Source organism: Canis lupus, chromosome 22, assembly GCF_011100685.1.
Source record: "Canis lupus familiaris isolate Mischka breed German Shepherd chromosome 22, alternate assembly UU_Cfam_GSD_1.0, whole genome shotgun sequence".
NCBI lineage: Eukaryota > Metazoa > Chordata > Mammalia > Carnivora > Canidae > Canis > Canis lupus.
The window spans coordinates 61,011,511-61,066,417 of NC_049243.1; the positions used below are offsets into that span (position 1 = coordinate 61,011,511).

A 54,907-nucleotide genomic window follows, 5' to 3' on the forward strand; every position below is an offset into this window, starting at 1 on the left:
ACGGACACCCGGCCCCGCACCCCAGCTCTGCGCTCCTCCGGCCCTTCGGTGAGTGCGCGCGGCGGCCCGGGCACGCTCGCGGCTCCCTCCAGGTGTGCGCACACCTCGGGCCCCTCTCCGGGCGCGCGCACCAAGCCTCGCGGCGCCGGCCTTCGCGTCCCCGGCCCCGGCCCGGCCGCGCCCAGCGCGCACGCGCGCACGCACCCGCACCCGCGCCCGCGCCCGGCCCATCCCCCTCGGCGCGCGGGCCGGCGGCGGGAGGACCAGGAGGGCGGCGAAGGCGCGAAAAGGCGCGCAGGCGCGCTGCGGGAGCCGGCCCGCCGCACACGTCACGTCGCCGCGCCGCGCACGTCACGCCGCCCGACGCCCGCTCGCAGGGTGAGCCCCGCGCGCCGGCGCCTCGCAGGGCTGGGACCCCGGGGCCGAGCGCGCCGCCGGGACCCCCGAGTCTGCGCCGGAGCCTGCCAGGTGCGGCCGCCGGGGTCCCCGGGGGGCGCGGGCGCGCGGGGCTCGCCCCGGTGCCGCCGCCGTCCCGCCGCGTGTGCGCCCCGGGCCCCTGGTCCCCCGCGTCCGCGCAGCCCTGGGGGCTCACGGCCGGCCCGGCCCGGCGGGGCGGGGGCGGGGCGGGGGCCCGGCGGGGCGCGGGGCGGGGCGGGGGCCGGGGTCGGCCGGGCGCGGCGCGGGGTGGGGGCGGCGCTGGCCCGACTGCCGGTTCCGGCGCGGGAGGCGCGGGAGGCGCGGGAGGCGGCGGCGGCGGGTGACAGGCCCGCGGGCCGGAAGCCCACCTGTCACGGCGGGGCGCGGGCGGGGCGGGGCGGGGGCCGGGGCCGGGCCTTTGTGCGGACCGGGAGGCTGTACCTGCGGCCGGCGGCGGGGCGGCCCCTGCCCCTAGGGCGGGCCGCGGGGCAGCGGCGCTGGGGGCGTTGAGAGCTTCTTTGCCGGGTTTTCGTTCTTACTCATCCCTTCTCGTCTTTCCGTTTTTCTTACCAGAAAAATCAGTTTTCTTCTGTGGGGGGTGAACATCCATAGCATCGATCTCACGGATCTGGTAACATGGCCAAAGATGTAAGTACGCGCGCTGCGTGCGGCGGCCACGGCCCTTGCTTCCCGTGGCTGCTCGGTGCAGGCCCTGGAGCGCACGGAGGAGCCGGGGGTGCTGGGGGTGCCCGCGGTGCCTGGCGGGGCTGGGGGGCTCGGGGGTGCCCAGGGGGGCGGGGGGTGCCTCGGGGGTCCCCTGCAGCCCGCAGGCCCCTCAGCGACACCAGCGGCTCCTGGAGCCCTCGGGCCGTGCTAACCTCTGCCGCTGAATATTTGTGTGGGGCCGCGGCTGGTCACGCACGCGTGTTCCCTGAGCACCTGTCTGTGGGGAGTTTGGCCACGTTTCTTTTGCTTCAGAAAAGTGCCATTTGGTGACTATTGAAATGTGAAAAATTCTCCGTTAGCTTTTCCCGTAGTTGTCGTGAAACCGTGGAACGTGGAGTATATCGAATGACTTTTTGAAGCTCGTACCAAGAAACGGGCATCTAGGTCCCAAAACAGCCTGTTGGAGGGGTGGTGCGGTTCTTTGCCGCACTCTGTGATGTCGGCCGGCCTAGGGTGGTCCTGCCCCGTAGGGCTCCTCAGAAAGCCCTGTTGTCTGAGGACGCGGCTATTCAGTATTTGTTGCAGAGAGATGGAGACGAAGCCCAGAGGACCTGCATCTCCCTGAAACCCGAGATGCGCTACAAGTGTGTCTCCTCTCTGCGGAACCCAGCCATGTGTGTTAAGGCCATCATTTCCGACATTTTACCATTTTTCAAAAAGCTTCATTGAAGGCATGCCCCGTGCCCAGCCACTGTTGGGCATGCACTGCTGTTAGGCTCCTGCCCTCCAGCTCTGGGTTTCCTTGGCAGAGAGCATGTGAGTATGTACATGCACCCTGTGTGCTGTGGTTTGACTTAAAGTCATAATCTGTACACAAGGGGAGGTTGAGGTTATCACCTCTGGTCATGTTTGTTGATGACTGTGCCCTGGTCTCTGGTGTTCATTCCCCAAAGATGCCCGGCCGGCGGTGTATGCTCAGTAACATGAAGTAGGCGTCTCAGCGGGAGCCTCTGTTGGCCGGGTGCTCTGGGCTGTGCGCTCCGGGGAGGCCCATTTATTTTCTTCCTTAATGGACTATGGAGGCCTCTTGGAGCCTCTGGTGGTATCTGCTGTCTCCTCCAATGGTCACTTCTACAGAGGCCACCTCTGCAAAGTGCACAGTGTCCCTGCAGCTAGGTTGGGGCGTCTGTTGCAGTGTGGAAAGTGACACTCTGGAGGGTGGGGTAGCTCAGGCCGAGAAACGGTGTGAGAAGAAGCAGAGTGAAGTGCCTCCCTGTCCTGAGAGCTGTGGACGGCAGGTATGGCTGGAACCAGGGTTCACCAGGACTGGTGGGTTGGGTTGGAATGGGGAGTGTGGTCCACGGGAAGGCATTCGGCCTTGTCTCTGGCCGCCTTGTTTTTTTTAAGTAGGGGTATGATATGTGAGTTTGGAAAGAAGACTGGCAGCCAGTGTCAGGGGAAGCAGCAGTAGGTAATTTAGACAGTGGCTCTGCAGTTTGAGCTAAGTGGAAGGTCAAAGCCCATAAGCAGGGGTGGGAGGTGAGCCCTGTGAGCTGAGGGGGGTGGGCTGGAAGGCTGGAGGGGGCTGCAGTTAGGTTCTGGGGGGTGGGGTCACAGTGAAGGAAGACAAAAAGGGGTCAGCCAGGCAGATTTTGGTCAAGAGGATACGGGGAAAATGGTGTGGTAGCTTCCTACCTCCAGGGAGGTCCAGGGACACCACCCACCGGCTGGGGTCGCTAGATGGCTTGAGTGTGTCGACTGGGAGTGATGGGGTGGTGGGTGTGGGCAGGCCTTAAAGGGCAGGAGTCAGCCCTTGAGGGAGGGGGCTGCCAGCTAGAGAGGGCCTAGGGAGGGCAGCAGGCCTGGGGTGGCAATGGCCATGCTGACCTGTGAGCTGGGGGGCCACGCTGTGGCGCTGGGCAGGCATCTGGGCATGCAGACCACTGCTGCAGGCTGATCCCCTGAACTGTGCCCGGTGGAGGGGCCTGATGTCATTTTCTGGGAAGATCGGTATCTTTTTGCTCATCCTGTTGGAGGCATGTCTCAGTACGGAATTGACATGAGCAAGGCCCGCTGGTTTCTGTGTGTGGTGCATCTGCCTTAGTTCTCAGCACATGGGGACAAGGTGGAAATTCCTGCGTCGAAGCTGACCTGCTTGTTTTGTTCATACGTCCATCTTGTCCATCCTTTGCTATTTGCCAAGTGCCCAGGCCCGGCAGAGAGTGAGCCGTGCCATTCGGGTGCTCTCATAAAGCTTGCAGTGGCAGGAGATGGCAAATGAGTGGGGGTGCTGGGGCATGGGGGGACTGAGGGGTTGGGGGGTGCCGGGGGCAAGGAGGAAGGGGCAAGAGTGCTGGGGCAGGAGGGGAGTGAGGGGCAGAGGGGCTGACGGGGGCTGGGGGCTTGGGACGGCCAGGGGTCGAGGGGTAGAGGGTGGATGGAGGAATGGGTACACTGAGGGCAGGTGGGGTGGTGGGCTGGGGGTGGAGGCCCCTGGGGAAGCAATGCTGTTGTCACTGAAATGGGTGACGGGGAGAGCATGGATCTGGAGCCTAGCTGCTTTGGCACTGACTGTACCTTGTGTCTTCTGTTTCTAGAGAACAAATAAATATTTCTGTATGTTTTAAAAGGGTATCTAGACAAAACACTGTCATTTTTTTTGGCTAAAAAAACCCTTGCATCTTCTAACAACACGTAAAAATAAGCCCGATTCCTCGGTGATGAATCGCTAGTATTTCATTTTGCAAGTGCGTCTCCTCACCTGGAAGTGTGTGTGACTGGTGGGCAGGTCCCTGTGTGCCCTCCTGCTTCCCTGGCTTGACTCTGGCCCGACCAAGGGCTGTGTGGCCTGGGGCAGTGTGTCAGGATGGAGACCCCCTCTTGCCTGTGTCCTGGAAGCTGGCAGGGAGGCAAGGGCTGAGTGGGTCTTTGACGTTTATTTACTGGGATTATGTTGGTTGTATGCTGGCGATGAAAAATTCAAATGGTACAAATCCAAAGTCTAAGTATTCATACTTGGGTGGAGGAGAGAAAGCTCAGATGGTACAAAGCACAGTGTGGAAGTGACCAGGATCCTCCACTCTGTCACTCCCAGAAGTGACCATGAGTAATAGTTTTGGGGTTTACTTCCAGAATTTAATCTAAGAATATTGTAGGTACTGGGCTCTGGGACAGGAGTCCCCTGGCTGTGGAGACTGGCCGCCTCGTGAGAGTGGTCCTCCTGCAGTCCTGGACAGCCTTGGGGGCAACACCCAGGGGTCAGTGCAGCCAGCAGAGTACTGCCTTGGGGTCTCCCACCAGGGCTCCCATGGGACCCCCTGGTGGCACGTAGGCTGCCCCTCTGGGCTCAGCCCCGAAGCGTGGGGTCTTCCTTAGATGATCATTGTGGGCAGTGACGTGGCTTTCATGCAGAGTCTTGACTGGGTAAGGTACATGGGGACATTTCAGTTGCCACTCTGGGACACCGTGGGTCTTGGTTTCCACAGCCATGGACCTGTCCCTCCGTCCTGGGGTCTCATCACCCTGGGAAGTGAAAAATGTAGATTATGTACTGATCCATGAAGGTAGGTATCTGAATTTTGTTTTGTGCCAACCAAGGTTCCCGGGGCTATAGATCACAGTTGGGGAGGTTCAGCAGCCTGAGAAGACAGTTACATTTTCAGCCCTGAGAAAGGCTCTAGATGTAAATATCAACTTTAGGGAAGATAGAGAAATTGTTGTTTAAACATGCTCATTTGAGAAGTTGCCGTTGTGTGCAGTAGGAAGGGGAAAACATCTGATGTGATTGTGTGCCTGTGTGTGAGCCGTGTGCATTGCTGTGTGTGTACGTGTGGTGTGCACGTCTGTGTGTGAGCTGTGTGTGCACATGTAGCGTGCGTGCACATGTGTGTGCCCATGTGGTGTGTGTGTGTTGTGGTCCCACAGGGGTTTGTGTCCTTCCTCAAGGTCACAGGCGGAGCCCGAGTCCCTCGTGAGCACCAGAGGGGAGACTGTGTTCTTGTCTTTTTCCAGTGCTGTGAAGGTTTGTGAAGAACAGGGAGGTGCCCACTTGGTCTGTAAACTTACAGAGGTGCTTTTGAGGGGGATGCCGGTATGTGCAGTGGCCCTTCCAGCATGGCCCCACCCCTGCAACTTGCAGGGGTGGGAGCCCGAGCACTGAGGGCAGTGCAGTGGCAGCTCCTGGTGAAGGAGGTGGTGTGTAAGTCCCTCTGCAGTGTGTGGCCTCCATTTTGAAAGCTGGTCTGTGACTTCACTTGGTGTTCTGTGAGTTTATGGAAAATTCTCTTAACCAGTGTTATGTGAGAGCCGAAGACCAAGGAATAATGCGTTCCATGTAAGTTTTGGAGGGATGATATAATGAGGCCTGCTTTAATACTGCTAGGAGACTAATGAGCTTATCTAAAAATACACGTACTGAGTATGAGTTTTCAGACCCAGACCTCCATGGTGAAATGAGGGTGGGAGAAATAAACGTGGTAAAGTAGTAACGTGGTTTCCTTCAGTTTGGATGCAGTGAGTTGTGGGGTCCGGTGCTCCTTCATGAAGCAGTGACATCGTGTCGGACAGGAGAGGGGAGTGTGTGGGGTGCATGCAGGTTATGAAACGAGGAGGGCCACGGTGGCATGCTTGCTTTTACATAGGCTTCTCATGTTTCAGAATTCATGGCTTTCTGTGTGGAATGGCATTGGAAAAACTCTGGGATGGGATTATAAGCAGAAAGCTACAGCTCCATCAGAAGTGTTGCTGTGGAGCATCTTGCTGTAAAACAGGTGTTGTATGAATGAATACCTTGCACAAAACTCAAAAGATAAAATGGGGGGATCCCTGGGTGGCTCGGCGGTTTGGCGCCTGCCTTTGGCCCAGGGTGTGATCCTGGAGTCCTGGGATCGAGTCCCACGTCAGGCTCCCGGCATGGAGCCTGCTTCTCCCTCTGCCTGTGTCTCTGCCCCACCCCCCCCTCTCTATCATAAATAAATAAAATCTTTAAAAAAAAAAAAAAAAGGGATGTCTTTATCACATTATCAGTTCTGTGCTCTTGTTTTGTCTCACAGCCGTTTGGAAATGGGCCTGTGGTATTTGTGTGCGGCCTGGCTGGCAGTGGACTCCTTGATGCTTTCCACACAGAGCCTCCTTCCTTCCTCCCTCCCTTCCTCCCTTCCCTCCTTTCCTTCTTAAGATTTTTATTTATTTGACAGAGCAGGTATAAGCAGGGGGAGGGACAGGGAGAGAGGGAGAAGCAGTTGCTCCACTGAGCAGGGAGCCTGAAGCAGGACTCGATTCCAGGACCCTGAGATTATGACCTGAGCTGAAGGCAGATGCTCAATCGATGGAGCCCCCCAGGCACCCGGAGCCACCTTTCTGAAAACCTCTTCTCTTTACTGTTTGAAACCTAAATGTAGAGCAATAAGGAAATTCTCATTCAGAATCGATACCTGGCTTCTCCTGCGTTCAACTTTGTATTGTCTGTTGGAGGGACGGGGTTTGCAGGGAAGAGTGGGGGGGGGCGGTCTGAGATGGTGTAGGGCCACCCAGCAGGTGCTTGCCGAGCGGGCATCGTTTGGGCTATGGGGTGTCTGTGCTGGCCAAATTATAGGTGGGACCCCCTGGGCACCTGCTGACTCAGTGTCGTGTGGCAGGCCTGTCTTGTGGGGAGGTGTGTGCAGTCCTCAGGGCCATGCTGGGTTTAGTGCGTGTGCGTGGATACGGCATGTTGGGGAGTTGTAGACGGTCGGCTTTCATTGAAAACATGACGTAAAATGGGAAATGGGATGATGCAAACCTAAACACATCATTTTAAATCCAAGCCAGTATTTCTTCACTCCCCAGTCCTTTGCTTTGGAGAGAAAGCTTTCTCAGCCCACTTGAGTGTCTTCCCTCAGCTGAACGTGATAGCCAGTGTTGGTGTCTGTCCATCAGATACCACATCAGCCTTCTAGAGTATTTGTAGTATTCCCGGGTTTTAGTAATAAAGAGGTGTTTAGGAGTGCACACAGCCAAGCGTGAGCGTCCCACCTCACCCACTGAGCCGTCCATGTCCACTCGGAGAGGGTGGGATGCTCCTCCATCCCACTGTGTGGGCGCGCCCTAGGTCCCCAGCCTCCAGCTGTGGGGTTCCAGTGCTTTCTTCTCTCTGCTTGGTGCCAACCTGTGATGACTTCAGGGATAAGTTCTTGGACGTGCAACTGTGCGTGGCCACGGGCAGGCATGTGTGCACGTACCTGTGCTGTCTTTGAGACATTATAACTTTTCAAAATGATTGTGCCAGTTTTTTTTTTTTTTTTTTTTTTTTATTCATAGAGACAGAGAGAGAGAGAGAGGCAGAGACACAGGCAGAAGGAGAAGCAGGCTCCATGTAGGAAGCCCGATGTGGGACTCGATCCCAGGTCTCCAGGATCATGCCCCGGACTGAAGGCGGCGCTAAACCGCTGAGCCACCTGGGCTGCCCTGATTATGCCAGTTTGTACTGAGTTTCATCAGGTGGTAAAGGAGAGCTCATTGTCACGACATTCAATTTGGTGGTCACAGTTTAAAAGCCCAGAAAACTTGTACCATTTGGTAGGTAGAATTTTAAATTGTGTTTTGTTTTAATTTTTTATTTATTTATTTTTAAAGATTTATTTATTTATTTATGATAGACAGAGAGAGAGAGAGAGAGAGAGAGAGAGGCAGAGACACAGGAGGAGGGAGAAGCAGGATCCATGCTGGGAGCCCGACATGGGACTCCATCCTGGGACTCCAGGATCACACCCTGGGCCAAAGGCAGGCGCTAAACCGCTGAGCCACCCGGGGATCTGTGTTTTGTTTTAGTTTGCATTTCTTGATATAGAGATTGAATATTTTCCTTTTAAAGCATGTTTCTCTGTGAATTGATGAGCATGTCCTGAGCTCATTTTCCTAGTCCAGTGTCTGTTTCCTATTGATGTACATCCACTCTTTTTAGATTAAGGTTGTTAAACCTATGTTCATTGTTCCATAGGAAAATGTTAATAGTAGGTTTGCTTAGGTTTGCCTTTGTCATTCTAGCAACAGATTTTTTGTTTTGTTTTTTTTTAAAGATTTTATTTATTCACGAGAGACAGAGAGAGGCAGACACACAGGCAGCGGGAGAAGCAGGCTCCATGCAGGGAGCCCGATGTGGTTCTCGATCCCAGGACTCTAGGATCATGCCCTGAGCCAAAGGCAGACGCTCAACTGCCGAGCCACCCAGGTGCCCCGTTTTTAGGTAGTTTAAATGTTTGTCCTGTGTTTGATTGGCTAATATGTATTTGTTCATCTTCATTTAGTGTGATCCTGAGGACTCTCTGCGGTCCAGGCTTAGGACAGTGGCTGGTGTTTTTGTAACTTCCTGAGTCTTGTGACAGTGCAACATAAGTATAGCCCATCAGGCCTGTTCAGCCTGGGGCAAGATCTTCCTTCCTCTGTCTGGAAGTGTTAATGAAAGATGAGTGGATAAAGAAGATGTGGTCTATGTATACGATGGAATATTCCTCAGCCATTAGAAACGACAAATACCCACCATTTGCTTCGACGTGGATGGAACTGGAGGGTATTATGCTGAGTGAAGTAAGTCAGTCGGAGAAGGACAGACATTATATGGTCTCATTCATTTGGGGAATATAAAAAATAGTGAAAGGGAATAAGGGGAAAGGAGAAAAAATGAGTGGGAAATATCAGAAATGGAGACAGAACATGAGAGACTCCTAACTCTGGGAAATGAACTAGGGGTGGTGGAAGGGGAGGTGGGCGGGGGGTGGGGGTGACTGGGTGACGGGCACTGAGGTGGGCACTTGATGGGATGAGCACTGGGTGTTATTCTATATGTTGGCAAATTGAACACCAATAAAAAATAAATTTATAAAAAAAAAAAAAGTAGTGTTAATGACCTGGACTGCCTCGGAGGGCTCTTCTGTTTCTTTTGTTTTATTTGATTCTCAGAAAAATGAGGATTTGAGTGAAAACATCTGAGTGCACCTGTATTGACAGACCCTCAGTCCTTGTTTATGGGAGGGAGGTATTTATGTGGGAGATCATCCTGTAGATTTGTCCCGAGGCTGAGTGTGGGGGCTACGTATGAAGCCCTGCATGAAAGAAAAAAAAAAAAAAAAAAAAAGCCCTGCACGGCTCTGATGCGGTGAACCTGCTAACCCAGGTCATCCAGAAGCTATTTGTTCCTGGCTGTTGTTAGTACATCAGCATTTCTCAAACCTGTTCTTTTTTGGGATTTAGCTACTTTGTTTGTAACGATATATAGCATAAAAGATGAGTGTTTACCTTGATATTGTCTAAGTAACCTCCCAGTAGGATGGCTGTGGATCTTGAGGTATCTTGTCCTGGTTTTGGGGTGCCCTGATGTGCCCTCCCCCAGCATGAGCACCAGCTTGGGCAGGAGGGAAGTCACAAAATTAAACAATCTCATGGGGTTTTGTAACTGCAGAGAGCTTTGAAATGCTGGCCTGTACCTGGGTGTTAGAGCACTTCCCAGCAGGAAGTAGAGGCTCCCGAGTATACCATCCTCCTGTGGACATACCCCCTCTTCCTCCTTCATGGAGCTGCACGGGGGTGGGAGCATTGAGGAGGTGGTCAGTGTCTGATGCCTGAGGCCCTGACATCTTTGCATCCTAGGTTGTCGTTGAGTGACGCGTGCCTCCGTGTGGACTGTAGGAACTATGCTCACTCTGTACTTCAGAGCACCCCTTCCCCTGGGAAAGGAGAGGGTCCACCTGGGCCCCAAGGAGCTGCCCTGGAGGCTTTGAAGGACCGGGGTCCTCTTGAAACTCCTGGCTCTGGTCACTTGGGTTTTGTTGATAGGGAAGTCGGGTTCTTTCTGAGAGAAAGTGCTCTGCAGTAACTTCTCCAAGAGAGAAGTCAGAGTAGCGTGTTTTTAAATTAGCCAGTAAAATAAAGATGGTCCATGAGCAGACAGGGCTCTGTTACTCCCAGGAGAGGCCTGCAGGCCTGGATCCCACCACCCTCCACATGGAGCCGTGGGACTACGGGCATTTCCTGGAAATGATTTCTGACCAGGACAGAGGCCATGATTCTGAGCGGACCCACATGGCTTCTCCAGGGCTTGGTGACGCGTTGGTAAATAGGGTGACAAGTGTCCTGTCCCTTTTTCAGGGCAGCAAAGATTAGAGGGCTGGCATATCACATGTCCCACCCCGTCTGGCAGCACTTGGACAGGTTCTCACAGTAAGGTGGAGGGCGTTGAAAAACTTGGAGCTCATAGAAGGTCCTCGTAGACGCTCTCCGCAGCTGCAAGCAGTTGGTCCAGTCAGCTCTGGGAGAGGACCCCCTCCTGGTGTGGCTGAGGGACCAGCTCCTTCTTAGGGCTTGAGCTTGGGAACCGAGTTGGGGTGCAGGGGGCAGAGACTGCCAGAGACAGGGTGTAGGGGATGCTGCTTCGCCATTGGGCGCCCAGGGTCTGCAGCCCCGTCCAGCCACATGCCTCTCCTCACCCTCAGTCTCTCCATAGACAGCTGTGTGCCCCACATTCTCCAGATTGCCCTGACTAGTTGGACGAATTGCATGGGAGGTGGGCTGCAGGAACTCTCAGACTCTGGGGCAGGCCCATCAGAAGGGTGGGTGTGGAGCAGTTCAATAGCATGGACTTTGGTTAAGGAGAGAGCACTCGGTATGGCCATCTGGTTGGTTCAGACCTTGTCATTATAAAGAAGGTGGACTCCTGGTGTACTGGGGGTGACTTAGTGATGAATTGCAGCCCAACCTGCCATTTGGAGACCCTGTCAGGCCCTGTGGGCAGCCTCCCCTGCTCAGCAGGTGTGAAAATGCAGTATGTAACATGTGCAGCTGCCTTAGCAGGTTGGCTACAGGAACGCCAGAAAGTGAGATGTAGGCAAATATTTAAAAATTGTTTTGCAGCCATGTTATATCTTCCTGAGACTTTGTATTTTTGCATGCTCTAGAATAAATTTGACATTTTTCTGGCAAAAAGGCAAAGGGTGAAGTGCAGAGTGCAGTCAGATAAGGAGGAAAAGCAGATGCTGTGGTTCTGGCTGCGTGTGTCTAGGAAGGGTTGTAACTCTGGAGAGTAAGAGAGACAAATCCAGGGAGAAACACAGAACCTTGTGTTTTGGTGTGACTAGGAGGCAATTGGCTACCTGTGCTCTTTGAAGCGGGGTGGGGATGGTAGTTCATTGATTCTGCATTTGGTTGACATTTGGGTCCAGCTGGGTGGGTGGAGTGGGGCAGAGGTGGATGGAGACAGTTTATCCTGTGTCTCAAGTGATGGTGCTGAAGCCAAGGGGTATGGGCGTTCCTGCACGGAGTGGAATCCAAGTAATGGGGGATGCTGGGAGGTTTGCCTCCACTGCTGAGTTCAACTGTACTGACTGGTTAGGGGCCGGGGCGGCAAGAACGACTCAAGTCTACTTGGCTCCTGGCAGAGCGCCCACGTGCTCACTGAAACTTCAGAAATCTTGGTCACAATACCCTCCCCCCCCCTCCCCCCCCCGCCCCGCCCCAGTCTATCTCACCTGTGCCTCACCCTTTCCCCTCAACTTACTGGGATTGGCAAATTTGACTCCTCCCTCCCGGGTCGCCCTGACCGTGGACTTGAGGCTCTCTCTTAAGAGTCTGGGTTTCTTATGGCAGCTCACTGGAGTGCCCTCCTGGTGTGAGCCGCTCCTTTTCCTCTTCAAACTTGCCCTTCTACTCTCCAGCCACCACTGTCCTGCCTGTGGCTCAGGGCCAGCATTCTGTGACCTTCCATCCTGCTCTGTCTGGTCTGTGGACATGGGCCTCTGCTCCATTGGCTCTTCTACTATCTTGGTTTCATTTCTGTGGTTCCCCCTCTGGGTCCTGACCTCCCATCTAGGCTGCATCCTTACCCGTCCCTTATCATCTCTAGATCTTGTTACCCTTGGGACCCCACATGCTTTGTTTTATCCAGCCTTATGCTTTATCTAGTTACAGAACACAGTGTTTCAGTAAGAACTGAAAGGATAGCAGAAAGCCAGCAGTTACTAAAAGTCATAGTCCAGGTGACTCTACTGTCAATACTCTGGTGGTGATTTGCGGGGGTAACTCCCAGGTGTGTGTTTAAACTTGCACATCTATTGTACAGTTTGATGTAAATGAACTTCCACATTCTGTTCCCTGCTGTCTTACTGCACAGCTTCTCCTAGATACACTGGTAACTATAAATATAAATAAGATAATACTTTCGTGGAACATTTGAGACCGATGTGCAAGTGCAGAGAGAATATGGTGGTGACCTCCTGCACCCCATCCCCATCCTGAGTAATCTTGCTTGTGGCTGTTTATCTGTGTCTCCGCCTGAGTGATTGTGAAGCTGGTTACAAACATGTTGCCTCCTCATTAAGTATTCTGGTGTGTATCTCTAAAAATACCCAAAATAATGCACAATAGTTTGTTAGTATTGTTGGAGAGCTAGTGTCTGGGGATGTGAACGATTCGTGTCAGTGTCAAGCTAGTATTTTGTTTGGATGTGTTCATGTATTTTGGTTCTGCTGATGGGCATTTAGTTTGTCTTCAGGAGCTTCCTCCTCTGTAAGCACAGTTGGGACAAGCACCCTTATTGGCAGGCTCTTGCAGTGGCACTTTGTGGGCAACCTTGGAAGTATGCTGGCGTCTCTGTGGGGCAGGCAGATTGGGTGGAGGCAGGAGGGCCAGCTCACTGTGCTGTTTACGGCAGGGGTGCTGGATATAGTGCTCCTACTTGTATCATTTCTACTTTATTCTTTTGTCCACTTGGAACCGTTTTTTATGTGATAAACTGTAACTCTACCTTATAGTTTTTTTGCGTAGTGTGCTGCCTCCAGTTGCTTTGTGAGATTACTGTGGTGCCTTTTTTAAAAAAATTTTTTATTGGAGTTGATTTGCCAACATTTAGCATAACACCCAGTGCTCATCCCACCAAGTGCCCCCCTCAGTGCCCATCACCCAATCACCCCAACCCCCCACCCACCTCCCCTTCCACTACCCCTTGTTCGTTTCCCAGTGTTAGGTGTCTCTCATGTTCTGTCACCCTCACTGATATTTTCATTCATCCACTCTCCTTTCCCTTTATTCCCTTTCACTAATTTTTATATTCCTGTGGTGCCCTTTCTGTGCAAGGACTGGACTGGCGGCAGGTGGGGAAGGCAGGAAAGTGCGCAGAGTTGAGGAGGGCTCTGGCTTAGGCAAGTCCTCATGCCCTGCTCAGTCAGTGTTTCTTGTTTCTTGGCTCACTCAGGCCACCTGGAAGTGTGCTGCTATTGTCCAGTTTGGCTGCAGCTGCACTGGCTTCCAGTCTAGGACCTGAAGAGTCCCAATACCTTGAGGTCCCTGTGGGCAGGACTGCATCTGAGCTCTCTCACCTGGTCCGCGGTGGGGTTCGTGCACTTCTGGGCTGCGGTGGGGGGGTTGCCTTGAGTTCCCTGCCTTGTGGGCCTGCTGCGGGGTAGCTTGTGTTGCCAGAGCAAGGGAGCAGCAGGGGAGAGAGAGGGGAGGGTTGGAGTGAGATCCACAGACACACAGGGAGAGAGAGACGAGCCAGCAAGACCCAGCTCCTGAAACCTGACCTGGCCTTTGCAGATCCCATCACTAGGTCAGGCCTCACTCATGGAGAGGGGATTAGGTGGTTCCCCCTTACCTCCCACCCTGGGAGCCTGCAGGGTGCCCGCAGGCTGTGTCCGCTGTGTCCACTGGACTTGCCCTGTCCTTGGTGCTGGAGGCCCTGTCCTGTGGCTCTGCATTTGAGGGAGGGTCTACATGGGACCCATGGGGTGGAGTGAGGGCCAGGTCCCACTGCAGGTCCCCCCTGAAACGGGAGGTGTTGAGCAGCGTTTGGCATTCTGTGGTATGATTTGCAGTGTTGAGGTTTCTGCCCCGTGGCTGTGGCGTGTATCCATCAGGGAGCCAGGGAGTCTCCTGTGTGGCCCCGTGGGTGCTGTGATTCCTGGGAGTTGGTGTCTCTGTTGGCCTCTGTGGAAGGACTCCACTGCCCTCTTCCACACCCATCACTGCTGGTAGCACTGTGTCTGCCTCCTGCCGGCACTCCCAGCAGCACTCCATGCCCCCTCGGCCCAGACGTGCTTCTGATACTGTGGTTGGGTGCTGGCCACCGCTGCGTGTGCAAAGGGGCCCCTGTAAGGAGTATCACTGGGGGCTGGGGGCAAGGTCAGTAGAGGAGGGTGGTCCCTCTCTCAAGGCCCTTGTAGCTTCCTTCAGGTGCCCCACGTTTTGTGTGACTGTCCCTGAGGAGATCTGTGTGTAGGTTTCTCTTTCTCTGCTGGCTTTTCCACGTTTCCATGTCCTCATTGACTCTCCATCCGTTCATTGGCCCCGTTTGGGTGCTTTCATGCTTCTGTCTTTGAATGACTAGCCTACTGCCTCTTCTAGGAGGTGAAGTTCTGTTGGAGCGTCTTGCCATTTGTTTGAGACTTAACAGTGGCTGCTTGGGTGCCACCACTCAGCCCTTCCCAGCCTCCGTGCCGGGCTGGGGGACCGCTTCGATCTGGACTTGCCATGGGGGTTGTCTGCCCAGGCCTCTGTCCTGCCTTAAGGGGCTTCTGTTCCCCCGTGGGGACTTGTATTCCGTGGTAGGTAACCTGTTTGGAAGTAGAAAGTGTGCAGAGGTGGTGGGAAGCATGGGGCCTGCCCATGGAGGGGGGCAGTGAGGCAGCCCTGGCCTCCCCTCCCACCGGGAGCTGCGCCCTGCTGCCCTGTCACAGGCTTCATCTCCAACGGGCCCTGAGTTCTGGGGCTCTGTCCTGCTTGTCATGCGGGCGCCCAGAGGGAGTCTGTCTCATGGGGTGTGTTTCAGGGAGAGGATGGGGGTAGGGGGCGATGATGGGGTGGGTGGAGGGGGAGGAAGATCCAGGGTGGGCGGCAGGATGAGGCAGGGCCTTGCTGTGGCCCTCGCGCCTTGTGGGGGGTAGAGGGCGCTTGGAGGGACATGGGTGGACTTTCTGAAGCCTGGAGCCTGGTGACTTCTGGCTCGTTCTGTGAATCATCTAAAGTGGTCTTAATCCCCTTTCTGTCTGCCCTTGCAGTTGGCTCAGCTCTCCAGGCGGCTTGGTGACTTTCTGTGGGAGCGGGATCCTCGTTGCCCACATGAGAACATAGCAGCTGGTTTTGTTTTCATGTAGCACAAACATGAAAGGATGAATGCCATGTTTGTAAGAAAAACGGTTAGTTGTGGCACACGAGTGCTTCTGCTTTTGGTTTATGTGTTAACACAAATTTAGCATTTTGGTGTTTTTCTTACTGGAGGGTAGGTTTGCATTTTGAGTATAAAGACTCTGTCCTCACGCTTCTGCTGCTGTCGTGGGCCACTGTACCTGCTGCGCACGGGAGGGGTGCAGCCCTCGTGGGCTGTGCACCTCCAGATGAAGTAGACCTGCACAGCCTGCTGCACTCAAGTGTGTCTCTCCACAGAGAGCGGAATTGGGGGATGCGAGCTGGGTGGGGCCTGGGCTTCGTGTGGAAACTGTGTTGTGCTGTGAGTGTGGGCAGTTGGGCAGGATGAACCAGCACTGGAGCCAGTGTAGGTCATCCGTACAGGGAAGCCAGTTGGCCTCAGGAGTGTCCTGCTTGGTATCGCAGCTGCCAGGCCTCTGCTGCCTGAGTAGTCAGCGGTGATCCTGCCAGCCGGGCACCACAGGGCTCGCTTACTCCCAGGCCATCGCTCCTTGTGGACGCACTCATCAGGTGCTGTTGTCTGAGGTCAGGAAACCTAGATACGTTACTTTGGTCATGGCTGTTTGTCTTTGATAATTGGCAATGAGTGGTCTTACACCAGGAAATTTGTGCCAAATCTGTGTGCTACTGTTAAAGTTTGTTTCAGAAATATATTGAATGACTTCCCAGTTGATGAAAAGAAGCATTTTTTTTCCCTTAGGTTCTGTAGCAAAACGATTGACCACTGTCGTCATTGCTGTGAAACAAAGGACCCCAAAGCTCAGTGGTTAAAATAATAGTAAATGTTTATTCTCCTGCAGGGTTTCTGTGGGTCAGAATTTGGGAGTGGCTGGGTTGCAGTGGAGACACTGCCCGGCTCTGCAGCCACCAGAAAGTGTGTACCCAAAGCACTGGCCTCCACGGCAGCTGTACCCACGGGCCTTGTCACCTCTCCTGGTGACCCACAGTGGGACACAGCATACCATCTCGCCATCTCTGTTCCCACCTCGCCCCCAGGCGAGGACAGGTCTGCCTGATGGTGTGGCGATTTCCTGGAGCCTGACGCCCCAGCCCCAGCAGAGTGCCTGGGGCCCGTGGTTTCCCAGTTCTGTCTCATATGTTGGTCACCATCCCCCAGGCTTGGGGTACAAGCTGTTCTCCACATCACCCGTGAACAAGAGCATTAAAAGTAGTGTTTTTGTTTTTCTCATTTTGTTAGTGAAAAACAAGCTCGCACCTCTTGTGATTCTGACGCATGTTCTGTCTCCAAACAGATCATTTCTGTGTCTGGAAGACTTGCTGTGGGGTAAACTGGTCACCGTCCTGAGTGTGGACAGTGTAGGCGTCCACAGGAGCTGGTTGCCAGCTGCTTAGCTTCTTTCTAGGTCAGATTTGTTGTCCTGTGGTTCTTAGGCTCCGAACTGAAAACCAGGCTTGGGAATAAGACAGGTGTGTCTTTCCTGACCTGGCAGCTCTGGGCAGATGATCCCATCAGAGGCAGTGCATTTCCAGAAATGGCACCTATAGCCTCCAGGCGTTGTCGCACCTGGGGGGCTGCCAGCGTCTGGTGGTGGTGGCCTGTGTGCTGCTGGTCTAACAGTGAAGGGCAAACTGCGTCAGACAGGGTCTTCCCAGCCTGAGATCTGGACTCGTGCTGCTGGGACAGTATGCTCTGGATGTTGCAGCCGCTTTGTGCCTGGCCACTGCCCATCACTGGGCTCTCACGGGACAGAGTGAGGCTGGGCCCGGCCTGCTGCACAGGTGGTGGGTGCACCGCCCATATTAAAATTCCCAGCCCCCCTTTTACACGAGCTCTTTGGGAGTACAAGAGACAGGAATCTGACCGAGCATGAGCACTCAGGGTTCATGTGAGGGTTTTCCTGGTATCACGGAGCAGACCTGATACTTGTGGGGGACCTGTCTCTTGTCCAGTGCTTGTGTGGCTCCTTCATCCTCTGGGCTCTGCAGCTGCCTTCCTTTATGTCTTGTCCGTTGGTTCTCCAGTGGCTCCTCAGCTCTGGGTCCTGACATTGAGACTGGTAGGGACTGGCCTCTTCATCCATTCCCAGACTTTTCCAGAAAAGGTTGTGCTGGTCTCTTCTCGCCCAGGCCGCCCATTGGGTGCTACTGCAGGCAGCCCGTGGTGGGGGAAGATGAAGCCCTTCTGTTCCAGGGAGGACGGGCTGCTCTGACCTATAGCTCGAGTCAGACTGGGTGTTCCCCAGGGGGACTTGGGGCTTCCCAGCTTGGTTCTTGCTTTGGGTTGTGAGGGTTGCTAGGGTTGTGCCACTGCTGTGCCAACCATGAGCGCCATCTCTATGGGACAGGGGTGGCAGCATTCTTGGCATTCCAGTGAACGGCCAGTGAGCGCCAGAGCGGCACGTGCAGTGGCACCAGATCAGGGCAGATGCTGGGTCCCACCAGTCCTACCGGGGTAGACTCGTGAGGGCAGTCAGGCCCTGTTCTCATCGGGTCTTTGTCCAGCGTCCACTCATGCATCTGCTCTGGTGTGAAGGATTGTGGACAGGGCCTTCAGGGCCACATCTATGGGATTGAGGAGCCCTTGGGGCTGTGGGAAGGAGGAGCTGGCAGCGCCGGTGATGTGCCGGGGAGGGGGGTGTCTGGGGCTGTCTGACAGGTGCTGCTGTCATTGTGGGGGCACTGAGTCACTCTCCTGCTATAGCTAGGTCCTCGCTTCAAGGTACTTGGTGTCTTGTGGCTCTGGGGCACTTGGAGCCTGTTTGCTGGGACCAGTCTGTTTTGGGCTCCATCGGCAAGTGGAAAGTCTTCCTCACCCACTTCCTGGCCAGTGATCTTCTAACCCAGCCAGGCCTCAATCTGCCATTGTCCTCCTGGGCACACACACTTGGTCCCTTGGTTTCTTTGGGAAGTTGGGGTTTTGGAGAGTCCAGGAAGCTTTGCTGGGCTCCAAGGCTGTGCAGGTAGTCCCTCACATGTGTAGGCCTGACTTCCATCTCAGGTGGAGTCAGTGAGTTGGGATATATACTCTTGGTTTCTTGTGTGGATGATGCATTTAGTTTGTTCACTGTGCATCCAGTAGAGACCGTAAACCCACCCCTGGGATGCCGCGGGGCCTGAGGTGGGGGTTCTCCCATGCCAGGTTCAGGTGAGCTGTGCTTGTGTGTACTCCAGGCTCATCACTGCCACATGTGTGCTTGGGAGATGTGCTTCTGGAAGCTGCAAACCTCAGGCTCCTCATAGGACACAGGCTCTGGCCTCAAGCCATGGCCCCTGGAGCCTCAAGCTGTGGCCCCTGGGGACTGCATTTGCTCAGGGTGGGAAGATGATGGGGCTTCGGATACCCTGGCTTCCTGGAGGAGCAAGATGATGCTGGAAGCTGGGCTTAGATCTGCTTACAGGCTGGCCTGTGCTCACACATCCCATGAGGAGCCTCCAGCACACAGACGTGAGCTTCTGTGAATGCATGGTTCCTGTGGGTGGACATAGGTGTGAGTCCCTGAGCAACTAGGCATTCTGGGGTGGGGGGGGGGTGCTCTCACCAGGCCAGAAATTCCACTGCGCTGGCTGCTGGTGGTCAGAAGCCTGAGCAGGAGGGAGAAGAGACTTGTCTCTTGAGATGAACTGACCTGTGTTGTGGTTTGTGTGCATGCGTGTACTTAGGCACATGCGTGTTCATGTGTGGGTGTTGATGCCTCTGTATGGATGTGTGTGTACACCTGTGTATGTGTACACGTGTATGAGCTGGTGTAAGTAGTGCATGTGGCAAGGCAGGTGTTAGGAGGCTTGGTTTCCCAGGCACCCCCCCCATCCCCAGCAGAGCTGCCTGTGTTGATTCAGTGAGGCATGCAGACGCCCTCTGTTGATGCCTGGTGGGGATGGAGGAGCTCTTGGCTCTGAACTCAAGGATGCTGGCATCACAATAGGCACTAACAGTGCAGGTGCCCACAACTAACTTATGCAAGTCTCCATTTTTCCAGTGGAAAATCTAGAAGAGACAAAAGCAGAAAGCACGTCAGCAATCATTCCTAGACCTGGACACGACCACTTGTAGTGTCCTAGGTGGTCCTGCAGACCCTCCCTGTGCATTGTGTGCCATGGGTTGTGACCTTATTTCCCTGGTGCCCCCAGTGTGCTCGTGCTGTCAGCAGGCACCGCTGTATGGGTGTGGCCTGGCATCTGCACGTGGTTGCCCCACTCATGAGATGGGGCGCCCAGGGTGTCAGGCACCCCTGCCATCCTGCTGTGTCCCCTGTTGTGCATATAAGTACTTTACGCCCAGTTTCAGGAGGAACTGCTATGTCCAGGGCTGTGACCATGCCCTCTTCTCAGGTCAATCACTAGTCTGCTTTCAAGATGGTTAGATGAATTTTCATGCTTACCCAAGGTGTGCCCCTGCTGCTCTCATACTTGCCATGTAATATGTACGTTGATCTAACAGACAAAAGCTGTTTGACTAACGGGTCAAGGGCTTACTTTCAAAGGCTGAAGTCTTCACGTGATCTTTTTTCACACTGAGTGTCCAGTTAGAGAGCTCAGCACTGGGGAGGCCCTGCACTCCCTGCACAGCTTCCTGCACTTGTTTGCATCACCACGGCCATGTGGTCTTTCATGCTTTATTTTACGCGCCGCTCAGGCAGGCTGGCTTGTCCTCCCAGATGTCCTATTTATTGTTGTTGTTGCTTTCCGCAGGCCGGTCTAATTGAAGCCAACGGAGAACTCAAGGTCTTCATAGACCAGAATCTTAGTCCTGGAAAAGGTAAGGCGCCTCTTTCTGAAACGCCATTCTGTTTTTGTTGTTTTTTTAAAGATTTTATTTATTTATTCATGATAGACAGAGAGAAAGAGAGGCAGAGACACAGGCAGAGGGAGAAGCAGGCTTCATGCCCGGAGCCTCACATGGGACTCGATCCCGGGATTCCAGGATCGTGCCCTGGGCCAAAGGCACAGGCGCTAAACCACTGAGCCACCCAGGGATCCCTAACGCCATTCTGTTGTACGAGTGTTCCATGTGGTGTATGTGTGAGTTTCTTTGGTGCAAGAGTCCTGCTTTGAGGGTGCCTGGGCCCCCCAGTGAAGTCAGCCAGACATCACCTGCAGGCACACATCTGTAGTGCAGTTCATTTTGGTGTGTAAGCCACATACTGTTTGCAGAAATTTGGGAATGTGAGGTGCCAAGAACCCAGGTCACATGGTTTCCTCCACCTCACGGCTCTTCAGGTGTCTGCTCTGGACACGGGCCCCAACCAGAACAGACTCAGATGCAAGGCTTGTGGTGCATACCTCATGTGCGGATGAGCATCTTCCTCGTCAGGAAGCCGTGTGTGTCTGTTCAGTGGCTCATTGGAGTTGAGGGGTGAGCATGGGGGTGGATTGGTCAAAGCCACTTTTCCCGAGGGCCCCATGGTTCCCCTTGTAGTGATCATGTCAGAGTGTGCTAGTTGTCTCCTTGGGTAGGCTAGCTGTGGAAGTGTTGCATCAGAGGAGATGCTCCTTCCAGCGTGGATGTGTGAGACTATGGAGCTCATAGTGGCTGGGTCACTTCACTGCCTCTTCTCTGTCCACACCAGCCAGGCTGAGGCCTGCACAAGTGACCTCTTGGGTCCCGCTGTAGCTTCAGGGGAGTTAGAGCTGGGTGTTGTGTCCTAGCCCCTTCCTGCCTGTCTGCTGTGGCAAGTGGGATGGCAGCCCAGCCACTCCTGCCCCATGGGGCCCTTGCCTGTGTGGCTCAGCAGGCCAATGTGGTTTGGGGCAGTGGGCTCATGCTCCGTCCCCTCTGTTGCTTTGGGATGTCACCTTCAGATGCCCATGGAGGCTCTCTTGCCCTTCAGGGCCCTTGGCCTGCGCCCTGTCCAGGCTCGGCTGGTGCGCTTCCTTATCCTGCTGGCTGCTGCCTCCACTTGCTCTCCTGGTTTCTCTGCTTTTGTGAAGGCCATAGGCAGAGTCCTGCTTCTTTGTGGATCCCTTGCTCTTCAGCTTCCTGCGTAGGGTTGGAGAGTCCACCAAGGGGCTCAGTGTGTAGCTTTCACTGTCCATAGATTGCATGAGTGAGAGACGCTGTAGTGTAATTAGCAGGACACTTAGCATTTCAGGAGTTGTAGGCATGACATGTTTTGTCAAACTGATGGAGCAGAAATAACCATGAAAAAAACCCCACAAACTTTGTTCCTTTGGAAATGATGGAAATCTTTCATTCTGGTGTTTACATTGAATTCTTCACTGTTGGGATACTCTGTGAGAGCCTTGCTTGTTATCACAGGCTGCTTGTCCCCTTTCCCTGCTTATGAATAGCTGTGTCCTGCAGAGTTTGATGGTGAGGCAGAGGTTTGAGAGGCACCAGAAAACAGCTCCTTGAGTCCACGAGGCAACATTCTGGTGTCAGTTGCCTGCTGACATGTGCTAAAGTACTTGGTGTCTCCTCAGTGTGATCTGGCCCCCCTGCAGCCCCCTGTGCGCCCTGCAGCGGGTTCTGTGTTCTGCCCCTCGAGGTTCTCCTGGCTTCTGCCTCTGCGTCTGTGCCCCTCCAGGACCAGGACGCCTCGCAGGTGCTCGGGTTCCTTGTGGGGCTCCTGCCCCACACCATCTCTGCGACCTGCTGCCCGTGCAGGCTTCTCATGCACTTCCACAGAAGTTGTTTTAATACAGAGCTGTTTGTGGGGCCGGGCTGCTAGGTGCTGTTCTGGCCCTGAGGGAGTGGGACCAGGTGCCTGAATGCCGCCTTCTGGTGCACAGGCTCTATCCCGTATCATCTGCCCGTCGAGACTGTTTCTACCTGCAGCCTCCTTTGCTTTGGGCTCCGAGATTTTGAGGTTAATTTTAGGCAACAGACTAAAGCAGCTGCTGATTTGAGCTGTTCACTTTGGGTCATTCATTGGTGTTTCATTTGGTTGAGGAGACCTTGGGTGTTGCATCGCGTTGTCTTTTTTTTTTTGTAGATTTTATTTATGTATTCATGAGAGACACGGAGAGAGAGGCAGAGACACAGGCAAAGGGAGAAGCAGGTTCTGTGTAGGGAGCCCGATGTGGGGCTCGATCCCTGGACTCTGGGATCACGCCCTAGGCCAAAGGCAGATGCTCAACCACTGAGCCACCCAGGTGTCCCTGCGCCGTGTTGTCTGATTCAGTGGTCACTGCAGGCACTTCCCGAGGACATTTGGCACAAGCTCAGCGTGGGTCACGGTGAGTGAGGCCAGACGCTGTGCACCAGCCTTTCCAGGAGCCCGGAGTCATCATGGCCAGTGGTGTGTGCCAGAGAGCGGGTCTCTGTGGAGTGCCTGTGAGGGGCAGGAGCTGGCTTTCACTGTAGCGGTTCAACTGTGGGGTGGGGAGAAGTCACGAAGAGGGCTGTGGCCCGGGCCCGGTGCGGGTTGGGCATTGCAGGGCAGGGGCTAGTCTCACTGTACCCTGTGTGCTGTGCCTGCCAGGCCAGTTTGCCCCAACTTTCCAGTCTACCCACTGAGAATTTGGGAACAGGCCAGTACCTGAATTGCACTGCACCCTGGGGACCCTTTTGCCCCCAGCTGGTACTGATGAGGCCTCCCCCGCCTGCTCCTGCCCAGGTTCTGGCCAGGATGCCCCTCACACTGGGGTCCCACATGCTTCCATGCGGGCTTTGCAGCTCTTGCCCTGTTGGTTGGGTCCTGACGGCAACTCAGCTCACCATCTTGGCCTCCAGTGCTGCCCATGACTCTCTTCTGCCTGTGTCTTTTTGCTGCCGTGTGGGGCCCATTTCCAGATCCCAGTGTCCACAGGCTTCTCCAGAGGCAGAGACTGTGGGAGGCATGCTGTGCATGTGAGAGAGGCTTGTTTCATGGAGTTGTCCCAGTTGATGAGGGGGTTGGCAGGTCTGAAATCTGCAGGCTGGACACAGGCAGGGGCCGGGGCTCTAACCCTAAGGCAGCGCTCCTTCCTCCTTGAGGAAACCCAGCTTCTGCTCTGAAAACCTTTGTCGGGTAGTTCTGGAGGGTGGTCTCTCTTCCCTGAAGTCGGCTTACTGGTTCCAGAGCAGCCCTGGCTGGCCTGTGAATGGGCAGCTGAGAACGGGCCTTGGTAAGTGGGCTTATCCTGTTAGTCGTCACAGTTGCAAGATTCAGAAAGCTGTTACCCCCAGAAAAACGCACTGAAGTCACCACATTCTGTACCCCTGGCCCTGAGGGCCAGAGCCCCCGATGCCATTGGCGATGGTGAATCCTATGTGTGACGGCACTGGGTTGCTTCTGGTGTTTTGCCAGTGGTGGTGATGCCGTGTGAACCTTTGCATGCACTTTTGTTCCTGTGTTCTGAGCAGATGCTCAGGACTGGGTACTGGACCACGTGGCTCATGTGCATGGCTGCACCAAACACGTGAATGCCCAGCCCTGCATACCCGCAGCAGCCATGTTTTGGGTCCTGGTGGCCCAGTGGGTCTGAGCCCCTCTGCTCCCGGGCCTTCGTGCTGGTTGGGTCTGTCCAGGTGCTTTGCTGGCCCAGTTTCTTGCTGATGCTCCTGCCTGGTTCTCTTCTTCAGCCATCCGGCTGCTGCTTTGGGGTTCAGGCCGTTGTCCCCTGCCACGCGGGCACCCTCTGCTCCCGATGCGCCTGCTGCCTGCCTGCCCTCTGCACACAGCCAGCCTTCTTCCTCTCACCCAATCTCTGTTGGCCCATCAGCCTTACTCACACCCCTTCGGCAAAGTTCTTATTTATCAAACATGCTCACTGCAGAAACTGCAAGGGTACTTCAGAATTCAGTTAAAAATGTAAAGGTACATGTATGTGTGTATTCACTATTCTGTACACACTCTCCGATGGCGGCATACAGGTGTGTCCTGTTGGCGTGTGCTTGTCCTGTCCCCGTGGTTGTGTGACTTAACACTTGTCTGTCGCTGGGCCATTCCTGGAGTTCCTAGTGCTGCCCATTGTCGCCTGGTGCCTTCTTGGTGGAGAGTTGTAAGACATGTTGATTGTTGACAGAGACCCGTCCTTTTCCCGAACAGCTCTGTGCCTGTGTGCGCTCCGTGTGTGTGTGTGGGGGGGGGGGGGCAGATGCACGTCTGGCTGGTGACAGACACCTCCCGCTTCTGCATCAGTGTTGTGTCTCCCCTTGGAAGGGTTCTAAGGCAGGGGAGGTGAGATTTCAGTGGTGCCGTGTGGCTGAAAGCCTGGTGTTGCTGTGTGATTCTAGAGACATGGACACTGTTCCCTCCCAGAGGCGCATGCGCCTGCACACATGGTGGGTCGGTCCAGGCTGATATTCGTGCGGCGGTTGGGAAAGGACCCTGTGCAGGAGGAAATGGCAGAACTCACTCGGCCCCCCGGGGCATGTGCCACAGAGGCCCCAGCTTATCTCCTCCCAGCTGTGTGAACCCAGGGGACACCTAAAGCCTAGATGACGTCCCAACCTCTGAACCCTGCTGCTGGGCTTGCTATGACTGCCACGGTGCAAAAGAGACAGGTGCTGCACAAATAAGCAGTGAGGGCGTCGTCCACCTGCCACTGTCCGAGCCAGTGTCCTGAGAGTCCTGAGATGCAGTGCCCCTCAGACCAGGGCAGGGGGCGGCACCTGCAGAGCCCGTTTCCCCCTTCAGGGTGCTTGGCTGGGGAGCAGTGAGCACGTGGGGTGGCGTGGCTGTCGTGATGGTCCCCAAGTGAGCTCATCCTGAGAAGGACACCATTGGTGGTGATCCAGTGCCCACTGTGTGGGGTAGCACCTGCCATCGCCTGGGGCAGACCTTCTCTGGCACCAGTTCTAATGGCCCTTTCAGCCACATCAGTGCACAGAGTGTCTGGTGTGGTGGGCAGGATAGGAAGTTCTCAGAACTTAAAAATGGTTAAAATTATGTCCAAGAAAATATTAAACCCCATAATTTCATCATTTAAGATATCTTAAAACCTATAGATATTAATGGATTGTGATTATTATAATATGATTACATAGTATTTTTAGTATCCTTTTACTGTTACAGTTAGAGCAGTTCAGATCACGTATGTTCCTAGTGCATTTTCTTGCTAGGAAAGGAATCCTCCATTTCATGATGTTATATTTCAAAATACCTTGCATATTTCCCTAAATAAATGGCTTGAAGTCCAGTTCACAGTATTCTAGTGAGTAGATCTCTAGGCCGGTGTTGTGACTAAACTGGTTCCCGTCCCCCATGTGAGGGGTTGAGTGTGTGGTGGTCCTTGTCAGAAGAGGATGTTAAACAATTCTAATTTCTGTGATCACATTAAACCAGAAATGAAATTCCATCCTTGAGATTGACAAAAAGGGACATGTCTTCCTGAGTCAGCAGTTGACAGGAACTTGGGAGATGGATACTTGCTGGGTGGGCGTGTGTGTGTGTGTGTGTGTGTTGTGTGTGTGCATGGATGTGCTGGGCCAAAGCCCGAAATGCAGATGGTCACCTGGAGCACACGTTCCCTTTGGTGCACCTGCCCTTGGGAGACTCAGCAGGAGGAGGCCTGCCCAACATTAACTACTGCATTTAGGAGCATCTGTGCACCCGCACAGCCAGCCTGCTAGCACAGAGTAGTGGCTCAGCACCGCAGGAACCCGCTAGATCTGTCAGGATGGTCCCAGCAACGGGGTGAGCGCAGATGCAAGAAGATGTGATACAAGTCAGCTTTCTTTGAGATTTCAAAGGCCCACATGAGTAATGCTTGTATTTTCTTGGATTCACAGGCACAGATGGTGCGTCCTCCAAGCCCTCTGGCAGCAGCTGGGGATAGGGCGGGTCTGCGGGCGGGAAGCTTACCTCTGCTTTTCAGGCCTCTTCAGCAAATAGGGTAAAATGGTCATAGTTAAATCTAGGTTTTGTGGGAGCAGGACTGCTTCAAAGCAATTCTTTGTATTGAAGTTTCTCTCAACAAAACGAGGAAGAGCCCCTGGTGGAAAGGACAGCTGCTACCACTGTCCAGGAAAGGGCTCTGGGTACACATCTGCCTCTCTGCTCCCCCTTGCTCCCTGAGATCCCTGGGGCTCTACATGTTATTTTACAGAAGGACCTTCCTGTGGTTCTGGGTGGTTTGTGTTGCCTTCTATGGGTGGGAGCACTTGCATCTGGACCTGCAGGTCTAGCCCGGGAAAAGCGGCTGCGCCCAGTGCAGCAGTCCTGTGTTCTGTCTTCATTTACGTGACGCGCAAAGTAAGCGCTAAGACGTGTCCTAAGAACCGCCTGATGTTGGCAGTGTGTCATTTGCAGACTGAAAAAACCCATTTTTATCTTTTTTAATGAATCAATCCAGTATTCCTAGAAACCTAGGAATAATAGGTTAAAGCTAATCTATACATGAATCTGAAAAGTGATAGGTTTGTATGTTTTAAATCTCTCTATACAAAGTAGAATAATTTTGCTTTTTGTCTTTTAAAACATTTTGCGTACCTAAAACAATTGTTAAAAATTTGTTTTTGCTACGATATAGATCTCTGTGTTTAAAGGAAAATAAAAACAAGGCATATATTTACAGAAAATAAATATCTATTGGTGTTGGTTGGTAAAAATACTAATATTTAGCCAGTTGGTTTGGTCAACTTCTGCTGTTCAGAAATTATTTGGTTTTTGTGTGTGGCTGTAGGATTCACTGTTTAGCATATTCTGTTCTTTAAAATGCATGGACTTTTAAAGGGCACAAAAAATGAACCTTCAGGCTGGGCTAGATGGCCTCGTGAAATGAAGGAAATGACATCTGCTGCTGCCTGGCGTGAGCCACCACCCTACCCCCCATCCCCCTGCAGGTCCCCCCATCCTCCTGCAGATTCCCCCCTTCCCTTCCCCATCCCCCAGCCGGTCCCCCCTTCTTCCCATCCCCCTCTCAGGATCCTGTTCTCCCCTGCGGTGGCAGCCACAGGAGGCCAGTCTGCTCCAGGAGCCAGCAGGGTTCCTCTTCTCCCCGTAGGGCAGTGACCCAGTGACCAGGAGAGGGGGAGTTGGTCTGCTTCTTCCTGGGGGTGCTCTGGCCCTTCTCCATAGGACGTGGACCAAGCACACTCTGAGGGTCTCCACCCTCCACCTATTTTCCCGGGCATCACTGTCTCTTGTACGCAATCTCTTTATTTATTTCCGCTCTGTCTTCTCATGCCGTCAGGGCAAGGGCTTCATTTTTATGTTTTGAATTTTTATCATTTCTACTTCTTTTGATTTTATTATTTAATATATAAGATGGCTTTTTTTAAAAGTATTTATTTATTTATTTATTTATTTATTTATTTATTTATTTATTTATTTAAGAAACAGAGAGGCAGAGACCTAGGCAGAGGGAGAGGCTGGCTCCTTGCAAGGAGCCTGATGTGGGACTCGATCCCGGATTCCCAGATCACGCCCTGAACCAGAGGCAGACACTCAACCGCTGAGCCACCCAGGCATCCCAAGATAACATGTTTTATCATTTTTATTCACTGTTGTATCCCTAGCACCAAGGACAGAGCCAGGCACACAGAACTCTAATGCTTGGAATGAGTGTTTCTGTTCATCATGTATCCTTCCCCTTTGCTTTGTGATGAGGTCATCTGCGTGTTCAAAGAGGGGGCATCTTCGTCACCAGGCATTTCATTTTTCTTTTCTTTTCTTTTCTTTTCTTTTCTTTTCTTTTCTTTTCTTTCTTTTTTTCAAGATTTTATTTATTCATTTATGAGAGACACAGAGAGAAAGGGGCAGAGACACATGCAGAGGGAAAAGCAGGCTCCCTGCGGGGAGCCCGATGCAGGACTTGATCCTGGGACTGTGGGATCACGCCCTGAGCTGCCCAGGTGCCCCGATTGTTCAATTTCTAAACTAGTTTTGCACACAGAGAAATGCTAGAACATAAGTTGCCTCTAATTGTCACAATTGTAGTCTTTCAAGAGCTGGTATCCTCAGATCCCTGGGGGGTCCCTGCAGAACAGTCTACGTGAGCAGGCAACTCCACAGGGACTTGGGGCAGGTTGGTGATGTGCTTGCAGCCCCTGAGCTCTGCCTCCTGACATGAAAGCACCCAGGAGGGGCTGATTGGGTGGGAGAGCAGGTGGTCGTGTCCATGCAGGTGCTGTGAGGTGTGAGTTAAACTTAGAAGGATTTGCAACTGACCCACAGACCTAAGGTGGGTAAAGTAGGGACCTGTCATCAGAAGCCTCATCATCCTGAAGCTGTCATGTTTAGCCTTAATCCCCAGAACGGAACTAACCTGTTACCTCCTCACATTGTAGGTGTGGTGTCCTTGGTAGCTGTCCACCCCTCTGCAGTGAACACGCTGGGGAAGCAGCTGTTGCCAAAAACATTCGGACAGTCCAATGTCAACATTGCACAGCAAGTGGTAAGGGGCCCTGGGGAGGTGGGCTTGCATATTCTGGATGGTGGCCTCTTAGGCTATGGTGCGGAGGTCGGGGTGTGAGGTTTGCCTTCTGCTGTTCCCTCTCGAATGCTCACTGTGCTGGGATAGTGCCAGATTTCGGGGTGCCAGCGTGCACTCCCCTGGACCAGGCCTGCCTGCAGGTGTGACTGGACAGTGGGGCCTGGCTTAGGCCCGGCAGCTTCCTGGCCTGTGCTGTGTGCCCATGGGTCCCGAGTCTGCCCTGGGGAAGCCGTGTTGAGTTGTGTGTGGGTGGCAGCACCCAGCCTTGACCCTCCTTAGGGTGGACACTCCCTGCCTGGGATGGGGTCCCTGTGGAGCACACAGTGGGCTTAGGGCTCTGTAGACTGTCAGGGTACTGGGACAGGTGTGTCCCTGACTGCCCCACCTGATAAAAGGGGGCAGAGGTGGGTCTGCTCTCCTCAGCCCGTGCTGGGCGCCCCTGTGTATTGATCACCTGTGGGATTCAGTGGGCCCTTCTTGACGGATCTCAGTCAGATTGAAGCCTCCCTGACTCCTGGGCCATGTGTAGCATCAAGAGGAGGGTGTTGACTGCCCACCTGAGCTTGCTCAGATCTGAGCTCCCGGGTAACTGTGGATGCGTCCCGTCACTTAGCCCCCGTCAGTAGGCGTGACTGCTTTTCTTAGAGAGTTGCTGTGATATTTGGCTCATCATAGCTTTTAATAAATGTGTTTTTGATGTAAGTTAAATATTCTGTTTTGTTTTATTCTGTAACTCATTTTATTTTTAGGTACTGTGTATCGGACATAGCTTGGGAATACCTCCTTAATTGAGAATCCATCTCTTTTTGTGGCTGTAGATAGTAGGGAAGAAAATTAACATGCACATTTGTCTGTTGGTGCCTTAAACTTTATCAGACCTAAAGTTACATCTCTGGTTGGAGCCTGGTGGTTTCGGAGTGGAGTTAGAGATGGTAACTCCCTTGTGAAGCCCAGCAGGGTGAGCAGCCGAGTACATGTCCGAATGTCTCTCAACTCCATCTGCCAGGCACTTGAGGACAGAAGGACGGGCGTGTTGTGGCTGCGGAGCCTCGTCTTCATGTGATGTGAGCGTGGCTTGGGCTCATGAGGAGCTTGGGCTGCAGCCCCGCCAGAGTCAGTGCCTGCGGGCACAGTTTGTAGGAGAGGACCAGAGAGAGAACAGCCTTCTGTCATCCAGGGAGGCCATGTTCACTGTGAACGGTTAGTTATTGAGTACCTGCTGTATGCCTGGTCCTCTGACTTTCGTTCTCGTTGTGGACCAGATGCGTGAGGAGGTCCAGCTTAGGGAGAAGACAAGAGCAAGTGTGCTGGCTGTGGGGGCCTGGACCAGGTGTCAGGTAGCCCTCTGGTGATGCTCCTTCCCGTCCGTGTGGGTGTCGGTGTCCTAAATCCATTCTCCTGAGAATGTAGCCAACCAAGTCTGCGTAGTATACGTCCAGGAAGTGCCACGAGTGACAGGGCTCCGTGTTTTCCCAAACTGGTGGCCCTGGGCCTCGGCAGAAGCACGTTCTCCACAGTGACCCAGGGCCCTTTAAATGCATATGTTTATTTAAAAGAATCAGAAGGTTCAGGAGGTGTGCCTCCTCTCTGGGAATTTGTCTCTGTTGACCTCTTTTTTTTTTTTCAGAAAGTATGCTGTTGATTTCATGGCTTTTGAATGAGTGATCCACAGTTTGGAAAACACTGTGATGAATCTGTGATCATTAGAAAATGATCAAGTGTGAATTAAAAGAATGAAATTGAGAACATTTTTCTTTCTGTGGTTTGTGGGTCATTAGCACTGACAGGTGACCTGACCTAGGACAAAGTGCCCAGTCAGCTATCCCACAGCCATGGCAGGTAGCACACTCATCCTGCTAAGAAGGGGCCCAAGGGATGTCCCCCTGGCTGCCCAGTGGACACAGAGAGACCCTAGGGTGCGCCCTGCCCCTGCAAAGGGCTGCCCTAGCACCTGGAGCCTGAGGGTGACTCGTTGGACAGTGGCATAATGGCCCTGGGGCACTCAGCTGTGTAGATGCTGGGATGTCAGGTTTCTTTCTTTTTTTTTTTTCTTTTTCTTTAATAAATTTATTTTTTATTGGAGTTCAATTTGCCAACATATAGAATAACACCCAGTGCTCATCCCGTCAAGTGCCCCCCTCAGTGCCCGTCACCCAGTCACCCTCACTCCCCGCCCACCTCCCCTTCCACCACCCCTAGTTCGTTTCCCAGAGTTAGGAGTCTCTCATGTTCTGTCTCCATTTCTGATATTTCCCACTCATTTTTTCTCCTTTCCCCTTTATTCCCTTTCACTATTTTTTATATTCCCCAAATGAATGAGAACATATAATGTTTGTCCTTCTCCGATTGGGATGTCAGGTTTCTGAACTGTTTCCTGCATCAGCTCTGTGATGTGGGTGGAGACATGTACAAGATCTTAGAAAACTGGGATTTTTACTTGACTATACACAGCAGTGTGTCTGTCCCCCATGGGAATATTTGCATGTTCACAAGACCGAATTCCGAGTCTTTGTCAAAGACAAAGCAGGCTTTCCCTTTCTTCTGTGAAGAGATGGCGTGGGGTGCTCAGACTCAACCACGTGCAGGGCAGGTCACACTGCCGTCCCCAGAGCCACTCTTGCCTGGAGTGTGTCTTTTGCTGCTGGTGCTAACTGCCACCTTCCACTGCAGTGTTTAGGGTGCCAGGTCCCCCATGAAGCCGCTGTTGGGGTGAGGCTCCCACACACGGGTGGGCTGGTGGGGCACCACAAGGCCTGCTCTGTGATCCCTTTGTTCCGAGAGTTTTCCTCTTTGTGTTTTGGTCTCACTTGGGGAGCCCTGAAAGAGAGGGCTTCATCCTTGTCCATGTCCCTGAAGGGAAGGGCAAGTGAACTAGGGCAAGAGGAACAGTGGGGATGTACCCTGAGGCTTACTCTGTAGGTGCCCCCGCTCTCCACCCCCTCCTTGGTGCCTGCTGTTCCGTGGGGCTCGCTGGTGTGGGGGCATTTCCTGCCTCTTCTGGTGAACCCGGGGACACACCTGAGGTCGATGAGGGCACAAGTGCTGATCGATGGCGTCTAACTCAGCAGGGTCAGCTGTCAGGGGCTCACGTGACCGTGTTCTCTGAATTTCTTAGCTAATGGAGCTCAGCAGTGGCTGTAGATGATGGGAAATGTAAAATGGCAGGGTCATATGCGGGACATTTCTGATTGTGTTCTGAATTGTCTCTTTTGACTGTAGGTAATTGGTACGCCTCAGAGACCTGCAGCGCCCAACACTATCGTGGTAGGAAGCCCACACACCCCTAACACTCACTTTGTCTCACAGAACCAGCCTTCAGACCCCTCACCTTGGTCTGCCGGGTGAGCACATTGCCTAGAATTATAACCTCCAGCTCTCTGGGCCATGAGGGCTGGCCGTCATGCCCAGAAAAGATGTAGTCAGGGTACACTTTTCCTCGTAAAGGAGAAGTCTGGCTGCAGGGGGCCGCCTCCCTGCGGTTTGGGGGGAGGGGTCTGCACCATGGAGGGTGGCCAACATGCGATCGGAAGAAGACGAGGAAGCTGGCTTCTCAGCACTTTGGTGACTTTGGCACTTTTTCCGTTTTCTGCACTGGAAAGTAGCATCTAGGGAAGAGTGTGCAAATGTGGTGGATCTCACATAGCCTCACCCGCTGTGGCTCTGTAACTGCTGTTCCACGGGTGACACCCACCTGTAGGAGGGTCCCGGCCCACTGTCACCTTGACCCTGTCTTCCAGTAAGCAGCCTAGTGAGGAAATAATTTTACTCGGAGGTCAGCTCTGTGACTTTCCTTAAAAACAAAAACCTTTTGGGAATTATGTCTGTATTGGTTCCAAAGCAAAAACCGTGATTCCCTGAATCACCCAGCAAGGTGTCTGTCCAGAGCCACCCTTCCCTTGACGTGGTGACTTAAAAAGTTGAGACAGTGGCTTTCCCCCAATTTGAAGCACACTGTGGTCTTCAGTGTCGGGTGCCCACTGCCACATGGCTGTCATGGTCTCCACATCGCCTTGGCTCCTGGCCTGCTCAAATTTTCCCTAAAAGTTCTTAAATTTGCAGTAAAACTTGCATAATTCTGTGTCAGTGGGCATCTTTTTAAGAAGCAATGTTGGTGTATCAGTACACATCAGATGTGCACTGGCTCCTGCATATCTGATGTGTGTCTACCCTGTTTTTCCTGGGAGCTGATGGAGATGTGAGGCCTGGCCACCTAAAAGTCTGTTTTCTGGCCCCTAAAGAAAGCAAGAGAGCCTTGGCCCCAGGGCTGTGCCCAGTGCACTCTGCAGACGAGCCAGGTCCCCAGGGCCACACCTGGGGTCTCGGCCCATACCCAGCTTGCTAGCCTGTGGGTGGACATGTGTGTCCCCTGGGGCTGGTGCTGAGGGCACCACTGTTCCTTTGTATTTTTGAAGGAAACGCCACAGGAAAGGGGAGAAGAACGGGAAAGGCCTAAGGCACTTCTCCATGAAGGTGTGCGAGAAGGTGCAGAGGAAGGGGACCACGTCCTACAACGAGGTGGCCGACGAGCTGGTTGCAGAGTTCAGTGCTGCCGATAACCATATCCTACCAAACGAATCCGTGAGTATGTGCCGCATGGCAGGGAGACGCCCTGGAGTCGTACTGCTCACTCTTGTTTTCTCTGGAACTACTTGAGACACACAAGTTCAGAGAACAACACAAAAGAATTTTCTGGATCTTTCGGCAGTATGACACTTTATCATCCCCAGATGGTGTCATGCGTGGGCTCTGGCTCCTGTTGGGTCAGCTCCCTGTAGAGACTCCCTTGGAGATCTGTGGGGATGCGCTAGGAGCCATCTAGCCACAGCTGGTGTGTTCACAGGGCATAAGGCGGGTTGGTGGTGTGCTTCCCTGCATGTGGTTGAGTGTGGCGTTCAAGTGTCCACCTGTGAGCTGCTCTGGATGGTTTGGAAAACTTATGCTCTATCCTCCCCAGGCTTACGACCAGAAGAACATAAGACGGCGAGTCTATGATGCCTTAAATGTGCTGATGGCCATGAACATCATCTCTAAGGAGAAGAAGGAGATCAAGTGGATTGGTCTACCCACCAATTCGGCTCAGGAATGTCAGAATTTAGAGGTATGCGGCTAACCACCTGTTTCCCGCTGTGCCCTTGTAGATGTGCCCCCTGTGTAGTGTGTTTGGGGTGGGCATTTCTGGTGTGTGTGCTGGAGGTGCCCACTCAGGGTTTGAAGCTGTGTGTTCCTGGCCTGGACCGGGGGTCGGCTGCTTCCCCAGGCCCCACGCCTGCTCACCAGACATTGGCATGCCATCCGTCTAGCCTCTCCGTGCTCTGTGGGCACTGGCGAGGAGGTGGCCTGCCTGGCCGTGGTTGCTGATCCCCAGCATAGATAAATTCTGAATCCTGACAGCTGAGGTTTGAGTTTTATAGCTGCTGTGTCCGAAGACACTGCCGTGTCCAGAAGATAAGAGAAGATGGAGTGGAGGGTGTGGTTTTGAGATTAAAGAAACTCCCCTTTGTCCCAGGACATGTGCCACGTGCTATAGGCCATCTGTTTCCATGCTGTTAGTTTAGCAAACAGGCCAGGGAGCATGTCCCTAGGGGGCACTGCTAGATGGAATATGATGCCACCATCTTTGTTTTGAAGGTGGAGAGACAGAGGAGACTTGAAAGGATTAAGCAGAAACAGTCTCAGCTTCAGGAGCTCATCCTGCAGGTAAGGGTGCTGCTCTCTGGAGGCAGCTGCTTTGTGTCTGCTGGTCTGGCTCCCTCCTGCTATGGCATCCCCTGTGCCCTGTGATCCACTGCCGCGTCCCGTGCCTGTGCGCCTTGCATGCAGATGGAGGGCTTTTACCAGGGTGTTATCCTAACTGTCCTGTGTTACTGTTCATTTCTTAACCACACCTCGCTTGCAAACCCTGCGCTGGAGTGCATGGCTGGGAAGAAACATAGAATACCTAGGGCTCAGTGCCGTGCAGCCTTGGTGCCTACCTCCTGGGGAAAATCTCTGCTTTGAGATCTGAATGCACATTTCACAAGCACCCACTGAGTCGGGCACAGGTGTCCTTGATGTAAACTTTCACAGATGAGGGTCTTCTTCCCAGAGAGAATGGATGTATGGGTGAGCACATGTGCTGCACGCGTGCTGCTTATCACAGTCTAAATGACGGGAGGGATGCCTTGTGGAAGGTAGCATGTGAAGCTTCCCCAGGGACAGGTATGAAGTGCGTTCTGAGTACCAAACCCCAGACCAGGGGTGTGAGATGGGCAGCATGTGTGGTTGGGGGACGTGTGCCGCCATCCCCATCCCTGTAGGGTCCTGGAGATGCCCATTCAGGGTTGGAAGCAGAAATAACAAACATACCAGGAGCTTGCTGGAGTGGGGGCTGGTCCCTGGATTGAGGCTGTGTGGCACTGGGCCATCCAGCTGGGGCCTACGGTGTGCGAGTCAGCTGCTGTGGAACTGGTGGTTGGCCAAGGAAGGGGACATGGCTTAGCCGTGATTTATTGAGGTGCTCATGGACCCCAGGGCTGTGAAGCCACAGGCCCCATGGTAAGGTTGGAGGGAGCATGGGGAACCCTGGGGTCCTGGGGGAAGTGCAGTGGGGTCTGAGGACAGGCCTGGTGGCTGATGTCAGGAGATCTTCAAACACGGGAGAAAGCAGAGGGGAGGGGTCAGTGAGAGGCTTAGTGATAGCTGCTGGCCCAGTGCCTGCAGACTGCAGCGGAGGGTGTAGTCTAGCCATGCTGGGTGCACTCGGCACGGGGTACCTCGGTCACTCCTCCACCCTAGCCTTTGGTGCAGGGAGTGCTTTGGTGGACAGGATGTGGCTGCAGAGGGCAGTAGGGCAGCACGTGCATGTCTGTCAGCAGTGGTCCCTCTCTTCGGCTCAGTTCCCTGTGATATCCACAGCACACGAGGCTACTTTAAAATATCCAGTCACTGCCTCTCCTGCCTAGCTGTGAGCCCCAAGTCCCCTCCCAGGCGCTGTGGCCTGGGGCTAGCTGAGGAGGGAGGGGTGCTTCCTGGCTTTCACCTGACCACACGCGAGTTATGGTGAAGGTGTACGTCACTGCAGAGCTCAGGGCCCACACCCTCAGAGCCCTGTGCCAGCGGGTCTGCAGATGTTTGCTGCTCCAGGTCCGTATGGGGGCATGGCCCCATGTCTGCCTTCTCGGGACCCAGAGGGGCAGGAGGAATGGAATATCCAGCATTGATGCGTTTCTTTTAACCATTCCCGGGAGACGTTTTTATCTCAGTGGCCTGAGCATTTGCCTCCATTCCCCTTGGGCTGTTTGGTGTTCAGGGTGTGCATCCTCTGCTGAGCCCTCAACGGGGCCTGCGTCTCCCCCTGGTTTGCTCTGGCCTCTCATGGGCCTGACCCCTGTTGCTGTCCTGTGGGGTTGGGCAGAGTTGTTGGGACACCTATGGACAAGGCCTTCGATTGGTGGCAGCTGGTGTGAGCAGCGTGCTGGTGGCTCATCTTTTTTAGCAAATTGCCTTCAAGAATTTGGTGCAGAGGAACCGCCAGGCGGAGCAGCAGGCCAGCCGGCCGCCGCCCCCCAACTCCGTCATCCACCTGCCCTTCATCATCGTCAATACCAGCAAGAAGACCGTGATCGACTGCAGCATTTCCAACGACAAGTAGGTCCATTGATGAGTGGGCCCCTACTCTGAGGTCCCAGCTGAGCCTCAGGTCAGCGTGGAGAAAGCCACTGTCACACTCAGAAGTAGCATGTTCACTTTTTTTTTTTTAAGATTTTATTTATTTATTCATGAGAGACACAGAGAGAGAGAGAGAGAGGCAGAGACACAGGCAGAGGGAGAAGCAGGCTCCATGCAGGGAGCCCGACGTGGGACTCAATCCCGGGTCTCCAGGATCACGCCCTGGGCCAAAGGGGATGCTAAACTGCTGAGCCACCCGGGCTGCCCCCACTTACTTCTTTATAGAAGTATCTAATTTGTGATTATTGTATATAGTCTTTCAGTGTAATGAGATGATAGACTTCTTTTTCACATCCCTGGTTTTGTGTTTATCTCTTAAAATGTAAAATCTCTCAGGGTTATTATTAGCGCATCCGTTTAAACCTTGTACAAGCAGTAGCCAGTGTTCAGTTTCAGCATTGGCCTGAGGTGTGGGCAGTTGCCCCACGCTCAGCTCTGTGATGCCTGCTGCTTCTGCGGTGATGGGTTTTGTGGGATGCCAGATGAGAAAAGGTCCTGGGAGGCTGGGCTGAGTGACTCTGCTTGGGGCCCCATGTGTCCCGTGTGCCCCACATGCCTGCACCGTCAGGAACGTGGCATGTGGTTCATTTTCCGGTGGTGACTTTGTCTCTCAGGTTTGAGTATCTCTTCAACTTTGACAACACGTTTGAGATCCACGATGACATAGAAGTGCTGAAGCGCATGGGGATGGCCTGTGGGCTGGAGTCCGGAAGCTGCTCTGCTGAAGACCTGAAGATGGCTAGGAGTTTGGTGCCGAAAGCACTGGAACCCTATGTGACAGGTCAGTCTTGTCCGGTCCCCTTGGTGGCCATGGGGCCAGATCCCCGCTCTGGATGTGTGGCCCGCCTTTGCAGAGGCCAAATCCAGCACCGGGCACCAGGAGTGGACTCAGCCAGGAAGGGGGCCCTGGGGCCGTGAGGCGGGTAGGGTACAGGGCCGGCAGGCTGGACGCCATATTGGCATTGTGTGGTTTATGTGACGGAGGTATTAAGTTAGGATTTCACCTTCTGGGTTCAAGAAGGCAGGGACTGGAATGTCAGAGGGTGTGGACGAGGTGGGTGGTTGACCTCTGAGGTCCCACAACCAGAAGAGGCTCTGGGGAGTGCTGTGCTCTGCCTCTTCCCGATGTGGGGGTGAGGACGGGTTTGCCTGGGGGGCAGTTCTCTGCTTTCGCTGCCCTTCTGGGGACTCCTTTGAGGAGCCATGGGGTCGTGGCCACGGAGGGGCTTTGTGGTGAGAAGGCTGCTGGCCCTGCACTGCCTGGGGGTGTGGATCTCCTCCCAGAGCCACTGGGCTGGATCAGACACCACAGCAGCTGCCAGCAGTGCATGCCATCTCCTGGGATGGGGAGTCAGGGTTGGTCCTCCTGCTCTCGACCCCACTTTCAAACAGTGTCCATTTACGGGACAGCTGCATGGTCATCAGTGATCACGTAAACCAAGGACTGGGTGCCTTCTTGGGCAGGATGGCTGGTGTCCTGGCACAGAAGCTGCAGGGCGGGTCAGCTGTCTGGCCTGTACCTGTGACCTTTGCCTTGTTTTCTTCTCATTTCAGAGATGGCTCAGGGATCAATCGGAGGGGTGTTCGTCACGTCATCAGTTTCAACCTCAAATGGCACAAGGCTCTCTGCCAGGTACTACAGCTCTGGGCTGGCTGGTGGGTGGAGCCCCTGGCTCTCCTGAAGACCGTCCTGCCTCCTCCAGGGCTCCCCACTGGCTCCCTCGCGTGGATGGCGGATCCCCACACTCTGCCCACAGTTTTGGCTGCTCCCGGCCACAGCTCCTCTTGAGCTGCATCCCCTGAAGGCCCATCGTAGCTCATCCCCTGGGTACACAGGATCCTCTTGCTTAGGGTTTCTTCCCCCTAAAACATCAAAGTGATGCGCGTGCCTTTTATTTGTTAAAAAGTAGGATGCATTGAAGGTAGGGCTGGAATTGCCTGAGCTCTTGCTGGCAGCCTGAGGGATGGGGTGTTTCTCCGTCTGTTTCCTATTTCTGTTTAACACAGTTGAGATCACAGTGGACATAAAACTTTATCCCTGCTTTCTTTTTTTTAAGATTGTATTTATTTGAGAGATAGAGTGTGTGTGCACAGGAGCACGGGGAGGGGCAGAGGGAGAGGGAGATGGGGACCCCTCGCTGAGCAGGGAGCCCGATGTGGGGCTCAATCCCAGGACCCTGGGATCATGACCTGAGGCCAAGGCAGATGCTTCATTGACTGAGCCACCCGGGGCCTCTGTTTTTTGCTTTATTATTTACTGTATGTGTTTTTTTTTGTGTGTTACTGAAGTTTTATTATTTAAATCACCATGTAGTAGCCTTTGAACTAGCCATCCTGCAAAAGCAGGATTATGTTGTCGCTGGGTATTTATCTTAGTTTTCTAAAGATTAACATAAGATAATTTCTGCATTAAGTATTGACAAAACAATGGTTTTATTAACTTTCATGTTATGTTATACGTTATTATACATATTGTCTCATATCAGTCTTAAATACTAATAAATGTCTAATTTCTTGAAGCGTGAAATAGATTAGTGGTCTATAGGTTCAACAGAATGGAATTGATCTGCTCAAGGGTGATGTGGCGCTCTGTGGCCGTCACCGGCTTCTGGGTTCTGTGACACGAGTGAAGCTCTTGACTTGCGCCATGCGATGGGCTGGCTGTGGGGTTGTCACCGCAGTCCTTTGTGTAGTATCTGGCCCCCATCAGATTTAGGCAGAGGTCAGCTCAGTAGGTGGTCGTAACCTTCCCGCTGTGCACGGGTGGTTGTGAGTCTGTGGGATGCTGAGCACTGGTTATTCCAAGAGGCGGAATTTGGGTATTAATGCAGGTTTATAGCAAGGTAAGGAGAGCCACTACCATTTCAGAAGAAAAACTAGTGTAGAAACTGGCACTGATACTTTACCGAGGCACAGTGATTTCTTGGACAGTTAGGTGGTTCCCACTTAGAAGAAAAGATGCAATTTGAAGTCGTTTTTTGGCTAAATTTTTTTACCCTTTCTGACTTTTTTGCTAGGCTGGATTTCACAGATGTGGAGTTCCTTTGTCAAAGACTGTCACCTTTAATAGTTTTTAATCATATGGTGTTCATTAATTCTAGTAAAAGGCATTAAAATATATACGTGTGGTTGTATGTCAAAGAAAAGCGTTTGTTGGAGCCACGGCTCTGGCCTGTGGTAGGTATGGGATGCTATAGCCTTGGGGCTCCCACCTGCATTGCCAGGTGAGAGTGGCGCTCATCAGCCCACGCCCCAAACTCCCTCTTCTTCGAGCGTAGAACAGCCGTGTTTCCTGTGTGGTTCTACCCTCCTGTGTCCTGTCCTGTTGAGGCAGGTGACTGAAGGCCTTCCCGTTGAGTAGCAGAGAGGATGCTGAGCATGGGGTTTCTGCTGGGGTGACCTCCAAACCCCTGTGTGGTTATGGGGTGTCTGGCTAGAATCTGGAGGAACTCTGTTGAGCTTTAAATTCTAGACTGGCATCCCTTCCCTTTAGTATGTGGTGTTTCTTAGAATACCTTTTCTTCTCAATTACTAAGAAATCACAATGACTTTTGACAATAGATTATACTTCTCAGGGGACGTGTGCACCTCATAGGGGGTATGGGCTGTCACCTGCTGGTGCCCCGAGACGGTGTCTGACCCGCTCTGCTGGGTCCTGAGGGGTGGTGCCTGAACCCAGAAGTCTTTCCTCAGGATTGCGGCTTTTTAAAGATCTCTCTAGGCCAGGGCCTTCTTGCCCAAGGCACTGTTGATATTGGAGCTAGAGGATTCTGTCATGCACCTTGTGCTGTGCCTAGTGAGGTGTTTAGTGGCACCCTTGGGCTCAGATGCCCCCCAGTTGTGATAGCAGAGGAGGTTAGATGTGCCCTGTTGAGACTCTCAAGGGTACAGGGGCAACGTAGACAGGTTCCAGACACCCGTCTGAGGGACCAGAGTGTAGGCAGCCCTGCTTCCCAACAGTACCCGCCCTGCAGGTCTGCCCCCCTGGGCTCCTGGACCTTGCCCTGCCACCCCCCTGGCTTTGAGCAGCTGCTGTTTCATGAAATGGTAGAAGGCTATGGGGTCCTTGGAGTTGTTTCTAGAAGTGCAGGTTGCAGAGCATCTGAGCGAGACTCATCTGTCACACAGCTCGTCTTCCTAGGCTCTGCACTGATGCCAGAGGAGCTGAGGGTGGGGCCTGGGGGACTGTGGACACATGCATTCACACAACATCACTCAGGCACATACATGTGCACATGCACACCCACACATGCACACTGACTCAACACATGCACACACACAACACACGTACATGCACAACCACACATGCACACACAACATATGCTTACACGTACAGCACATGTACAGACTTGCTTGGCATCTGGGGAGCCACGTCTTTTCCTGGGGGCCCCTTTTTCCTAACATGTTTTCGGCTCCCTCCTGGAGATGGAGGGGGTCACAAGGTCAAGGCCCAGAAGGAGCCGTGGGTTTCCAGCTGGAGCATGTTGGGGTTTTGTCGGCAACTTGGTCACTGACATCGAGGTCCTGTCAGTGTTGCTCGTTTCTGTTCTGTCGCAGAGGACGGCTCGGGAGAAGTGCCGGGCTCACAGGGGTGGATGTCGGGGGTCCCTGATCTGCCCACATGGTAGGGAAAGCCCCTTCCCCCCCAGGAGCCAGCCCGTGTCCCACCGACTGCCTTGTCTCGCCTCATCCTCACAGTGACCTGACCAATGGTGCAGACGGCATGCTGGCCACGAGCTCCAGCGGGTCTCAGTACAGCGGCTCCCGGGTGGAGACCCCTGTGTCCTACGTTGGGGAGGACGAAGAGGAGGACGATGACTTCAATGAGAATGAGGAGGAGGACTGACGCCCGCCCGTGGCCCGCCCTCACGGTCTACATCGGGAACACCGCTTTCGGAAGAGACTGCTTCTGCCGCGGGCGTGTGTTTCTTCCTGGCCTCCTCCCAAGGAGCCAGCGGTGAGCTGATGGCGCGGCCGTGCGGCCCCACTGAGCAGGCAAGGGCTGTGCTCCTCGGGGTCCTGGGGGGAGCTGTGGTGCGCTTCCATGCCAGCGGCGACACAGGGCCTTTCTTCACTGTCTAGGATTTTGTTTTCATTGTCTGTTTCTCATTCAGAGTTCGCTTTGCCCCCCAATTCTTGCTGAGTGTGCCGAAGCCGTGTGCCCCATCCACGTCGCGACAGTAAAATGCAGTGTGGCCGTGGCTGGTGCACCTGGGCACCATGTGTCTGCAGTGTGTTGGGAGCGGCACAGCTGCTGGGGGCATGTGGCCCCCTCCTGATGCCCCCACCTCTTGGGGCGTCTGGGGGCCCGGCAAGCAGCAGGGCTATGCTCCTCAGCATTCAGCGCCAGAAACTGTATCATGACTTTATTTACCCTTAAATTATATTGACTGTGTGATTCCATCAAGTTTATGCCTTTTTTTTTTTTTTTTTTTTGCTCTATGTTGCAGCAAACAATTTGCAAAGTTCTTTCTTTGTTTTTGTTTTGTTTGGTAAAAGTTTACTGCCGTGCTGGTGCAGCTGCGACAACTGTGGAAGGCTCGGAGCACATTTGCTCGTGGGAGGTCCGCCTGATTTCTTACAGGCGGGGTGTGGAAACTCCTGTGTAGTCGTTTACATACCTACACGTCTGTCATCTAAGGACACGAACTGAAACAAACGTTATTTGTTTCGTGAGCATCTTCCTGTAATCTATGATGAAGTTGACATTAAATATAGAGAATGTTCTAACAGTTTTTTAACTCAAAATTTGTCAATCATTTTTAATAGTTCTTTTTTTATAAAAAGAAAAAGGAATTTCAGGACAGGCAGTATAGTCCCTTTTAAAATTTATTCACAAAGAACCATTAACCGCACAGTTGCTGTCAGCTGCCTGTTCTAAACAATAGTCTTTTTATTGAAACACAAATAAACTTTTCTGTAATATTTTATGGAATATAAAGAGACTTTAATTGTTTGACTTGTTTAACTTGGCACTGTTAGTTTTTATTAATAAAACGCGCATGGGCATTTTAAACACGCTCTGTGTTCCTCTAATTCAGGATTCTGGTCCATAAGTCAATTTATCTTCTGTGTCAGTATTGCTTGTCTCCAAGCAAGGGGTCGGGGGCCCAGTGGACACAGCCCAAGTGCACCTGCCCTCCCAGGCCCTCAGAGTTGACCCAGATTCTGGGGGTTTGACTTTCAGGAGTGAGGTCGTGAGGTGAGAAAGGATGGTGAAGTGTTCACCGCAGGCCTTGGAGGGGTGTCCGTGGTGCTATGGGAGGAAGTGGCCTTTCTTGCCAGTCTGACTTCCTGCCAGTGTCCCGAGGGCAGCGGGACCTGGGGGCGGGTGAACGTGCAGCTGCCATGTTCTGGTGCTCCCTGCCTGCTGCATGCAGGTGGAACCCGTGGAGGTGACCTGTGCTGGGCATCGTGGGGGCAGCAGCTCGCAGACCGCTGGCACATGGGTGTCTGACATCTTTCCCACCCTCCGCTGCGTGGGGCCTTGTAGCTCTGTTGGTGGTGACTTTGTGCCTGGTGCTCACAGGGGATTAGGGTACCAGGCTGTGTGAGATGACTGGGGTGGAGGGGGCGAAGCTCCAGGAGCGCAGGGCTCTCAGTCCAGGCTTTCACAGGGGGCTTCAGGGAGACGCCCGCTCATCCCTGGGAGTCGGAGGGTGGGCTTGTGTCCGTGGCTTAGACCGTACCCCACATGTGCTGCCCTCCTGCCTCGCATGCCTACCTCCTGCTGCCGCATGGGTTCTCAGGGGCATCCTGCTCCAGCCTTGTCTGAATTTCCCCCAACAGGGGATTGAAACTTTAAGAAGAAGATTTTAAAGAGAAAGTGATTTTGTTACATTTTTCCTTTATCAGAAGAGACATGATTGTTTAACATAGTACCTTTAATGTGTTTTAGTTTTACAGTTTGGGAATTCTGTTCTTTAAGAGCAAGCCTTCAGAATGCCTGATAAGTAGTGTTTCTATGGGAGTGGGAGCAGTCTTCACGTAGACACGGGGACTGGGATGTCATTGAAGTTAAAAAGACTAGGGAATAGTGAGGAACATGAAGTCTGCTGCTGCCTCAGGGTCGCCACATTGGCCTAGTGTTTTTATCGTAGCTACTGATTCTGGGTCAAAGAGCAGAAAAGACTGAGCGAGAGGCTGTTGATTGTCACACTAGGTGCCTAGTGCACAGCTGCCTGCAGTTCCCGGGCGTTTAGAGGCCTGGTGGGGGTGTGGGGGGGTGCAGGGGGCAGCGGGCAGCTAGGAAGAATGCAGAGGGCAGGGGGTGGTGGGCAGCTGGGGGGTGGGGGGTGATGGGCAGCTGGGGGATGGGGGGTGGGGGGCGACGGGCAGCTAGGAGGAGTACAGGGATGGCAGGGGGGTGGGCAGCCAGGGTGCAGCCTCCTTGCTCTCTACTGCTGAATGGTGAGCTTGAACTCCACTTTCCCTTCATAGGGGTCATGGGGGTTGTCAAAGGTCACATAATCTGCCAGGATCTTGCACACAATGAGGACTTCCGTGTTTCTGGGGACATTGAGAAGCTTCGCGGCGACCAGAGGGTTGCTGTAGTGGGGCTGGAACGTGAGCGTGGAAACGGGAGGAGGAGAGAGTTAGAAACTGCACGGCAGGTGCCCTGTCGTGGCAGCCCCTGCCTGCTCTGTTCTCATGTGGCCTGCAGCACCTGCTCAGCAGCCCTCGCACTCTGCCACATGCAGGAGAGCTGGTCTGGGGGTAGGGAGACCACACCAGTGACAAAGTTAACTTCAAATTATATTTGATGAAAATTAGTATAAAAATAAAACAGGAAAAATTGCGAGATTTGGAGGAAGTGCTTTAAAATGGGTATGTGGTTGTCTAAAAGGATTTGGGAAGCTCTCGGAAAAGAATTAGGTTTGACATTTGTGTTTCACAGGAGAGCTGTGTGTTTTCAGGTAGGGAAACACCCAAAGAGCTACACAGTCAGAACGGGCCAAGGGACACCTTTGTTTCACTTGCATGGGTAAAACATTGATGGCTTTCCTTTTGCCAATCATGCTAACTTTGAGATGATTCTGCAGCTGTTGTTGGGAGAAGTGGGACAAACCTACCTGCGCCTTTTTCCCGTAGTAAGGGAAATAGCGAAGGCTGAAGGTACCGTTGGGTGGGTAATATTCCACCTGCAGGGGCCGGTCATCCTTGTGCTGGTCCTGGGGGCAGAGAGGCTATGGCCTGAGAGAGGCAGGATCTGGGTGCGTGTGTCTGCACATGTGTACGTATGCACACGTGCAGATACAAACACTTCATTGTGCAATTAGCATGCGTTAGATCTAACCTTTATGATGAATGCTGAGATCTCATAGGGACGTTGTTTGTTCATTTGCACAACCTTCCATGGCCTATCAAACTTGGATTTTTATCATTTCAAGTCCTTGTAGAATAACAAGATTGATAGAGAAGGTGCCTGTTTGTCCATCTGTGGGAATGAAAGCTGCGGAGGCTGAACTGGCTACAAGTTTGAGAGACTTTCTAGGTAAGGGTCTCTGCCCGTGTGGGGTATGTTTCTCGTCATTATGAGAGCTTGTGAATCTCTCGGCGGATAGCCAGAGCTTGCCAGTCAGTCTTGGGGGACACTCTGACATCTGTTAGAAGCCCAGGTCAGCCCACATGTGTGGATGAGTGGCTACAGAAGGACCCAGAACCAGAGAGACAGGCTGGGGTGGGAGCTGTGGCTGCTCACAGGAGTCTTCGGGCGAGGCCACGACTGGGAAAACAAGCATTAGGGAATGTTCAGTGACAAGAAGTTTGGGTATTTTTGTGTTGTGCTTAAGAACTGTTTTTGAGTAAATTAATACCAACTCAGTTTTTTCCAAATTGCCCCCAAATTCTTTGAAGTGTGTTAGTGATACACTGTATGCTTCTTGTAGCAAAACAACAAAGATAGGCTGTTCTTCTTACTAGATTTTTGTTCCCTATGAGAAAGCTGCTCTGAGCGGTGGTTCGTGTGACCAAGGATCGAGACAGCCAGGCAGCTGAGGGGAACTGAGGGGGAAGCGGCTCTGGGGCGGCCGCGCACTCACCAAGAAGGTGCAGTCGGCCCTGGGCGCTGTGCTGTTGCTGGGGAGGAAGTTCACGATCTGGAAGGGAAGGGTGTCCTTGTGGCTCTCCATGGGCTTCTGTCCCAGCTGTGGTTCCTGCCAGCAGGTGGCAGAGCTGGACAGGAGGACCTGAGCTGTAGCTGCCACTTTCTGGTGCTCTGCGGTGCCCTGAAGTGGAGTGCCCAGGGCAATACTGCCCTCCCCGCATACCTTGTGTGCATAGCTTCCCCTGCCAGGTGGCCACGAGACCTAGCAGGGACCCAGGAAAGTGTGCAGTTCACAAATGTGGGGCTTCCTTTGGTCTCAGGACGGAAGGTTTGTATTGCTGAGTAGAAGCTGGGAACCCCTGGCCGCACCTGCTGGCCAGCATGGAGCACAGACCCTCCAGCCCTCCCGGCCTCCCCTGCACCCCAAGGCTGGGTGGACTGTGCTCTCCTGTGGTTTGCTTGTACTGGCCTGTTCAGCCTCCCTCATGCCCGGCACAGCCCCTGGCCCAGAATGAAAATGAAAACCTCTACCCTGGAAGATTCCCAGCTGTCCTTGTGGCACCTGTGTACAGCTGGCTGCTGTCAAGCTGTCCTGTACATGTGGCCGCCCCAAGCAGCCCGGACTCTACTGCTCAGTGTCCAGATGCTGCGGACCACGAAGTCAGGGCTGTGTCTGAGATGTGTTCAGGTTGTATTTGGGGAACGGTCAACTCCAGAGCCAGCGTGACGCAGGTATGAGCTGAGCGAAAGTGCAGGGAGGGATGGGGCCGCAGTGCATGTCCCCACCCTGCTGCCTAGGTCCCAGCCAGGGATGCCTGGGGTCACACACAGCTGTCTCCACAGGGGCCCTCAGGCTGGGTCCCTGGTCTGCAGCCCTTCAGGACTCACCCTGTTCATTTTAATAATAAAACACGGCTTTCCTTCTGCAAAGCCGAAGTTGGGGTCTGTCAGGCCTGAGCAGTTTTGCAGCATGTCTGCCATGAACTTGCAGGAGAACTTGGTGTGATTTGGGGCCCCAAAAACGTCCTGAAAGAAGTACTTCTCAGAGGTACAGTTGATATTGTCCTCCTGGGATGTGGGCGAGTAGCCTGCTGGAACACACACACACACAGCTGTGGCTGCCTGCCTCCACCCACAGCCACCTGGGGCTGGCTGGACAGTGGGAAGCCCGTACCCCTCAGTGAGATTGTCTTAGAGGAGGGAGAAACAGAGATGGGAAGCATGTGAAACGTCACCTTCCAAGAAGTTGTGGAGGATGTTCACAAGGTCTACCCAGGTCCTGTTGTCAGAGACGTTGTAGGAAATGTCCAGGCCTTTCTCCCCATAGACATCGGGCCTCAAGGTCACCCCTGGAAAGAGACACATTCAGTTCCCCCCAAAGTATCCATCCACACCCAGCCACTTGCTGTGGGGATGGCAAGCGCCATGCAGAGCTGGCCTGGTCCAGTGGCCAAGCAGGGCCCCTGGGCGAGGAGGCTGCGGCCTGGTGTCCTCTGCAGCCATGGCTCAGCAGGGACCCTGCCCACCTGGAAGCTCACCGTCAGCGCCAGGCCTGCCCAGCTGCCTGGTTGGACTGCATTGCTAAGTGAAGATGTATTTGAAGGCGCATTTGAACAATCTTCGCTGGTTTCAATGAAGTACAAAAGCAATGTGACAATGTGTGTTGTATAAAAAGAAAAGATGCGTGTATAGGAGTCGGAACATCCACAGACATCCTCGCGTCTGTGAGCACAGATGCACAGACCTGTGTCTTAAGTTAGGGAAATGGGATCCTACCACTCAGGTTCTACCTTCCTTCTTCCATTTTCCAGTGCCACGTGTAAGCGTGCCATCAACAAGCTGACTCCCCGCCTTCTTCCCACAAATACTGTCATTTCTTTGCTGTGTGAACGTTCCACAGTTTACAAAGCCAGCCCCCACCTTGATGTTACTTTTTAACTAATTAAGCTAGCATTCTCTTGTTTCATGGACTACGTGGAAGTCACGGCTGTACGTGGTCTAAATTAAAGGCCTTGAGAGGATCTGACCAAGGAGACAAAGGGGGTACCGCTCACGAGTGTCTAATCCATGCAAATGCCACAGCTGCTTCCCAGGGTCTCATGGCTTGTTCATCCAGGACCGTGTCTCTCTCCCGCTCCCTGTGACCCCTGTCGTGTCCTTGGGTTTGTGACGTATTGTATCTGCTCTGAAGCTACGGTGAAATCTCCCATGTCTTATCTGTTGGTTGGCTCTAAAATGATACCCAGTAAAGCACTTTGGTGTTGTGGTCACCAACCAGAAGATTCACCAAGACCCCGGCACAATGGTGGGGCTGCCCGAGGACACATGCCCGCCTTGGCTCCAGCGTCTGAGACCACCGTCTCCTGTCCCTGGGAAGTGCTGGTGCTGCTGTGGCCATTCATGGCTGCCTTCCGAAGTACTAGGGACATGTGAGTGAGTGACTATACTGGCAAGTGTGTTTCCTCCTTTACCCCTGCCTGCCCTTCCGGGTTGGTGTGTGCGGGCAGCTGGGGGCGGCCACCTTCCCCGGGACCTGGGAGGTGCCGCCTCTGTTTCAGGCCTTGGAGTCATGTGACGCCAGTGACCTCTTCATCTTGGTGCCGACTCAGGAGAGTTCTGTGCTCAGCCTTTGTTCTGAGCCTCTGTCCTCAAACGGGACAGTAGACAAACTGCTCTTTGAGAAAACCACGTTGTGAGCTGAACTCGTGTCTGGAAGCGCTCCCCCCTCAGAGAGTCCTCGGTGCTCAGAGGTGTCTCCTTCCCACAGACCCTTCGTCCCTAATGGCCCTGCCAACTGCCTTGCCTGTCCCCCCAGGTGTGGTGTGGCTGTGTTTATCAGCAGGTGAAGTAAGAGATGTAAGAATCTATACCAGATCTGTTTTAATAACTGTAACCTGGGGCACCATCCTCAGAAGGGGTGGAGGGGCTGTCTACACCCCAGTGGCCCCTCAGATCCTTGGGCTCCCTCTCTGGGCTTTGTTCTTGGCCAGGCAGCTCTAGGACCGAGCATTGCCCCCATGCATGGGATCCTGGTGTCCATGCTGAGCCACCAGCCCCATTACCTGGTGATTTTAGCTGGTCTTGGTAGTCAGGCGTGTATGGGTCAAGTGTGCACATCAGCGTGTAAATGCACAGGGCAAAGATTCCAGTCATCACCACGTAGAAGGCTACGTAGTAGAGGCTGATCCACACTGTGGGGAGAGGCAGGTGAGATGCAGCTGGCGAGGGTGGGATTCAGCATCACTCAGTGTAGATAGTGGGTTCGCACACATGCAGCCATCGCTTCTGTCAAGGTCCAGACTGTTCTCACCACACAAGAGATGCTTTGTACCCCTTCACTTAAAAGTCTTTAAAAATTGTAAGTTTTAGGAACATAGCTTTAAAAAGGTTCTTTTCAAACCTAGGGCTAAACCTTTTGGGCTGACCCTCAGATATTCCCACTTTGTAAGCATCTGCTGTCGGCAGGGATCAGAGCTGGAATGGGCTTCTGGGGTCACCTGGTGAGGGACAGCCCCTCCCCGCCTCCCCCCCCACCCCCGACCCCTGGGCACATACCCCACCGGGACAGTGTCCGGCCCAGCATCTGCCCCGTGTCTGGGTTCCAGCAGTAGCGCTGGAACTCCTCCATCCGCTGGCTGCATGACTTTTTCTCCTGTAGTGCTGCCATCGTCCCGGCCCCTGGAGTCCCCTCCTGCAGAACACGGGTGCTCCCCACACTAGCCTGACAGGAGGAAGGTGGCCTCTGGGTTTTATCGTCTCCTCCTCTGGAGGTCAAAGGCACTGTGGAGACTGGCCCCAGGGAAAGCACCAGGGCGTTTTTGAGCACACCTTGCTATCCAAACACAGGTATCAGATGCCCCCCTCCTTGCCAGCCCCTCCTCCCAGGACGTCCTTGGCCATGTCCTTATCTGTTCTGATACGACCAAGGAGAACGACTGTGGTGCAGGAGGAGGAGTTCTTCAGCTCCAGAGGAGAGATGGGAGCAGTGCAGGATGAACAAGGACAGGTCTGGGTCCGACCCTGGCATGGTGCCTGAGGTTGTCCTGGTCTGAGTCAATGGGGGTGGTGACCCAGGGGGCTCCTGTCACTCATGCCTGCAGGTTATCACTTGCTGGAGAATACATCTGACAGCGAAGATGAGGCTAGTGTGCAAAGGGTCAGAGGCTCTGTTCTAGACGAGAGGGTTCAGAAGGTTCCCGTCTTAACCTCCCTGGTCACTCCTGTTGCTTAGTATAGGTGATGAGGCTCATGTTGTTGGGGTGGTGCTGGGGTCCTTTAGGATTACTTTGTGTCCATGGAGGAAATGGAGGTCACAGCCATACCATCTAGAGGTACCTTCTAATATTTAATGCACACCAGTCCTTGGCATCTTGTTGAAATGCATTTCTGACTCAGTGGGGACCCACTGGACCCAGGGGCTCCTGGTGAGCTGTGTAGGTGGCTTTAGGACTATAGCAATGTCCAGGCAGGGGACACTTGGCCTGACAGCACATCCGAATCAGCTGGGTTGCCTTGGATACTTCTGACAGCTATTCCACCACCGTCAAGTTACTCAGCGAGCCGACCTGCCAGGTGGCTGGAGTACCCAGACTCCTGCAAGTCCCCCAATTAGCTAGATGTGCCACAGAAGTCTTTTCACAGGTATCTAAGTCAGAGCCTGATCAAAATAGTGAGTGTTATGCACAAAGACCTAGAATTTCATTTCTTGTCACATCTAGTTTTTCCCTCTGGAGGACCTATGTAGCCAAATCTGAAGGTTTCTTGGGGAAGAAGAATAATGAAAAATGCTCTTCTAGTTCTGCCTTATTTTCTTCAGGATGATTTAGAGTTTGTTAGCAAAATGGGCACCCTAAGATTCAGATGGAATAGCACCATTTTAGCTTGGACTTTTTAATGGACCAGTTCTGTGTGTTTTCCATAATACTGTTTTCATGCACAATTTTGTAATTTTAGGTCAATAAGATGCAGAGTGGCATTAGGCTGCGGTCTCATTGCTCACAGTCTGTGGGCCTTGGACCCCAATTCCTGGGGCCTAAAGATGCAGCACAGCAAATGTTACCTGCAGAGTAAATGCCACGCTCGTCTGGAAAGTATATTATAGACATGCCCTTGAAATGAATAAGATATGAATTCATTGTAGAAGTCACTGAATGAAATCTTCCACATTTAGTGGAAGCATGTGGTGAACTGAGCACACGTTATCAAAATGACCTCTGGACGTGTGCCTTGGGGAGGAGAGGCAGGGAGAGGGCAGCCTCCTGAACAGGTGCTCTGAGAGTGCAGGACCCATGCCCCATAAAGAGCAGGCTCCAGGCAGTGCGGGGAGCCCAGACTTCTCCAGCCAGCAGTAGTGAGCTGGGGCCCTCCTCCTGCTGCTGGAACAGAGCCAGCTAAAACCAAAGGAGTATTAAGTAAAAGTCCAGGTTTCAGCTGACAATCACGCATCAGACCAAGAACCAAGAAGATTTCAAAATGAATTAAGACAATCAATAGATGCTGATATCAAGGTGACAGGGATGTTTGAATCAGATTTTTAGGCCGTTATGATAAAGATGCTTGAGTGAGCAATCATTAACGTGCTTGAAACAAATGAAAAAAGTCTCAACAAAGAAAGTTTAAGGAAAGAATTAGAAGATATGAACAAGAACCGATGGAAATTTTATTATTTCCATCGGTTTAAATAAAATATTTAAATATTTTATTTTTTTTCATGAGAGACAAAGAGAGAGGCAGAGACATAGGCAGAGGGAGAAGCAGGGTCCGTACAGGGAGCCCAATGTGGGACTCGATCCAGGCACTCCGGAATCAAGCCTTGGGCCAAAGGCAGATGCTCAACCACTGAGGCACCCAGGCCTCGAACCAATGGAAATTTTAGATTCAAAAATTATAATGAGAATGAAAAGCTCAGCAAATGGGCTAAACTGCATAAGAGAGGGGGACAGAGGAAAGAATCAGTGACATGGAAGAAAAAATAATAGACACCTGATCTGAACAATAGGAAGTAGATTCAGAAAAAAATGTACAGTGCCTCGGGCCTGGAGGACTGTAATGAAGTGTGACATCTCTGTTGTCAGAATTTTGGAAAGACAGAAGAATGAAGGCAGGACTAGAAACTCCCTAAACTTGGCAAAAGACATTAACCTGAAAGTTCAGAAAATGGATTAAAACCCAAGCAGGGTAACTCTTCCAAAATCCAAGCTGCATCATCATTAAACTTCTGAAAACTGAAAGCATACACACACCTAAATCTAGAAAGAGCCAGAGAAAAGCCATTTGATTTACAGATTACTCATCAGAAACCAGAGATCAGAAAGAAGCTACAGAATATATGTAAATGCTGAATGAAGAGAATTGTCACCCAGATCCTGAATCCAGTGCAAATATCCTTTTGGTCTGAAGGAGGTCCCAGCACTATGAAATGAAGGAAAAGGAAAGGAGGCTAATTTGTCACCAGTAGACTTATCCTAGAAGGATGGTGAAGGAAGTTCTCAAAACAGAATGTTGAAAGAAGGAATATGGTGAGCAAAATATGGGTAAATACTGAGCTTTACTTCTCTTGAATTTTCTAAATTATGTTTGATGGTTGAAACAAAGACCATAATATTGCCTGATATGCTAAACGTATGTAGATGAAGTAATGTTAATTATATGTAAACAGGAAAGGATAAAAGGAGGTGATATTGCTGCGCTTAACTTGAACTGATAAAATGACAGCAATAAGGGGCGCCGCGGTGGCTCAGTCGGTTGAGTCTGACTCCTGGTTTCACCTGAAGTCATGGCCTCATGAACCCCATGTAGAGCTCAGTGCCTCATGGGGACTCTGCCTGATGAGTCTCTCCCTCTACCTCTCTCCCCCTCCACATGCTTTCTCTCTCGCAAATAAATAAATCTTTAAAAAGATGATAGCAACAGAATGTAATAGGTTATGTGTATATGATACCAGTAACAACCAGTAACAATCTGCATAAAGAGATGCACCTAAAAATACTATAGAGAAATCAAAATTGAATTCTAAAAAAGTTCAAGTAACCCACAGGAAAAATAGAAAAAAAAAACAGATGAAAAATAGAAAAATGGCAGACTTGAGCAACAATTACTGTGAGTGCTATAAGTACACCAATAAAAAAACTGACAGGCTATAGTTGGCTAATGTTTCCAAACCTATCTACAAGAAACGCATCTCAAATAGAATGATATAGGTAGGTTGACTGGGAAAGAATGGGGGAAAGATACATCATGCAGATACTAATCAATGAAGTGTGTGGTTATATTAGTATCATACGGACTTCAGAGCAGAGAAAGTTACAAGAGAAAGACATTGCATGATGATAAAGGGTCAATCCACCAAGAAGATAAAGCGATCCTAAATGTGTGTGCACCAAACAACAGCTTCAAAATATATGACGTAGACAAATACAACTGAAAGTAGAAATAGGCAAATCCACAATTTTAGTCACAGGATTCATCGCTTCTTTCTCAACAATTGATAGAACAGCTAAATGGAAAATCGGCGTGGATAGAGAAGAACTCAACAATATTGTCAACCAACAGGATGCCATTGACATTTGTAGAACACCTCATCCGCACACAGCAGAATACAACTTCTTTTTAAGTGACCCAGGAACATAAACCTGGGACCATATCCTGGGCCATAAAATAAAGCTCAGCAAATTTAAGAGAGTTGAGATCATGCAGAGTATATTCTCCAGCCATGATACAACCAAACTAGAAACTAAAAAACCAGAAAGATAAAATCTCCAAACATGAAAATGAAGCAATATGCTTAAAAGTAATTCATGAATCAAAAGGAAGTCTTGAGGGAAATTAGAAAATACGTAGGGCTGGTGAGAAATCTATGAAATCAAAATTCGTGGGACGTCACTAAAACTGTTTATAGTTCTGAGTGCATGCAGTCAAAAATAGAGTCTCAATAATCTGAATTCCCACTTGGAAAACTTAGGAAAAGGAGGGGGGAGCAAGTGGAAAGGAGAAATAGGAGAACAGAAATCATGAAATTAACAACAGAAAAGCAAAAGGGAAAATCAGTGAAAGAATTGGTTCTTTGAAAAGTCAATAAAATTGGCAAACGTATAGCAAGAGAAAGACACACATAGCAAATCAAAAATGGAAGATCACTACAGACCCTTTGGACATTAAAAAAAAATAACACACGGCTTCATACACATAAACTCAGCAACTTAGATGAAATTGGCCTCTTCCTCAAAAAAACACGATTTGTCTAATTTGAAATAGGTCATTTAAATAGCCCTATAACTTAAGGAAATCGAATTTGTAATTTAAAATCCACCACCACCACCCCTCCTCCCGCAAAATAAAACAACTCTCCAGGCCCCAATGGCTTCACTGGAGAATCGTACAAAACATGTAGTAAAGTAGCACAGATTGTGTGGTGTGTCCTTTGGAAAATAGAAGGGAACTTCCCCAAATGATTTATGAAACCAGCACACCCTTCACCAGAACCAGACAAAGAGCATAAACACAGGCAACAAACACTACAGACCAAAACCCTGTCAAACAGACAAAATCCTTAACCACACATCGGCAAATGAATCCAACAATAGCACTAATTAGCTGTTAATGCTGATGTTTAATAGCATTAAACAGGGCACCTGAGTGATGCAGTCAGTTGGGCATCCAACCCTTGGTTTCGGCTCAGGTCATGGGATGGAGCCCCGTGTTGGGCTCCGCAATCATCGGGGAGTCTGCTGAGAACCTCTCTCCACCTCTGTCATCTTCTGTCCCTTGTGTGCCCACTCACTCTCAAATAAATGACTTTTTTTTTTTTTAAAGCATTAAAAGACTGAGAAGGATGTGTTCTAGAGATGCAGAGCTGGTTCGATATTTAGAAATCAGTGTAATGCTCTAACAAGCTGAAGAAGGAAAACCATGCAATCATATCAGCCGATACATAAAAAGCACTTGACAAAATTCGAGATTCATTTATGATAAAAGTTCTCAGCAGGCTGGGAATAGACAGAAACTTAACCTGATGAAAAGCGTTGACAGGATCTCTAGTGCCAGCCAGCATCCTATCCAGTGGCGAAGGACTGCATGTGTCTACCCGACGACGCGGTACATGGACTTCTGCCCTCGCCACAGATGACCCTTGTGCTGCACTGGCCAGCTGGTGGAATAAGCAAGAAAAGAAAAGACACACAGACTAGAAAGGAAGAAACAAAACTCCCTATTTTCGGTTGACAGGATTGTACACGTAGACAATGCCAAAGACTGCAAAAAAAATCTCGAATAAGTGAGTTCAGCAAGGCAGAGGATACAAAATGATGCCCCCAAGTCAACGATTGCATTTACTAGCAACGAACACATGGATAACAAAATTAAAAACACGATACCATTGCTAGTTGCTCAAAACAAAGAGAATGTTTAGGTATTAGTCCAACAGAACACGTTAGGACTCGTGTGCTGAAAGCCACATGTTGGTGAGGGCGGTGGTGGAGCATCTGGGACATGAAGACGGTATGTTCATCGGTGGGAAGACTCAGCACACCAAAGACTGATAGACAGGGGTAACTCCTGGCAAGATCCAGCAAGATGTTTCTGTGTCGATACAGACTTTTGTAAAATTCATATAGAAAGTGGAATATTTTCTTCTGTATTTTGAATAGT

The 54,907-nt window shown here is 52.3% G+C and overlaps 2 protein-coding genes and 1 long non-coding RNA gene across 4 annotated transcripts; 2 read left to right on the forward strand and 1 right to left on the reverse strand.

The window, feature by feature from the left end:
* The first annotated feature begins 349 nt into the window (after positions 1 to 349).
* Positions 350 to 8,617, forward strand: LOC119865245. Of its 2 annotated transcripts, none has more exons than XR_005376631.1 (4): positions 350 to 378; positions 991 to 1,065; positions 5,740 to 5,852; positions 8,367 to 8,617. It is a non-coding gene; the product is annotated as an uncharacterized LOC119865245 (long non-coding RNA). The 2 variants fall into 2 exon arrangements; XR_005376630.1 differs by lacking the exon at positions 350 to 378 and adding an exon at positions 411 to 468.
* A 6,513-nt stretch (positions 8,618 to 15,130) lies between these two features.
* On the forward strand, positions 15,131 to 42,235 carry TFDP1 (transcription factor Dp-1). Its single transcript, XM_038570130.1, has 11 exons — positions 15,131 to 15,239; positions 19,900 to 19,966; positions 28,364 to 28,470; positions 31,729 to 31,850; positions 32,922 to 33,087; positions 33,464 to 33,607; positions 34,138 to 34,206; positions 35,984 to 36,135; positions 36,831 to 36,997; positions 37,771 to 37,849; positions 40,915 to 42,235. The coding sequence occupies exons 1-11, from the start codon at positions 15,213 to 15,215 to the stop codon at positions 41,060 to 41,062; spliced, it is 1,248 nt and encodes a 415-aa protein (XP_038426058.1). The 5' UTR covers positions 15,131 to 15,212; the 3' UTR covers positions 41,063 to 42,235.
* Positions 42,236 to 43,082: 847 nt separating this feature from the next.
* Positions 43,083 to 49,054, reverse strand: ATP4B (ATPase H+/K+ transporting subunit beta). Its single transcript, XM_038570131.1, has 7 exons — positions 48,818 to 49,054; positions 48,325 to 48,453; positions 46,498 to 46,611; positions 46,151 to 46,350; positions 45,258 to 45,314; positions 44,289 to 44,387; positions 43,083 to 43,775 (listed from the first exon to the last, which is right to left on the reverse strand). Exons 1-7 carry the CDS (start codon positions 48,927 to 48,929, stop codon positions 43,614 to 43,616), a joined length of 873 nt encoding a protein of 290 aa, XP_038426059.1. The 5' UTR covers positions 48,930 to 49,054; the 3' UTR covers positions 43,083 to 43,613.
* Between the last annotated feature and the right edge of the window lie 5,853 nt (positions 49,055 to 54,907).

Bases quoted from the DNA above. Each gene is read 5' to 3' on its own strand.
- TFDP1 (XM_038570130.1), top strand. From the start codon at position 15,213: ATGAATGCCATGTTTGTAAGAAAAACG. The intron at 19,967-28,363 runs GTAAGGCGCCTC...CTCACATTGTAG, and splicing joins GAATCTTAGTCCTGGAAAAG to GTGTGGTGTCCTTGGTAGCT. The intron at 34,207-35,983 runs GTAAGGGTGCTG...CATCTTTTTTAG, and splicing joins TTCAGGAGCTCATCCTGCAG to CAAATTGCCTTCAAGAATTT.
- ATP4B (XM_038570131.1), bottom strand. From the start codon at position 48,929: ATGGCAGCACTACAGGAGAAAAAGTCATGCAGCCAGCGGATGGAGGAG. The intron at 45,315-46,150 runs GTGAGTCCTGAA...CTTCCCTTCCAG, and splicing joins TTATTATTAAAATGAACAGG to ATCGTGAACTTCCTCCCCAG. The intron at 43,776-44,288 runs GTAGGTTTGTCC...CTCACGTTCCAG, and splicing joins ACTACGGGAAAAAGGCGCAG to CCCCACTACAGCAACCCTCT.